Source organism: Myotis daubentonii, chromosome 12 (genome assembly GCF_963259705.1).
Source record: "Myotis daubentonii chromosome 12, mMyoDau2.1, whole genome shotgun sequence".
NCBI classification, from domain to species: Eukaryota; Metazoa; Chordata; class Mammalia; order Chiroptera; family Vespertilionidae; genus Myotis; species Myotis daubentonii.
This window is the reverse complement of record NC_081851.1, coordinates 76,925,426-76,997,514: the sequence shown is the minus strand read 5'-3', so window position 1 is coordinate 76,997,514 and position 72,089 is coordinate 76,925,426.

The window sequence follows — 72,089 nt, the reverse complement described above, 5'->3', positions numbered from 1 at the left end:
GTGCTCTGGGTTCCTGCGTTTCTATGGAGCCTAGAACTTAAAGGCTGGGCCCTTAAATAAAGAACCTGGCCGGGAATGGCTTCCCCGCTTTCGTCTAAATCTTCCAGAGGAACGGCACAGAGGAAATCCAGAGCCGGCTCCAATGCAGGACAAGGGAAGGATTCAAAGGCACAGGAGACTGGAGCTGGCCCGGTAAAGCCTGCCCTGCCGACCGCCAGCTGGAGAGCGCTCCTGCCTCTGGCGCAAGCTGCCTGCCCCAAGCCTGGGTCCCGGCCCAAGCGCACTGAGTCAGGGAGTGTCCTGCCACCACTTCCCCTTGGAGCCTCGCTCCACAGTCTAGACTGCGCTGGAGGCGATCATTCTTGATCCCGGGCCCACATTTCCCAGCTTGTACTCACAGAACCGCCTTCCCAGTGCTGTGCTCCTGGGCTCCAAGCAGCTCCTCCAGGAGGGACTCTTCAGTAGGAGAGACGCAGGGTGTGCAGGGAGGAGGGGCAGGGGGAGACGGGTCTGCGCTGATTGCAAGCAGACACTGAGAGGGAACAGTCACACTCTGAGTCTCGGAAGCAAAGGCATCCGCCAGAAAGGCGATCATTTCAGAAGAAAGGATCGGAAGGTTCTAGAACTGAGGGCATTCAACATGGGTTTTCTTTTCAAGAAAAAGGGCTTCACCCTGGAAGCTTGTACGGATCTAACAGGCAGCATGGTGACTGTAGTTAACAGTACTGCATTGAAATTTGCCAAGAGAGTAGGTCTTAACAGTCCTCATGACTCACAAAACATGGTAACTATGTGAGCAACAGGTGTGTTCACTAACCTTATTGTGGTAGCCATTTCCCGATGTGCACACATGTCCAATATCATGTCTTAGACTTAAATAAGATAAATGTCAATGACACCTCAATGATGCCGGGGAGGGGAAGAGCGTATTCCAGGTCGGAAGCCTCTGTGTGGACAAACAGATGCATTGCACATCCCAGGCTCTCAGGAATCAAGCACATCACTCATGCCGCACATCATGCCTACTGGTCAGTGTGAGAGACAAAGGGACGGAGGCTCCCAGACCTCGCTGACCTTGCTCAAGTTCACAACTGCTCATGGCAGAGTTGGCAGTTGAACCAAGATCTTGTGACTCCCAGGGCTGTGTTCTGTTTACTCCTTGTGCCCATAGCTACCAGCACCTCAGGACATCAGAACAGAGATGGAGTGTGGTTGGGTGAACATGGGAGAATGTTCGGAAGGTTGAGGGAGAGTGAAAGGAGGGTGACCGAGCCCCGTGGCCTGTGGACACTGACCTGGTGGAATGTTGAGAATGTCTGTGCATAGGACAGAAGAGAGGGCAGCCTCAGGAATGCCATCCTAGCGACGGGGCCAGGTGGAGGGAGGTGGGGGAGTGTCATAATGTAAGACTATAAAGGCTTAGACCAGGGCGGGGGCTCTGGCATAAAAGGCCTTTGAGAGTGAATTAGTGGGTCCTGAAGAGGAGTATTACCTCCTTAGAGCGATAATAATCAAGGCTCCTTCAGAATCTTCATGCAGAGAAGGTGTTTGTGCTTGTTTGATTGTGAATGCTACCAGACTTCCTCCAACGTAGCATGGTGCGATGGAAAAAGGATGCTTCTTAGAACCGGGCACAGTTGGGTGGAGCCAGGCGACCTCACTTGCGGATTTTTGACCTGAGACGAGTTAACCAGGCTGCCTGGTGAGTGACCCCCTCTCTCAGCAGGCTCCTGGGGTCACGCCACACCGTAGGCCGGCCGCCCTCTCCTTGGCTTCCCGAACCTGCGCTTGTCCTGTCAGAACCTCTCACACTGGAGTTTAGTTTTTCACCGCTGTCCCCCTCTTCTTTCTCGGCTCCTTGGCGATGTCCCATCACGGCCTCACGAGCACCAGTGTCCGGATGAACAGACTCTTGGAGAGGAATGAGGGGGCAGGAGCAGAGAAGAGGGGCCGACAGGATTCAGCTGAGCGAACTCTAGAAATCTAGACTGTGTCCCCCCTCGACTCCAAGACTCTCAACTTCTCCCTCCTTCCGACCTCCCAAGCCCTGGTCACAGCCCCCGCTCCACCCCTTGTGGACGGGCAATCCTAAGGGAACGGCGTCAGGATAAACCAGGAAGTGTCTTTTCAGGGGGGAGTAATGCATTTGTGATCGGTAAACGCGGGTGTTTTCCAGTTGACCACTGTCTTTCATTTGTCACCTCTTTTGAGTCCAGTGACCACCATCCATGATGAGATGAATTTTCATTGTACAGATGAGGAAACCGAGTCTCAGAGCAGTACAGGTCAGGCAGGTAAAGGTCAATGTCCAAGGTCACGTAGTTACTAGTGACAACATGGTAACGGGAAGCCGCGCTGCCTGAATCCCTCTGTCTGTTCTCCCTGCGCTTCATCTCCCAAAGGTAATGCACAGCTAATCGGCTAAAAATAATGCCAGCAGAGTCCCCAGCAGCTCGGATGTGAGTGGGCTCCCTGGTCCCGGCAGTGCCGCGCGCCCCTGCTTCCTGCGCGCCCAGGCTGGGCGGAGCCGGCCCTGTGTGCCCACCAGGGCTGACTCACCGCAGGCCCCGCTGTGGATGGGCGATGGCGTGGGTGGTCGCGTCCCAGACAGGAGGCGCTGGGCCAGATGGAGACAGACGCGCCTGGCAACTGGGATGGGGCGCCGGTTGTTGCAGATCCCTGGTGCTGCTCTCTTTTAATTGAATCCACGCTGAGGAGGCAGGCAGCAGCCAGGAGCTGCCACCACCCCTGGAGTCCCCGGACACCCTGGCGGGCACCTATCCCAGGGTGACCCAGGGCCAGGCCAGCCAGGGCGAGAGGCTGGGGTGCGGAGAAGCGCAGGCACAACTGGTTCTTGGTAAGGAAGCTTGGGCAGGAACCACTGCTCACAGGGATGCTATTTATACAACACCCATCTGGTGAGCATTCTGGGTGCTTCCTGCAGACACACACTCGGATCCAGCGAGTGCTCATGCCCGAGCCGAGGGCTCACTCTCACGGGGAGTCACCTGCCAGTGTCCTGTCCACTTAATCCCCTACATGACCCACCCTTTTCCCCACCTAATGATCATAATAATAATCAGGACAGTTACAATTATTCTGTACGCTGTGCTCATCATTTCTATTCTATTAACCTGCTAAGTAGGTGTCATCATACTCATATCTGTGAGGAAACAAAGGTTCGCCAAGGTTAACGTACCCAAGGTCACAGGCAAGGTTAACTAATGTATCCAAGGTCACAGGCAAGGTTAACTAACGTACCCAAGGTCACACAGTTGTGAGCAGTGGACCTGGGTACTGAGGCCAGTGCACTGGCTGCCCATGTTGGGTTACTCAGCCAATGGGTGGCCAAGTGGAGCCGGAGCAGGTCTCGCTGACCTCCAAGCCCAGTCATGCCCTGTTCATACCCTGCACCCCACCCTACCTGTCATCTTCCTGCATTTTCCTCAGAGGAAGGGGACCCCTAAGAGCCCCCTCCGGAGAGAGGGAGGACGTTGCTCTCGTGGGCCCAGCACTGAGATTTTATATGGCTTCAGTCCTCAGGAATCTGTAGGCAAATGTCCAACTTCTGTCTTTGGCGAATCCAACTGCACATTTCATCTTCCCAAAGCCCGGCTGAGACACTGAGAACTGGGGCTCCTCCTGCCACCTCCGCTTCCTCCGCCCTTTCTCTGCCTGCCCCCGCTCTTCCTCCTGGCGCACCAGGCAGTGCTAGTGGCGCCCAGGAGCAGCGGGGCCTGGAGCCCACCTGGCTGCTCTGGGCGCCGGTCAGGGTGAGGAGACCTAGGAGGCCATTTGTTTAGGTTTGCCCCAACCCCGTCTAGGATGAGGGGAAAGGAGAGCCAGAGGCAGCATCCCAGAATCCTTGAGTCCATTTATAGACATGAATGAGATGAGGAAATTACAGGCCTATAAATCTAACTAACTTTGGAAAAAGTCCCAGGAAAATAAGCACTAAGTGCTTATAAATTACTTTAATATGATGAGAAGAAAGGAAAGGAGGGACCAAGGGAAGGAGGAGGGGAAAATGCACCAAGAAAATCAGCATTTACTGAATATCAGTGCTGGGTGCTCTGAGCTCCGAATAGAGGACAGACTGCGTTTTCAGTTCAGCTTTATCATTCAAGGATGTGTGACTTTTGGCAAGTCACTTCCTTTCCTGGGCCTTGGGTTTCCATTCCAAAAAGTGTTGGCGTAGATGATCTCTAAGTCCTCCGCCGCCCACCCCCCCCCCCCCCCCCGGCCTGTGCATTTAGAGATGTAGTCTTTACGGACCAGTGCTTCTTCTGCAATGACTGTGAGTCAACGACAGCAGTACCCACACCTCGTCATTTCACACGAGGGCGGCTGGAGTTCTGGGATGTGTGTTGGTGCTGGGGTTCTGTGCTGCCGCTGACAGGGGATGCCTCTTGTCATTCCATTCTATGGTGGTATTCTAGCTTCTTATCCAGGACAGGATCTGGCCACTGGGCTGGGAAGGCCACCATGTCATTAGTAGATCTGAGCCACCAATACGGATGCAGGGGCACTAAGTACGTGAGAGGAGATCAGGTAGGAGAAAAGGTAGTGAGGAAGCCAAAGGAAAGAGGACACGTGAAGTGACAGCAGTGGATAGTCGCCAAGAGGTGTCTGTATGACAGATCTCAGAGGCCAAATCTCTCACCAATAAAAGGGGGATAGCTAAGGGCAATGGACTAAGATAGTAAATACTGATGCTCCTTGACTTATGATGGCATTATCTCCTGATAAACCCAAGGAAAGTTAAAAATACTGTAAGTCGAAAATGCACGCAACCTACTGACCATCATAGCTTAGCCTGGCCAACCTTACATATGCTCAGATGCGTACATTAGCCTACAGGTGGGCAAAATCATCTCACCACCATGACCCATTGCCATGAATGAGTATCCTATTACATATCATAGCCCAGGGAAGATGCAAAATTTGAAGTATGATTTCTACTGAATCCGTAGCACTTTCATACCATTGTAAAATGGGGAAAAAATTGTCAATCAAACCATTGTAAGTCAGGGATCATCTGTGCTGTCATAGGATTTGAGTTCTAGTCCCAGATCTGGTGACTGATGGACACTTTCCCTTTCCCTCTTCCTCTATAAAATGAGGGACATGCAGGGCCTTTTCCAGGACCCTCCCTCACAATAGTACTGTATCTTGAGCAATTACTGTGGCATCCTACAGAGCACCTAGGCCCACTTAATGTGAACAGCTCACTTTGCCATGATGATTTTCATTCCTCTCAGCTTTCTCCAAGGACCCAAGTAATTTTCAACAAAGGATGCCCCTCTCAGAGCTGTCCGATCTCGGTAGAGTCCCCCCTCTTGCAGTGTGTCGGGGTGCTGCACTAAGCTGCCCTGCCCCCCATGGTGCCCCCATCCCACCAACTCTTTTCTACCACATCCGAGTCCTCTTGACTACGGTCTGGAGAATATCTGTGGAGTGTGTTGACAATGGGATCCCTGGGTCAACTGGGAATTGAACTAGATGTTCTCTGAGAGTCCCTCTAGTTCTGAGACAGAGAGACCTACATCTCCTCCAGAATCAGGGGACAGAGTGGGGCACGGCTTCTAGGAAACGCAGATCTTGAGAATATCGAAGAACATATGCATGGCTAGGCCTTACTTTATGTGATTTTTTTGTAAAACTAGGTAATGTATTGTGAAGAACACTAGCAGGGGCAGGGGGGCTTGGAAAGCAAGAAAGAAAGCAAAAAGGTAGAAGAAGAGAAAGGAAGAAAGAAAGAAAAGGAGGAAGGACGGGAGGAAGGGAAGAAGGAAGGAAGGGAGGGAAGGAGAGAGAAAAGAAATGAAGAAAGAAGTTTAAGGATTAAGGAAATGAGAGAAGGAAAGAAGGACTAAAAGAAAGTAGGGTCAAAGAGTAGCTTGTAAAGAATTTAGGGAGATTGTAAATAAAAGATGCAAAGAGGAGAAAGGAGGAAGAGAAAAGAGAAGAGAGAGGTGAAAGGAAGCCAGACAGACCAGCATGCTACTTGAGGACATGCTTCCAGGCTGAGGTCCTGCTGCCCCCCTCCCGCCCCCGCACAGGCATTCGCCCCCCGCCCCCGCACAGGCATCTGCCCCACGATGACTTCCTCTGAGAAGGAACTTCTGTCATGTGGGGCTGGTCAGGCTGCCTGCTGGTGTCCAGCCTGTGCTCACCGCTGTTGCTGAGGAACAGGCTGTTGGAGAACAAGATGAGGTTGATGGCCTGCTGACCTCTTGTGCTGCCCGAGGGCTTGTCTGTGCATTTGAACTTCTCAGCAAAGGTGGAGAGACCAAGAGTGGGCAGGCCCAGACTTCTGATCACTTTAAGGAGCCTAAGTAAAGTGATGGGATGAGACAGTAGAGAGTTTTGAGAAGGGAGGAAGCAGAGCATTATGCAAGTTCCTTTAGAATCCTCTCTATTGGTTTTGTTAAAAGTCATTTAATCAACCTCTTTTGACATCGATGAACCCTGAGCTTTGGCATCAGACAAGCTTGGATGTAAACCCTGCTTTATTTCTTCTCCTTGAACAAGTAATTCAACCATTCAGAGCCTCCTCAGTCTTCTTACCTGTTCAATGGGCATACATACTTGTAGAACTCTCGAGAATTGGAGACGCCTGCTGACTACTTCTTGCTGTGCTGTCTGGCACTCACCGCATGCGCAGCGGAAGTTGGTTCTCAAGCTCTTGGAGCATCTGATTCCATGTCTTTCTTCATATTTCCACCAAAACATATGGCTTACTAGAAAACAATTATTTATTTTAAAAAAAACAAAAGAAGATGTTATGTGACCAATATATTCAGGAGGAAGTGACGTAATCAGTGACCCAGGAGGCCCCATACAGTTTATTCATTCACTAAGAGGTTGATGGTACCTCAGTATCATGCATTTTCTACCAACCAATCAACTGGTTACTTAGCAACAGTGACAGACTTACCTGCAGTTCTTTCACCTGCAGTTTTGCGTGTCATTCCCTCCTACCGCCTTGGTACCTGGGGCATTTTCCACCACAGCCTTCTCACAATGCTTTCCCCATCAAGTTTCACTCCAATAATTTGTTTTCTTCATGCACAGTTTTTACTCTCTTCGGCACAATTTTGGTTTCCTCTCCTGAAAGTTTGAAAATTATTTTTGTGTTCTTCCATTTCCTGCCTTTTCTTACCAATTTTTTTTTCTAAAGCGATTCAGCTGTTCATGCCATCTGGTCAGATTCTCAGGAATTAGCGAAGTGTTCTTAGTGATAAGAAATCTCTTCTTTCCACGCTCAGGTACGCGGGCGGGGGGTGAGATGCAGAGGACAGACTTTCACGCTTCATCTTGTTGTGTGAAGCTGTTGTTTGGTGGCGGTGTCGCACAACCACACACACACACACACAGAGAGAATATAAAACACACAGGAGAGAGGAGCTCAGACTGCTGATGCTACCTCTGCCGCCGTTTACTGTGTGGCCTTAGGATTGTCACATAGTTCTATAAAGCGGGTCATATTGTTCCGATTTTATAGATGAGACTCCTGAGGCACAGAGTCATCAGTATTTCTATTTCTGTTACATAGGCCAGAAAGTATTCAAATTTAGCCTTTTTTGTCTCCAAACCAAGAGCTCAAAGTTTAGATTTCAAAGGAGGACTAGTTATGTATCTGGGTCTTTAACTTGGTCTGAATCTCTTAGACCAACCATGCTGCCACTCCCTTTGGTATGTACCTAGCTCTTCAAAAAGAGAAATCTCAGAGGGAAGGCAGGGTGGGTGGGAGGAAATTAATCAAATAATTTATATGCACATATGCATAACCGATGGACACAGACAATGGTGTGGAGAAGGCCTGAGGTGTGGGGTGTAGGCTAGAAAGGGTCAATGGGGGAAAGAGGGGGACATCTGTAATACTTTCAACAATAAAAATACATTAAAAAAGGGCGAAACCTGGCAAATCTATTTCATTCATGGACTTCACTCTTAGGTACTCATCCCACTGCTCATGTATTTTATTCAATCAAATTTATCCAGGGGCCACCTTGTGTCAGACATAGTTTAGACACTCGGAATAAAGATAAAGATTATGACCACATAATCTGACCTTTGGTTTTAGAGATGCCACTTTGGCTTCTGTGGGGAGAACAATTTGCAAGGGAAGGTTGCTCCTAGTTGTTGCAATTGAACAGGCAGGAGATGAGGACAGCTCGGTCTGGTGGTAGCACAGCACTCTCACGATTTGGAAGGCTTAGGATGTATTTCCGACAGAACACATTCTGAAGTCTAGATGTGGTGGATGGCTGGTCCTTCTACTAACAATCTCAGTGGGTAATTTAAAAAAGTTAAACAGAATAAATAACCAGAAGATGGCCTACAGGAGGTGAAATGTGAAAGGGATTTGCAAAGGAGAATGAGAGACAACAGACACAGGGGTTGAGGGGGGTCGGGGGGGACCAGGAGAGACCTAGTTGTAAAGAACAGGGAGAGAAGAGAATGGTGAACAGTGCCAGGTGACGCCGGTGATGCAATACAGAAGTCAAAGTTGAAAAGAGGAAGCTCAGTGGAGTAGAGGGATGAAGATTAAATTGTTGTGCCTCTTGATTGAATGTGTGGTCAAGAAAGGGAGTGAGAAAATAAAGTCACACAAGAGCAGGGAGAGAAGCCTGACTGTGAGGAGGAAGGACGTGATGTAGGGTCATGAGAGGGGAATGCAAAGCCAGGGTCTCCACACGGCGCCTGAAGACCCAGTGAGATGTTAGAGCCAAGTTCCCAAGGAGGTGGCAGAAACAGCCACAGCAGGACGGTTACCTTTGACCCCAGAGAAACACTTACCCTCTGAGACAGTTTGGCCCCCTTTCTCTCAGGAGCCTTCTCTTCTCTTTCTGAGTTCCTAAATCCTCTTCCTCTCCCTCCCCACAACCTTTTTCTTCAACAAACTACTGTTGGAACTGATTGCTCAGAGACAGGTGTTACGAAGGAAGACCACAGATGAAGTGCATTTGCTCCCAAGTGTTGGTGAGGAGAAGCCTTCACACGTTTCTTGGGGTGTATCTATTTTTCAGAAAGGAGCGTAAGTAAACCCACATGACATTCCAGTAAGTTATGAGCTCTTCAGACAAAAGGAAAGGCCCTGTGGTAAGTCTGGGATTGGTAGACTGAATTGGTGTGATTTATGAGCAGAGAGCATGTAGGTATCTGGCTTAAAACCACCCCCAGGGACATTCACTTTGCTCAACCAGTTCTGAGCTTGGGCCTGCTCTCCTAGAATGTGCTTCCTGAGTGTCCTCTATTATAAAATGTGAGTATCTCTAGCTCTAGCCCGGGAAGAATCCCACTCAATATGTAATATATATGTATATAAATTTGCATTCTTGGGGGTGGTGGAGGATCCAAAAGCAATGCTGGGAGGCTGAACAAGAACAACAGGAGGATTCAATTAGAAAGAATCCTCCCCTGGGACCACCCTGCCTCATTCCTGCACGAGATTCCATCTTTGAAATGTCTTCTCCATAGAACTCCCTCCTCCCCCGCCCCCCCCCCGCCCCCGTGAAATTTCGCAGCTGTGATACAAAGGGACTTTGAAGGCTGAAAGACAAGAGGGATTTTTCCTTCCTCCGTGGCCATACTTAACAGCCAGTTCCCAAATGGTATTATAAACATTTAAACTTCAAAAACTTGACTTGACATTCCTACATCCTTCCCATTGTGGCTATGTTTTTGTCTTCTTTTCACTACACAAATGATTTCTCGGGGTGCATGTGGGACTGAAATGGGTTCGCAAGCCTCTGGGTTCAGAAATAGCTATGTTTGTATGTGAAGTTTCTCTCAGTGCCCAGGAAGTATTGGAGTAGTCATTGTTATTCCAGGGATAGGCACCCAGGGGCCTGAGCCCGAAGTTTGTACACTCTAAGATCGGTACATGGGGTACAGGAGGTGAAAGTGCAAATATTATTTTTTAGGAAAAGAGCCAAATGGGATGGTTCAGTGATACAGTGGGTGCTATCTTCAGACCTTTCTTTGAATCCCAGATATACCACAGGCTACCTGAGTGATTTGGAGCAAGTCATTTAATCATTCTGACTTAGTGTTCACTTCTGTAAAATGAGTGTTACATTGGAAATCACACACATACACACACACCTGTGTGTATTCATATCATTACATGTTTAAGACAATCACTGGAAAATGGTAATAGAAGGGTCTCTATTTTTTTAGTGCTTGGGGTCATTGTGGTTGATGAGTATAAGTCCATAGCTCATGGACTTGATTATTTTTCTACCTGGTGCTGATGCTCTAAGTCCGTGGTCGGCAAATTGCGGCTCGCGAGCCACATGCGGCTCTTTGGCCCCCTGAGTGTGGCTCTTCCTAAGCCTTAGGAGTACCCTAATTAAGTTAATAACAATGTACCTACCTATATAGTTTAAGTTTAAAAAATTTGGCTCTCAAAAGAAATTTCAATCATTGTACTGTTGATATTTGGCTCTGTTGACTAATGAGTTTGCCGACCACTGCTCTAAGTGAGTAGTCTGTCCTAGTAAGGAACTCAGAGTTGGGGCACAAAGCCAGGTGAAGGAGCTTGAGGAGCCCAAGATACTCCATTTTTCTAAATCTGAGCTTTGATGGTGCCATTATCCTGATGAAGGGCTTTTCCTTGCTCCTGCTCATTTCAGAATCAAATCCCCGAGCCCACAATGACAGTCGGGACGGGTTCTTGCTCAGTTCCAGCCTGGTGTCATGCACATCCCCTCAATATCCTGTTACTTGCATTTCCGGACATTCTCCAGGTTCCCTCGCTAGCCTGACTTTGCACATTCTGTTCCCTCTGCCTATATGGACCCACCTGCTCCCAGAACAGAAATTTACCCTTTGAAATTGGGCTCTGTGGTTTGTGCTGCAGTGAAGTCAACCTTGATGGGTTAAGAGCCTTTTTAAGTGCAAACTTCTTACTGCCCTTGACCCCATATGGATGCCTGTTTTAAGGGTGTTGAGCTCCCTAGACTGTAGACCTTCAGCCTAGGGAGGTCAGTGTCTTGACCCTAGCACTTAGCCTGGAAAATATTTGTTGAATACAAAGATGATTGAATCACTTGGTTTTCAGCCCATAGCATAACATTTCTCACAGTGTGGTCCTCAGACCACCTGCATATCTTTGGGGAGCCTGTGAAAACTGGGAGGTTCTGAGCCTCACCCCAGACCTACAGTGTCTCTTGAGTGAGATCCTGATGTCTGCATTACTAACAAATTTTCCAGGTAATGCTGGTCAACCTGGTGTTGAGAATCACGGCTCCAGCAGATGTGGGGAAAGGCTACTGGAGGCCAAGACTGGCAAGTTTCGAGAGACCGATGGATGAGTGGGGCAGTCAGAACCACTTGAATATAGAGCTCTCTAATTGATAGTTATACTAGAGTAATAGATAGTTGTAATAATGACACCACGTCATCAAGAAGAGTTTATAGCCGATAACCTCTCCTAAGAAGGAATCATAGTGTATAAATCATTTTAGGAAGATTTCTATCCCAAGTAGAAAAGCTGAAGATCAAAGAAATGAATTATTTGAGATTTTGACTTACACAAAAAATTTATGGCTGAACTTTGTAGGGAAAATGTAATATACAGATGTGGGCAAGATTAGGTTAAATGACCAGCCATCATTACTGAAAGATAAATTGTCAGTAGGGTACAAGATAATGACAATAAGAAGAAGAAGGCATATAATACAAATAAATCATACAATAATAAATCCATAAAGTTAAATAACACAAGAATAAACTCTGTCTCATGTACTCACAACTGTAAACCTACTTTTGCCAGCCCTGTACAATATAGATACAAACTTCGTTTTAGGACGTTCATCTTTGCCCTTGCCACTCTCACCAACTGGCCTCGCCAACTGAACCAGACAGAGGAGGCGTTCAGGAGAACCAAACCACCCATGGATAAGTGTGTTTCGCTCCCAGCAGACAGTGCTACGGAATGGAACTGTAAGGTTTTGGAGGCTGGCGGACCTGAGTTCAAATTTCACCCCCAACCCTTACTCACCTTGGGTCTCTGAGTACCTGTTTCTTTCCCTCTAAAATGGTAGGCCACATCTTCATTCCACGCTTGGTATGATGACTATTTTTAAATGCCATGCACGTTACATATGTTGTTAGTTAAAAACACACACAGAACGTTATTATTCCCTAGATAAGCAAATGGAGACTTGAATGATGTAAAGAGTTTCCCATAGTTGCTTAGATAGCAAGTGTTGGAGGTCAGCTTTGATTTCGAGTTTGTGATAACGGATGTCACACTTCCCAGGGCCTGGAGGGATCTCAGGGAATTTAAATTCTTCCTCTCCCATTGCTAACAGGATTCTAAAGAACAAGGCAAAATGCGTGGCGCGTCTCAGATCTCTTTCATACCAGGCTTTTGGCTTCGTCACAGAAGCAGCCAGCATCTCTCCCAGTTCCTCCCCATCTGGAAGTATTAACGGAGTCTGTCTCAGGGCACAGGTGACTGACACTGTAGGAAGGGCCAGCTGCTGAAAGACTGACCCCAAAGGTGGCCAGGATCAAAGTGGACGCGGGCTTTGTAGATCAAAGGCGTTGCCTCCCCCGTGGAGTGACCCCAAGAAGCCAAGTCAGGGCAGCGGCGAGCCCAGACTGCTGGAACATCGCGCTCCCATCGGTTCCCGTTCTAATTAGGCAGCCAAGTGCAGCAGCAAAGGCTTCTGGGTGGTCTGAGTGGGACTCCCCAGTTGCTAACCAGGGCTGAGGGAGGTCCCTAGGCGTGCAGAATGGTGGTCAGGCCCAGCCAGGGAGACAAGCTCCCACCACTCAGATGGGGCAGTCGGTTCCCAGCCCTGGGATCACCAGGTGTGTGGAGGCTTCGATTGTTTAACACAGGGGCCTGTGTTAAAGGAGCTGGTGGTTTCATAGGAAGGGCTTAAAGACGAGGTGCCCAGAGCCCCCAAACTATTTTCACTTCCTAGCGTTGATTTGCTGGCCTTAATAGAGGACGCGCCTTTGCAGGTCTGCCCTGTTAGAACCATGGGGTAAGGACTGCACAGGGATGCAGAGAAAACGCTCAGTGACTGAGTACGGCCCATGTCGCTCAGATCCCCACGTGGGTGGGTATGATCATCCCCATCTTATAGAAAGGAACACTGAGGCTCAGGAGGAGGAAAGGACTTTCACCAGAACACATCACCCAGGCATGGAGGCACGAGGGCTTAGATCGGTCATTTGAATTCCAAACTCACAGCAATCATCTGGTGCCACAAGAGCGTATGCCAACCACCCGCCCCCCCCCCCCCCAGTGACACCATCAGCATTTGTTATTCTAGGGGTGAGGTGTGATGTCCTGCTGATTTGAATCTGCTCTGCTGGTGGGGGCTGAGCTCCTTCCAGGTCTTTGCTCAGCGGCTGGTTGGCTGGGGCAGGCGGGTGTTGAACAGTCTCGGTGAGGAGACCACCCCATGTACCAGGTGGCCCCGGCCTCCAGCATGCCAGCCAGGGCTTGTTCCCTGGGAATGGCCGGGGTCCGTGGGCAAGACCAAAGTGCACAGGCCTGGGTGCCTGTCATGCTGTCCCACCCACCTCACCCTATTGGCCAACACAAGGCAGGACAGTGTTGTATTGCTGTGGAGTCTGTTTGGGGAGGACATTGGAGCATAGAAATGTAGATTCCATCTGTGGTGGGAGGAGCTTAAAGGTCACACCTGCAAAGATGCGGTTTGGCTACAGAGAGGCCATTAACTGGGGCAAGTCTTAATGCAATGATTTTATCAAAAACCCATAATCTCTCCAGTACACTGGAGTGCCACTCCTGGGGATGATGGCAGAGCTTTGCACATTTATGTTGGGTAAGGAAGCTAGAACTCCAGTGTTGCCTCTCTCTGGTTCAAGTGACACATATGCTGAGTTGAACGATGCTTCAGAGATGAACATCACATGCATTCTTGCTGTAACTGACACCTGGCAAGCAATGGAAGGAAATGAGGTGTGCAATGCTCTAAGCCACTGTGTTTTAGTCTTCGCGACGGAGACTTTTAAGCTCAAAGAAACACGGCCCTGGCACCTGAGTGACTTGAAGATAACTGCCAGGTCTGTTGGTTTCGGAATGTTACCCATCTGGCCTTGTCTTCTCCTCAGCCCTGTCTCCTCATAAGTCCACTCTCATCCCCACTTCCTTCCTCAGTCATAAGTGACTTGTTTCCCCCCAATCTCGCCTCGCTCTCACTGCCTCCGCCTTCCAGTGTGCGCTGCTCCTTTGGGCTGGGGCGTCCTTCTTGCTTTCCTTCTCGGCTAACTCCTACTCGGCCTTCCTCTCCAGGGGACCCCTCCCTGCGTGTGCACACCTGAGCTAGCACGCCACAAACCCCTCTCCCCAGGGGTGAGTTCCCCGGGGACAGCTTCCTCTCTATTTCCAGTGCCCAGCGCAGTCAAGGGAGGGGCAAAATACCTACTTTTGAAGTAAATGGATACATGAATGAACCATCCACCTGCTTTGTATGTTGCTTACCCTTTAAAGAAATGACTTTTATAAATAAATAAATTTTATAAATAAATTTCACACGTGTGAAATTTCATTGGGTCTCATGCAATTGTTGCAATTGCAATTATACTTTCTTTAATTGTCATGTGTGAAAGCCCCTCCCCCCATTTTTTCAGCAGTCACACATGTTGGATTGGTAGAAAGCTGAGCAGGTGGGATAGGAACACCTCCTTTGAGGAAACCAAGCCTGGAGCCCTGCCATGCAGTCCAGGTCCTCTGGCTCTGTCCAAGCTCAATAGGAGAACTGTGAGCCGCTTCTAGAGTTCCTTCCAGCCCAGCCCCATCCTGCTGCCCACCTCCTGGTCTCTCTGAACACGGGTTATTGGCCTTCCGCTCCGGACACAGCCAGCGCCCAGACAGGGTGTGCAGTTTAAAGAATGAGGGCGTGTGTGCAGGCATTTCAAAAACAGTTCCATCTTGGAGGGCTTACTGATGAAGTCGGGTGGAGGGAAGCATGTCACAAGGAAGGGAAACCACATGAACAAGTCCTGAACCCTAAAATACTTCATGTAGATTTATATGTGGATTTATGCACACATATGATTGTCTAAGTATGGTGTATGTGCATGCATGCACACATTTTGTCTTTCATATAACTGTATATTTAAATGAACAAAATAGATCCGGAGACATAGAAGCATGGAACAGATTGTCGAATCTCAAGGGAAGGGAGGAGAGGGTGAGGAGGGGGAGAGATCAACCAAAGGACTTGTATGCATATATGCACAACCCATGGACACAGACAATGGGGTGGCGAGGGTCTGGGTTAGGAGGCAGGGGTAGGCTTAAGGGGTCCATGGGAGAAAAAAGAGGACATATGTAATACTTTCAACAATAAAGATAAAAAATAAATGTATCCATTTATCTCTCTGCTTTGTCTAGGTATATATATGCATATATGCACATTTTTGTATAGACACATGTATCTGAACATGTGCATAAATGTATACCTATGTACATATTTGACATACATGTTACATATATATCATCATGAAGCATGCACAGCTTTTATAGCTTTCTACATAGAAGTATAGCAAGGCTCATTCATATGCATGCATATATATGAATATATCATGCATAAATGTATACTTACACGTGTAGTTGCTTGTGGGCATAGATTTGTGTGATGTAGCTAGCTCTGATTATTCAAATGAGTAAGAATGCCTAAGTGTTTTTGTACATTTGCAGATATATAGACACATATCAAGACACAACTGTGTTTGATGGTTTTTTTGTATTTCCAAGAGTGTCTGGCAAAGTACTTTGCCTATAGCAGCACTCATGAATGCCCCGTATTACATCTTTTAAAACTGACTGCATTTGTGAAGGAACACATCCTCCTGCCATCTCAGGGGAACTCTGGAGACCTAGCCCCTTCCTGCGCCTTGGCCTGCTCACTTCCTTCTCTTGGACTCTGTTCCTTCCTCTTTAGCATGAGGATGTTTTATGAACCGGCTCCAGATTCTTTGTGAGTGACTGCAGGCCTTGCCTTTTTAGTTTTGGCAGCCCTTCACTGGACACCCAGGCTCAGTCTGGCAACGGCTTTAGAAAGAGAGGTGTGTGGACAGGGAGGGAAGAGCTCGAAGCGCAATGTCTTTTGCAGATTCCGATGTGAGCTCTGTGATTTCCTGGACAGCCCCTGGGAGAGAGATGTGTGCAGCCCCAGTTCACGAGGTTTATGAGGAAGAGGGGTCTTAACAGGACCAGCCACAGAATGCACTCACCTGCTGTCCTTGCCAAACTCTGCGCTGGGGGAGGGAGGCAGGTCCCAGGCGGAGGCAGGAGACGGGATTCCGGTTCTGCATGGTCCCTTTCCTATTCTTTCCTTCAGGAAGCCACCTGGCTTTTCCTCGGATGTGAGATAAAGATGTTGCTGCTGCTCCACCTGCCCACAGACTGGTTACAAGATTCAAATGAGATCATGCATACATTTTGTAAAATGCAAAGTGATGTGGTTGAGAGGTCATGATAGCTGGCATCTGCTGTTTCGGTTTATAAGATGCAGAAGGCGGGCAAGGCAAACACTTTTGAGCAGGGACCAGAACAATGATCAACGAGTGAAGAGTTGAATGAGTAAGAGTGAGCAGGACCACTTCACCTAACCTTCTGCTGGGTGTTCTACGTATTAAAGAAAGACACTGGAGATCATGACTTTCCTAGACACACACATTCCCATCAGATCTGTGAAGCTGGAGGTATGGACAGTGAGAGAATTGAGGCACAGACAATGACAGAGGGATTGTTTTCTGTCTTGAGGCAAACCAGGTGACTCATCCTGCAGGGTGGGGGAAGACTCTTGGGAAAGGGGTCTGAGAGGATGTTAGGGTCAGAGAGAGGATGCAGCAGCTGAACCATGGTTCACACAAGCACTGGGAACAACTCCAAAGGCACAGGAATTCCAAAAGAAAAGAATTTACTTCTATCTCTTTCGGATTCCATTCCATTGGGTGAGCAATGTTTGGAGAAAGGACAGCAGAGAGATGAAAACAGAAAGACCGTGCTGTCCCAAGTTCATGGCCAGGCAGCTGGAACACAACGGACTGGGCACTCAATACAGAGCCAGAGAGGCTGGGGTGCTGAGTCTGTGCTCTGACATTTATGAGCTGTGGGAAAATCACGGGGCAGAGTCCACACTTCACTTCTCATCTGCAAAAGATGGTCAATGATATCCAACTTAAAAATCTTAACAGGAATTAAATGAGATAATCGTCATGAAAATGTCTAGCACCGTGTCAGCCACATATGAACTATTCCGAATGTGTTTACAGAGATGACTAAGAAAAGCTCTGGTCTTCCTAAATATTTTCCAGGAAGACCATCACGCTGGGAACCGCTGGACAGCAAGAAAGATTTGACCTTTTGTGTCCCCACTGATTGTAGAGTGGAACAGCCTTGGTGGGCCCCTAATTTGAAACAAATGTAGACTGGAAATAGATTTTCTAAGCAAATGCTCTTCTTGAGGGAGAGTAGAGTGATTCTTTAAATCCCTTTCTACCAGCATTCAACACAGAGCTCCTGGGTGGTAGTGATGGGCCAGTCACTGTACTAGACTCAGACAAAGATGAAAAAGACAGTGGCCCTGTTCTCTGGGAAATGGTGGTCTTGTGAGTCAGAAAAATATTAAGTGGGTGTTTTTTATGTCCGGGAGGGGGCTGTCCTGATTCAATCATGTATTTAGATAAAAGTGCCAATTGTTGAGTTCCTTCTCCCTCATTGGTACTTTCACATACACTGTCTTATGTAATTCCCACGGAAACGCAACCTATTGTCATGGCTATCTATGTATTTAGATGACACATGGAAACTCAGAGATTACATAATGCTTTCAAGTTATTAAATTAGAGAGAAAAAAGCCACTTAAAGTTAAAAATACATTTTATATGTAAAGGGCAATGGTGAATAATATTCACACACAATCTACAAAAGTATTATTGGAATTCTTCAATTTATTTAAGGAAGTAAATGTTGCTTAACTGTTTTTATTGGTAATCTTGGGATAAAAAAGAAAGAAAGAAGAAGAACACTATATTAAATTGAAGCTAGCGAATGAATGTGAACCTCAATAATAATCGTTTAATAACTATTATTTTATATTAACTGTTTCTTCCTTTGAAAATATCTATTCTGACTTGATACCATATTTAAATTGATTCCATACTCACAACCTCTCTTCATAAACCATAAATTCCTCACTTATGACATCTTTATTTTGATTCTTATTTCAAGCACATTTTCAAGATCACAGATGTTCTGGTTTTTAAGAGCTTTTATCATGAGAATCATTTCATTATTGTATTTGTGCCCAGTGACTTTGCTGGTAATAGAGAAATTTTGGGTCATACAACTTTCCTTTAAAATTTTTGTAGAATTTCACACACACACACACACACACACACACACACACGCATGCACACAAAGCCATTATCTAATATTACTGAAGCAATGACTGAATGGGAGAAATTTAGTTTTCCTTTTTTAATAGTCTCAACCTAGAAACTGATTTCTGGTGTGCTTCTGTATCCTAGAATTTTATTAACTTCATTGAAATATGCATTGATCTGTTTTCTTTTTCCCCCTACAATAACACACACACACACACACACACACACACACACACACACACACACACAAGAGTCATTTAAAACATGTGATGTCTCTTCAGACCCCACTGGGAAAAGCACCCATGTTCCACTGGCCAAAGCAAGTCCTGTGGCCAACCTCAAAGTCCATGGGATGGAGAAATATCCTCAGACTCCAGGGGTGGGGCTGGAAGTGGTGCACTTTAGGTCTTCCTTTATTTTAAAAAATACATTTTTATATCATTAGACTGTTTTTCTTTGCGTACTTTCTGATTTTGGCTAACAAGGTGTGGATCTGCAGTGACTATCCTTGATTTACTTTATTTATTTAACTTTCCATTATTTTCTCTGCTATTTCCAAGACTGATTCAAGTACAAAATAAATAATAAAACAATGAAGACTTGTAAATATTGGTAAGTGGAAGGCAAATTTATCATTATTTTTAGATTGATTGTCCATTTTAGAAATTCAAGAAAATCAACTAAACTTATTTTATGAAGCTTTAGTGATTGTAAGTTTGCTGTTTCAAAATGTTTACAAATTAGTAACTTTGATGTATAGCAATAATAATTTAATAATTGCATAGTAAATCTGATGAAAAATTACCACACTCACAACATTAAAAATATGACATAACTAGTTATTAGCTTAAAAAAATACTTACAGCCTATATGAACATGATAAAACCCTTTAGACTGATGTAAACAAAATTTTAATATATGGTACTTGAATAGAAAATCTCAACATTGTAAAGGTGCTAGTTATTGCTAAAGTAATCTAGATATTCAACTTAATGGAAATAAGAATGTTAATGAAATGGAATGTTTTTCAATTCCCTTGGAAGAATAAGCCTATGAACATGCTTAACAGAGTTTTAGAAACATAAGAATAATGAGGAAAGACTTGCCCCAGTAAATATTTAAACCTAAAATAATGCCATTGTAACGAACAGACCTTGGTGTTGACACAAAAGTTCATCGCCAACTCAATAAATAAAAAAGAATCCAGAGATCTGTGCATGTGTGTGATGGGGTTGAGTGAGCCATAAACGAGGTTCTATAAATGGCTAATTAGGACAATTAGCCTTGGGGAGGGAGTGGAGCAGGAATAGACTTTTTAGGACAACTAACTGAGGGAGTGGAGGAGGACTAGACCTTTGTCTTTAACTCTCTTATAATATACACTAGTAGCCCTGCGCATGAATCCGTGCACAAGTAGCTTGCTGCCACTTGCCTCAGCTGGCCACCCCGCCCACTGCCGCTGGTAGCTCTCGGCTGCTTGTAGCTTGCTTACCACCCTCCTGTAGCTCTCTGCCACTTGTAGATCGGTGGTGATGGTACAGCGTCCTGGCTACTTTGTATATTTCTCTTCAAATAATTTTATTTTAAAAAGACTACAAACACACTAGAAGAAAGTATTGGTGATTATTTAGAATCAGAGTTTGGAAGACATTTCTCAATTGCACCTCAAACCCTTCAAGTATCAAAGCAAGTTTGATAGATTTGAGTATATTAAAATGTCACAGCTCTGAAAACCAAAACCACCATAATTGAGGTTAAAGTAAAAGACGTTTGAAAAAAATAGTTGCAATGTGTATGACATCATGTGCAAAAGCTTTTATAAAGTGTAGGCTTATTGATCAAATTAAATGAGATGATAGATGTAATGCGTCTGAGATAGAGAATTCTCAATAAATGGTACCGATCTCAATGCTGCTGATGGTGCTGCTGCTGGGGGTGGTGCTGGTGGAGGTGGTGGGAGCTGAACGTTCGCTGAGGGCCTTTGGTGAACAGGGTGCTCTCTGAGCCTCCAAGCAGCACTCCCATGCCCAAATGAGGCCACACTCTCAGAGAGGAAGTTGCTCAGCCCAGAAACAGTCCTTCAGTGGGTCACACTGCAGGAGCACTTCTCTGGCGAGCTGAACAAAGGGGCCATTATTCTCCTCCACAGACAACGCCAAGAAGGTGCTGGGTGGTCTAGAATACAGGAGACAGATAATGTAATGACTCCATTCATCAAAAAGTCAAGCATGCACACCAGCTGCCCGCCAGCTGGAAAATGAAGCTCCTCTCTGCTCCGGGGATAATTCACTTCTGCCGGGAGACTCCGCAATACCCTTCACCTTCAGGGACCAGTGGCATTCCAACAGCGTCTTGTATCATTGTGCTGACCCAGCACGGAGACTCCAAAGGAGAGTGAAATAAATCAAACCAGCCAAGAAAAAAAATGTCTGTTACCTCTCATGTTAGAAAAACACACACACACAAAACTAATAACTGTTTTTCTTTTGTAAATTTTCTCTATTATTATTGTTGTTGTTGTTTACCTTATGGATACTTCATATTCTGTAGCTGATCATGCTTACCTTTTGTCTGTGGCCATTAGGAAGTCTCCTGTCAAGTTTGGTCCTCAGCTAATCATAGTATAAAAACTATGGTATGTGTTTCTGTCTGTAGCACTTCTACAACCTTTACTGGTTTCTCCTCCAAACTTTAATGTGGTCCATGACCCACAATTGTTAACTTCATCTTTGTTTGTGGATTTATTTTTGAGGTCATCTCCTATCCTCTTTCTGATGCTTCATGAGTACCCATCACAAGCTGTCATGAGGTCATGATTTAAACACTCGATATGTGGTGAAACCTACAGGTACTTCTATCAAACACAAAAAAATGAGATAGTTCTTAGTCTATCTTTTCTATAAGTTAAGCTTAGGTTCAGAGCTAGTTACCAAAGGCCACAGAGCTGAGATGCAAATCTATTTGATTTAAAACCTGGTGCACAGGATCTTACTACATGCCATCTGGTATTGATCACCTAGCAAATCTTCCTCTGATGTTAACATCTCCAATTTATTAACTGTTTTCTAAATTCCAATCAATGTTACTAATGCCATAGAAAAATTATCTCATTCAGTCTTCATGACAACCTTCTAAGTGGGTCCCATTCTTAGTTACATCTTCAGATGACAGCCCTGAGACTTAAAGATATTTAGTGATTTACCACATTCCTATAGATAGAAATGGATGGATCCAGGATTTGAACCAGGATCTTTCAGAAATCAGAGTCTATGCCAGCCGTGGGCAAACTACAGCCCGTGGGCCAGATCTGGCCCATTTGAAATGAATAAAACTAAAAAAAAAAATAGGACCGTACCTTTTTATGTAATGATGTTTACTTTGAATTTATATTAGTTCACACAAACACTCCATCCATGCTTTTGTTCCGGCCCTCCGGTCCAGTTTAAGAACCCATTGTGGCCCTCGAGTCAAAAAGTTTGCCCACCCCTGGTCTATGCCCTGAACCATTACATCAAATGCTCTCTATTTTTGCCTAGATGCATTGGATTTTACCAATGGGCCACTCCCACTACCTCTGTGCATGGTCAGATACCAGGTAAAATGCAGCTGGTGTTCCCGAGGGCTTATGAGCCAGCCAAGGTTAGTCTGTTGATTTGAAAAGCAAAGCTTTAACTTCTTCTAAAAGAGCATGTGCCAACTCACACTGAAAAACACAAAAACAGTTCAGGAATTGGGTGTTGTAGTCCCCAGGGTAAAATAAATTTAAATAAAACAACAACAAAAAAACTACAATAGCACAGGAAGAAGCAATGTCATGGAGATAATGAAGGCTTTTTGGCATGGTTTCCCCGAAGGCAGAAATTATCATGAGAGAGAAAGGAAGAGTGAAAGAGGCTGTCCACTCTTGGAAAGGACCAGAGGAAGAAAGTGACCTACAGGGGCCGGCAGCTGAAAATGATCCTCGGTTGGAATTGCAGAAGGAAACGCTGGACAGTAACTGTTAGGTTATGTTAATGATGTTTACGTTCAATTCTTTCTCCAGGAGTATATTCCTTCCTGCTCATCTTATCTTGCCTTCGTTGTTAATCTAGCAAGAAACACTGCCTACACCCATACATGAAAATAGCCATTTTAATTGGGAGAAACTCAATCTCCAAGAAAGAAATCATCTGTTGTCATTACATTTTCCATACATACACAAAGAAGATTTATCTGACTGCTATTTTTGCCACAGTGCAGCCAGTTTTATACATAAACTCATGCTAAGTCATTAAAGTCTTATTATTTCCCATCCCTTCCTGTAGGACATCTTCTCCAACCACCAGCCCGCAGGAACGATGGCATCCCGGGCGCCATCTGGTCCTTCTTTGCATGTCTGTTGCTTCTATCTTGCAAGGCTTGTCACTGCCTTGTGAGCATGCCCTGCCTTTGCATCATTTCCATTCTTTATTGGGTCCATTACACCTCCCAAGCCCTGGTGCTGACCACAGGAAACACCTCACCGAATCCCATTGTGTTCATTCCAACAGCAGGCATTCAATGAAACCAACACAACGGAGGAGCTTGCCACCTTGCTGAGGAGAAGAGGCTCACTGAGACCCAAAGGGGTTCTCACCAAACTGGGAAGATCTCTGAAGGAAATAGATGGCTCTTTGCTTGGGAAACATGCCAAATCACGGGGTCTATTTTATTTGTATGTATTCAACCCCAATGAAACAATCTCTTGCCATTTACATTAACCCTTTCCTAAAAGCTGTGGAGCGTCTATGAAGCCAGTGCAATACATTTTGCATGTGCATTTGAAAGAATGTTAGATATATCATCTGCTTTCATTCACGGGCATGTGCATTACTTCATCATGATGTATTCTTTGTGGGATCAGTTTAGAGATTTATTACCTGCAGATCACCGGAAGATCTTGTGTCCTGTCAGCTTTGGGCCAGTGAACACTCCCCAGGTGTGTAGATCTGTCTGGCTGGGCCTTCCAGGAGTGACAGGCACCCCTTTACAAATTAAAGGACTCATTCTTCCCTCTTTTTATCAGTGACCGTTTCATGGCAGAAATGCAGGATGGGTCATCAGCTTAAACGATAACACATCTCGTCAAAGAGTCTATCCGCAGAGATCAAGCTAATCTTTCTTGCTTTTTTTTTTTAAAGGGATTTTTAAGATTAAGAAAATCCAAAATATACAGGGTTTCCCCCCCCCCAAATGTATACACACTTTGAATAACTATGAATGCCAAGGATTTAAAGCTAAAAAGAAAGACTTATTGGAATTAATAATTATTCAAGTGTGTATAATTTTGGAAGGGCATTCTATATTTGATTTTTGGAAAAACAATGGGTAAAAGGGTCCTGCACCAAATTCACATTGAAATTTACGTTGTAAATAAAGGCACCAAAATTAATCAAGCAATAAATTACTGGTGGCATGCTTCGGCACACATCTATAACTGATAGCCAGAACTTAGGAATAGTCTGGTCTAGTCAGGAATTTTCTTCAGAAACATATTGAAATAGACTCTGTTTTAGTCATTGGATGGCTTCTCAAGAAACAAACCACAGATATAAGACAGCCCCCTGAAAAGGACTCCCTGATAAGTGCTCAGTTCTGCGGGACCATTTTCACCAGCTTTTCACTCTTTTAATTGAGCATTTATGAAGTACATATTTTGTGACAGGCACTAGGAAACGTTTTAAATGAAGTTATTCTCATGCCTACCCCACCGGACCTCTGGTAATGAAGAAATGTCCAGAGACCAGTCATCTCCCATCGAGAATATCTGAGATTTAAGCTCCCGTGTTTGAGACACTCGGGGCCAATACTCACTCTTAAAATCAATAGGTTAGGGACAGGCAGAGCATAGCTCACTGCTCCCCGAGAATTCAGAAAGAAGGAGAGATCAGCTAAAGCCCATAGCCACGCAAGACATTGGACATGTGGGTTTGAAGTTTAATATAAAAAGAATACAATTGTCGGTGTTCAGGGAACATTATTTCTGAATGGTCAGTTTATTGAGTATTCCTCCTTGGAAATTAAATGTACAATAAAAAGAAAATAACCGCCGAAACCGGTTTGGCTCAGTGGATAGAGCGTCGGCCTGCGGATTGAAGGGTCCCAGGTTCGATTCCGGTCAAGGGCATGTACCTGGGTTGCGGGCATATCCCCAGTGGGAGATGTGCAGGAGGCAGCTGATCGATGTTTCTCTCTCATCGATGTTTCTAACTCTCTATCTCTCTCCCTTCCTCTCTGTAAAAAATCAATAAAATATATTAAAAAAAAAAAAATTAAAAAAAAAAAGTTAAAAAAAAAAAAAAAGAAAATAACCAATAAAATAGGTTGTTTTTCTTTAATAAGATAGCAACCTTTCAGTTTTGAGGTAATTTTATCCAGGCATATTTGTGTTATGAAAATTTTTATTAGCACCAAATTTGAATAATTTATAGTCTATTACGTACTGCTAGAGGCTGGGTGCACAAAATCCATGTACAGGTAGGGTCCCTAGGCCTGTCCGGCAATCAGGGCCCATCAGGTTCCCTGCCTCCTCCCCGCTTCCTTCCCTCTCTCCATCAGCGCCCTGTTGCTGCTGCTGGTCACCCGTCCTGTTTCGCACTGCCCCCTGATGGTCAGCGCATGTCATAGTGAGTGAGTGAATTTCGTCTCTTGGTCAAACTCCAGAGGGGACAATTTGCATATTAGCCTTTTATTATATAGGACTAGGGGCCTGGTGCACGAAATTCGTGCACTGTGTGTGTGTGTGTGTGTGTGTGTGTGTGTGTGTGTGTGGAGTGTCCCTCAGCCCAGCCTGCCCCCTCTCACATACTGGGAGCCCTCAGGCGTTGACCTCCATCACCCTCCGATCGCCTGATCGGCCCCTTGCCCAGGCCTGACGCCTCCGCCAGAGGTGTCAGGCTTGGACAGGGGACCCCCATCTCCCCCCGATCACTGGCTCTGGCCCCCACCCAGGCCTGAGGCCTCTGGCCCAGGAATCATGCCTGGGCAGGGGACCCCCATCTCCCTCTGATCGCTTGCTCCACCCCCTGCCCAAGCCTGACGCCTCTGACCCAGACTTCAGGCCTGGGCAAGGGGACCATCATATCCCCCCAATCCCCGGCTCCGCCCCCCGCCCAGGCCTGATGCCTCGGCCAGAGGAGTTGACCCTCATCACCCTCTGATCACCAATCACCGGATCGGCCCCTTGACCAGGCCTGAGGCCTCCGGCAGAGGTGTCAGGCCTGGGCAGGGGACCCCCAGCTCCCCGCGGTTGCAGGCTCCGCCCCTGCCCAGGCCTAACGCCTCTGGCCTAGGTGTCTGGCCCGGGCAGCGGGGACCCGCAGCTGCAGCGGCCCCGTGATCGTGGGCTTCGCTTTAGGCCCAGGCAAGGGACCCCTAGCTCCTGGGACTGCCCGCTTCGACCGTGCCCAGCTCCCATCGCTGGCTCCACCCCTACTTCCTGCTATCACTGGCCAGGGCGGAAAAGGCACCTGATTCTCCGATCATGGCTGGGGGGCAGGGCAAAGGCGGCCCCAGGGCCGCCTTTGCCCTGCCCCCCAGCTCTTAGCTCCCCCCTGGGTTTCCGATCACTGTCAGTGGCAGGGGGCTTCTTCCTGCTTTCCCTTCCGCCTCCCTGCATTGTGCCTACATATGCAAATTAACCACCATCTTGTTGGCAGTTAATTTGCATATAGCCCTGATTAGCCAATGAAAAGGGTAGCGTCGTACGCCAATTACCATTTTTCTCTTTTATTAGTGTAGATTACATGTACACTTAAAACTGGGGGGGGGGGATCATAGTTTCTGTGTAATATAGAAAAAATTTTTTAAAAATCTGCTTCTTTGTCTTTTGTCTTTAGTATTTTTTTCTAGGATTAAGTGTTTTCTGTTTTTTTAGGAGAAAATGGAATCATGTGCTGTTAGATCCAATTTTGGCACGGGAGGAAATTCTGCTTCCTTGTCCTCATTAAGCTACACCTAGGAAGACATGCCTAGCCATTGCTGAGACCTCTACAGGATGAGAAGGTGCTTTTGATGCTGATTGCAAGATATCTTTATTAGGGTGCTAATATCCAAAACTCTCTTCTTTTTTTTTTTTTTTTTTGAAGAGGTAACATTGTTCTATAACATTATGTAAGTCTCAGGTGTGAACATTATAATTCGACATCTGTATGCACTGTAACATGCTCACCACGAAGGTTCTAGTTTCCATCTGTCCCCATGTATTTGACCCCCTTTACCCATTTTTCCCTCCCCTCCTCCTTTCCCCTCTGGAAACCATCAATCTGTTGTCGGTGTCTATGAATTTGTTGTTTAATTTTGCTTGTTTGTTTGTTTTATATCACATATGAGTGAAATCATTTGTTGTACTTTCCATCTGACTTGCCCTTCGCATTCAGGTGATATATATATTTTTAGATCCAGTGTCTGCTATAATAATATGACCATGAATGCCGGCGTGCTGTGAAAAACACCGACTGAGCCAAAAAAAAAAAAAAAAAAAGCATGTTCAATGAATAACAGTAAATCCTGACATCATATTATTTTTTGTTGTTGTTAATCCTCACCTGAGGATATTTTTCCATTTACTTATAGAGAGAGTGGAAGGGGAGGAGAGACAGAAAGAGAGAGAAACATTGATCTGAGAGAGACACATTAATCGGTTGCCTCCTGCACATGCGTGCCCTTGACTAAACCTGGGACCCTTCAGTCTGAGGGCTAACACTCTATCCACTGAGCAAAGCTGGCTATGGCCTGATGTCATACTTTTTAACAGCTCTATTTTATTCTATCCTATTCTATCTTACCTATTCTATTCTATTCTAATTTTTTTGAACCAGATAATGACTTGCTATGAGCCCTCACAGCATCTACATGGCCACATCACTGTGGTGCAGGCTGATGTTCCCAGCCCTCGCCCCACTCCCACCCACTGCAGCCCGGAAAGTAAGTCAGCCTGCAGAGAGGACCGTGCTGGGTCCTGTGCTGGAACCACATCTGGATGGCCTGGAAGGAGGAAAGGCAAAGCCCACAGTCTCAGCCCCACCTGCATGGTGCTGCCGCGTGGGGAAAAGGCCCTCACCTGTCTGTCTGAGACATGTCTTTGACTCTAACAGGGGGCTGGGAACACTCACTCAGGACTGTTGTGGGGATTGGAATCCAGGCACACCCAGCACAGAAGCTCACCTCGGCCGCATTCACAGAACACAAGAGGCAGGACTTGGGAATGTCGTGCACATGCGTTTGACATTCAATGTGTATCTGATGGGTTTCAAAACATGACAAAGCCATTGAGGTGAAGAGATAAAAAAGAGTGATGTCCCACGGGGAACTTCTTACCCGGCTCTAGGGCAGCCTGTATAAGCACATAAACGTTCTAGCCCAGGCTGTGCGAGGCTGGGGGCATCGCTGCACCTTCTGAGTCTGGTGGGCTCTCAAGAGTATGTAAGACTGGGCGGCGCACAAAAGACAACGTTACTGACAGCTTGAGGCAAAGCAGGGTTTCGTCTCAGTGTGGGGCTGGGAGGGCAGAGGGGATCCCGCGTGGTGCGTGTCACAGAGCAGGGCACACAGAGCTCTCTCTGGAAGGATCAGTGAGGACTTCAGGAGCAGCAGATTAATCCTGGTCAGCACGGAAGCTTGGGAAAGGTCCCTTGTTTAGGATACCAGGCAGAGAAAAGGAATCCATCAGTGCATCCCACCGGCCATCTGCCCGGGGCATGGTACCCACTCGTCAGCAAACTCATGGAGCCTGAGCAGAGGTGGGATCAGAATCATCAGCAAACTTAAGACTAACTTGTTGTTGTTGTTGTTGTTGTTGTTGTTGCTTTTTGCTATTGTCATTGTTCTTTGGGGGCAAATAAGTCTTACATTTCAAACCTCTCCTCTTCCCACCCCCCAAGATAAAGGGAAATATGTATTCACACTCTATTTTTCTATTACAGGAAAAAAACTAAAACAACAGAAGGCGAGTAAAATAAAATTGTGTAGTTTGTACATGGATGAGCAAAAGTAAGTTTATGGTTGTTCTGTGGGAAATAATACAATAATTAACAAGTAATACTATAAGAATAAACTCTGTGTTTTGTGTACTCACAACCATAAAGCTACCTTTGCCCACCCCCTATATTAAGAAAGCCTGGACATCAGATCTTACCAAACGCCTCTCCATTCCACAGCCACTGAGAAGGTGGGGCTCGGCTGCTCACCTGCTCTGTGGACATGGGGCCTCCGAGTTCTCTCCTCTTCTATAGAAAATGAAACACACACGATACCGTGCGGCATTCTTGTCGTTAGCGTGCTGGGCTTCCCTGTGCTCCGTCAGGAACCCTGACTGTCTCTCCTGGGGGGATGTGTGCCCTTGAAGATGGAAGCAGAGACTCATGCTCCCTGCGGATCGGCCACCTGAAAGGTTAGGGAGGCTCTTCAAGTGGAAAGCATGACCATATGCATGACGTATTATGGAGCCGAGTTCCAACACCACCCTCCCATCCATCTCCCCACCGGGAAGTTTCAATAGTTCAGGACGCGGGGACGCGACCTGGGCCGGAGGGAAGACAAGGCAGTGCTGTGCTCTCCTTCCGAAAACGTCCCCGAGATGGGTCAGCCTGTCTATGTAAGGGCGCTGCCCATCTGAAGACATTAAAGAATGGAAAAAAAAAATACACGGCGTGCTCTGGGCTGTCACTCCAAGCCCACATGCCTGTGAGAAGTCCTCTGGCTCTCAATACTAGGCTGGTGGACTTAGCAGCCTCGGTGACTGTCCCAGGGAGTGATGTGGGACTTTGAGGAAGGCTCCTTTTTAAATATATGTTATTGATTTCAGAGAGGAAGGTGGGGGAGAGAGAGACAGGAACATCAATGATGAGAGAGAATCATCAATCGACTGCCTCCTGCACACCCCCTGCTGGGGATCAAGCCTGCAACCTGGGCATGTGCCCTGCCTGGGAATCGAACCACAAACCCCTGGTTCATAGGTCGATGCTCAACTACTGGGCCACACCAGCCTGGCAAGGCAGAAACTCTTTGGGTGATACTGATTGGTGGAGGCGGGGTGAGGGTAACATGGGCAGGACTTATGCATCGTACTTTTATGCACAGGGGGCAGAGCCGACCTGCCTGGGGAACACCCTAAACTTGTGTTCCAGGTCTAAACAATGGTTTCCACGTGAAACCTGGAAAACCAAACAAATGTCCACACGTTTATTTCTGTGCCTCAGATTTCCCCCTTGGTCCCCTCCACAGTCCCCTGGTCTCCACGGGGTTAGGGACAGAAATACCTCAGGTCCACCCAGGAGACAGAACAGCAGCTCTGGAGCCAGACAAACTTGGTGATGAGCTCCAGTCTGGCTACTGTGTCAGCTATGCTGCATCTCACTTCTCCTCACTCGATTTCTCCGTCTGTGCAAAGTAGAAATAATCGGTAACTCATACATTTGCCATGAAGATGGGGGACGGTGAACTGAATTACCTAGAACAGTCCTTGCTGCAATGTAGGTCCTATTCAAAGCCGGCCTGTGAATAGCAATACTATTGTTACTACTATTATGATTTATCTTACTGAGTTCAATACTCTTTCATGAGACATGCCATATCTGGGGCCCACAGGTGAATTTTGTCTGATCTCACACCTGGATTGCTGAGTACCACTTGCTCCTAACTCAGCATCCCCACCCCTGAGGGTCAATCCCTGTCCTAGATGTTTATGTCTTACCTGTGACAGAGTTCACCGGAAAGTATCTTACTCGGGGTCCAGCCCAAAGGCCTCCCTCTGGGCTAACACCCTTCAGCGGTGCAATAGAAGCATTTACATGTGTATCTTCTCCACACAGTGACTCTGAGACAGGAAGCAGGTGTGACTCAGGTCTTGTGCTTCAGCCCTGTGCAGGTCTGAGCCACACGTGACGTTCTCAGTTCTGTGGGTTGAACTCTTGGGGACACCATGCTTGTCCTGGCTGCTGTCACTTCCTCCATAGCTTTGGAGCTGGATTCAGCTTTCCTGCTCCCCCTCCTTCCTGCAGCTCATCCCAGGGCCGGGAGGAGTTCAGGAAGCAGCACCGCCCCTCTGTCCCAGCTTCCCTGCTGGCCTGGGTCCCACCATGTGGTTTTCTTGCCAGTGGTCAGTTCACAATTCAGGCACGTATTGCTTATGGGAACACAATGCAACTTGACCTGAAATAGCCTGCAGTGATGACTACAGTCATAATAAGTTATAGATTAAAGAACTGGGGAAGGAAGGAAGGAAGGAAGAAATTGAGGAAAGAGGGTGGACAGGAAGGCCAGGAGGCACTGGGAAAGGAAGAAAGCATGACAGGAGGTGCTTTTAAGTGGGTGAGAAGAGATTAACCATACAATGTAGATGCATTTATTTTTGCATAGCCCATGGACACAGGCATAGCAAGGTGAAGGCCTGGGGTGGGGTGGGTGTCAGGTAGAGAGGGGGAATCTACTTTGTGATGAGCCCTGGGCCAGACCCTTGCACAAAAACCCCTGAGGGATATTGTTTTATTTCTGTCTTAATATTGAGAAAACTATGACTCAGATAAGATAAATGACTCCCCAAATCATATTGGATGTAGAAAGAGGTGGTTTAAACATTGGAAGATGTTAAAATATCTTCCAGACTTCCAGAAAGTATCAGAGAAAGCTAATAAAAAACAGCCACACCATCAACCAGACCAAGAAACATCCAAACCCTGTACTATTACTAAGCCCACCACCATTTCAGCAGGTCAACGTTCCCTCTAGGGAGGGCCTCTGGGACACTGTACAGGGGATGCTATGCAAGGTTACTTACAGAGCTGGTTGTAAGCCCAGCTAAGAGTGACCAGCAAAGGTGCTTTCCCAAGTAAGGCTGCTTTTACACAATTCCTCCAAGGTTCTGTTATCTTTCATCCTTTTGATGTCTAAAGAATTCCCTGCCTCCAGGAGGGGCAAGCCAGCCTGCTCCCTGGGGAAGTCGCTGCGGGCCTCCCCTGCGCTCTGCATGTATGGGCACAGTACTTACATTTTTAAATGACAGTGGAAACCCATAGCAACACACATTTTTCACATTTGGAAGTTAAAAAAAAATGACTTTGCTGCTTCAGCAGTGAACAAAATGTTATGAAGTGAGTATAAATCAGGAATCCCCGCTATCCTTAATTATGGAACTCGCCAAGGGGCCCATGTTTTATGTATGTTGGTCATTATTTCTGAAACAACGATGAATCTCTTCTTTGTAAACAGAATGTGAAATCTAGCAGTTTCTTTGCTTGTAGACGTGCTTGGGGCAGAGCGATAATTCATGGTCAGTAATTACTTTGTGGAAGAATGAGTCCCACAATTCAGGGGTTCTGGCTTCTTATATGGAATTACCCTTGTCTGGCCAGTTTCACTAGTTCTTCTCAGACAAAAATTCAGTGTAACTGTATTTAATCAAAAAATATTAGCCATTAAAACACAGTCACTTCAATTTATGTTGTCTTGCAATCTGTTCTTTGAATTTACGGATCCTCAGGTCATCATAGAATATGGAAAAGACAAGGTCTGTGTGCACAGATTGGCCAGTAAAAATTGGAATTTGGGACACTGGTATATTCAACATCTGGCTCTCTGAAAAAATATCTAATTTTGCTGATATAAAGTATATGTAGTATATAACTTACAAATAATAAAATATTGAATACATTTTACTGTAGATTCCATACAGGCAATTGCTTCTCACAGAATGCTTCAGTTGAGTTTTGCCCAACTCTTGTATCCAGAGACAAAATATGGTTTCAATTGACAGGCCTGTATAGTTCCAACATGAATGTTAGTTGATATTTTAATTTATCTTAACAAGTAGGATCAAAGTGAAACAACAAAGAAGTATGTCTGAACTTGACTCATTTGTCAATGATGAAGCAACTTTGCTAAATTGGATAATTGTTTTCAAATGCTGGAAGGATATTTACTCATAATACAATGTTTATTCCCTGTGTTTCAGCAATAGGTATGAAACTCATTTAAGTTTAACCTGCATTATGATTTTCTCCATAATTTTCTTAAGCCTAGATAATCAACAATAAGTCAAGGCTTATAGTAGAATATTTGCCAGATTGGTGTAAATATGCACTGTTGGCTGACTTTAATCTACAAATGCCACACCACTCGATGCTGAGAAGGGAACAGGTTCTCAATAGCACAACATTATATAGCGTTTTCACTAGATGTAAATATCCCCAAGAGCATAGCTAATGATAACAGGCAGCAAAATAATTAGGAAGTGATGAGTTTTGAGTATTCATTAACCTTTGTTTTTAATATAATTTAATTGTGAATTTATAAATATTTGATGATAACTATGTTTAACAATCGACTTACAAAATTCCTGAATACTTAACAATTGGCCTTTCAAAGACCTCATTTCCTAATGCCTCTGCATTGAAGATTAGGATTTCAACAAATTATTTTTTTTGGGGGGGGGGGTGTGAGCACAAACATTCAGTTCATAGCACTCCCCTTATTAACAGACTAAAAAAGTATAGTCCCTATCTTAATAGATACAGAAGAAGCATTTGACAAAATCCAACATTGGTTCCTGATAAAAACTTTCAGCAAACTAGGAATAGAAGAGGACTTTTTCAACCTAATAAAGGGCAACAAAAAAACTATAGCTGGTTTTATAGTTAATGGGGAAAGACTAAATGCCTTTCCCTAAGATTGAGAACAAAGAAAAGATGTTTGCTCCCACCAGTTCTATGCAAGCATGTCAAACTCTGCCCACTGGCCATGAGTTTAATACGCTTGTAGTAGGAATAAGAAAAAAAAGGAAACAAATATAAAACACAGCATCCAAATTGGAAAGAAGAAAGTAAAATTGTTTTTATGTGTTGATATGATCTATGGAGAAAATCCAATGAATTCTACATAAAAAACTACTAGAACTAATAAGTGAGTTTTAAAAAGTTACAAGATATAAGATAAATACACAAAATCTATGGTATCTATATATATAAAAGGCTAATATGCAAAGTGTCCCGGCGGAGTTTGACCTGGAGACCAGGAGTTCAATCGCTCGCTATGTGTGCTGACCACCAGGGGGCAGCGTGGAATGAAGGAAGGCTCCCGCTGGCAGCCAGAAGGTCCCAATAGGCCCTGATCTCCGGCCAGGCCTAAGGACCCTACCCGTGCATGAATTTCATGCACTGGGCCTCTAATTTGTATATATAAGTTATAAACCAAGCAAGTCTTCCTCTCCCACAGAAACGGCCCTTATCTCTTGTCTCTGATTTTCTCTAGCATCAGTTGCTGCCACTTCTCATTACTCACCTTGTGGGTTCCATAAATAACTTGTTATTATCCTTGGCAAGGGTACTGCCTGGGGATTTAGGAAACCAGGCTCTGCCCTGTACCCTGAGTGCACTTGAGGGGTTACTTCACTCCTCTGAACCTGTTTTTTCACTTGAAAAATGGAAGTTTGAATGTGGGACATTTCAACAAATAAAAGTTGTATTTTTTGTCTTGTAAAGCACTGTGTGTTTGCTGGTTACCAGTGCATCACCTGCTTCTATAAGGCATCTGGCTTCCTCTTCTATGCAGTCCAAGTGCAGATTTAGCCCATAAGAATGGGACTCAAGACTCCTGGGTGCCTGCAGTGGAGCCAATGGCTCTGTGATGGCATGGTCCACGGTCCACAGTCCACCACTGGGCACCAGGCTAGAGGGAGCTCAGAGCTTGCTGAGATCACCACCATCAACAGAGACCATCCCAGACCTGAGCGGTTTAAGCCCTCTGGGCCTTGGCACAATTTGTAGCCCAGATTAATTAATTAATGTTCACAAAGCACTTTGAAGATGGCAAAAGCTGTGGGATTGCAAAGCTCCTGTGTTAACGATGATAATTATATAAATTTCAGCTCCAGATTCAGCAATCAGAATTGGACAGGGAAGGGCAGGGTCCTGGGTTGAAAAGGAAAAGCCCTGTGGAAGGTGTTAAGAGCCATTCTGTGCAGGATGTGCTGGGGCATGAAGGCTGTCCAGGAAGCAGATAGGCCTGTGTCCCTCCTACGTCACCTGCTAGAAATGGCCCAGAAGTGCAGAGTGCTACCTCCCGGCCAGTTGGGTCATTCGATTTTCAGGGAATATAGGCTGAACACTTGCTGTGTGAAGCCCTGTTCAAATCTATGTCTAGCGGATTTAACATCAAATCGATTGCTTCTTGCATCGTGCCACTAGGCCTAGGGTGGCAGAGAGGTGGGTTCACACCCCAGTTCTGACAATAGTGCTGAGGGTGACTTTGGAAAAGTAACATCACCAGTATGGGCCCTAGGATCCTCTTGCTTGAAGGAAGTAAAAACTTAATAATATCAGCCTTTCAGAGCTATGGCTATAAAATATGTATTAAGAAACTGATCCATCCTGGGTGCTCTGAGGGCATTTTCCCAAGACACTATGCCCATCGTACTAGTTCCTATCGTTGGTGTGGATTTCAGTTGCCATTGCTGGTGATGCTTTGCTTTAGGACAACCTCCCCTTTTGCCCCCACCTCAGGGGTCCCCATTAGAGGAGGGAAAGAGGTGTCTGTTTCATGTTTTCTTCTGCTAGCTGCAGTTCTCAAGGCCCTCAACAGCTCTTGTCAATGCTGGTTAGTCCGTGGAATAGCTCATGTTTGGAAGAAAGCTGCTGTCTCTGAGTGCTGGGACCCAGGGTGGGACCTGCATTGTCTCAGCCTCTGGGTCTCAGGTAAGGGGGCTACAGGCACACAGTTTAAAGACCTCCAACTGGGTCTGTTCTTTGTGCTGGAGAACATGGCAAGGATGCTCTTTATCAGGTTCATATACACAGCAAGCCGAAGCTGTGGCCTGCGTGTTCCTCAAGCCCCTCTCCCTTGGGGCTCCCACTGGAGCCTCACTGCCCAGCTCCACTGGAGACGGCTGGGCATCCAGTGCTCTGCTGACACGGGAAGGGAAAGCCCTTTGAAGACGCAAAGGGCGTGAGTCATTTATAATCATCCTGAGTCATCAGCCAACTTCAGAGACCTGGTTCTCTTTAATACTCATTACCCCTTTAATAGACTGAGTGGGGCCAATAGTTAATTTGCAAATGGCAGGACTCAGGAAGGTGAGACTCTTCAGGCAGGGTAATTAATAAATTATTTTTTGAAGAGCGGTTGAGTCTATTCAGTTTTCCAAATTTATTATACATATGAGACAACTTTTTAATTCTTTCCACCCTCAGGGCTCAAGAGAGTTCATTCATCATCAGCTCTCCTCCCACCCTTCTCCCTCACCCTCTTCTGGGGGCTCGCAGTAACACGCCTCATTCTGCCAGGTTGCAGGGTCGGAATGTGTCACTCAAAGAGGCACTTGCTTATTATTAGATGCTTCACATGTACCCTCACTCTGTGCCTTGAATCCTATAACGACTCACAGTAATTTCTCAGTCTCACTATTTCACTCGCCATAGTTCCATTCTCCTTGATCTGATGTTTACCTACCTCCTGGCTTCTTTGCTGTACACACAGTGTGTTATGGGTTGAACTGCATGACCCAAAATCCATTTGTTGAATTCCTGACCCCCAGCATCTCAGAACATGACTTTATTTGGAAAAAGGGTTCCTGCAGATGTAAGTTCTTAACATAAAGTCATCTGGAGTGGGATGTTCTCCTAATGCGACTGGTGTTCCCGTGAAGACATAGGGACACACGGGAGAACACCTCATGAAGATGGAAGACTGAGGTGATGTATCTACAGGCCAAGGAATGTGAAAGATTTCCAGAAAACCAGGAATCTAGGAAGAGGCAAGGAAGGCTTTCCCTGAGTTTTCAGAGAGTGTGCCCCATCAACATGATGACTTCTGACTTCTATTTTCCAGACCGTAAGAAAATAGATGATGTTGTTTTAAGCCACTAGTTTGTGGTACTTTATTAGGGCATCCCTGGCACACAAACACATGGGGCTATGGCAGAAATGCTATTTCCTAAGGCTTGTCCTGAGGCAAGGACAACACAGGCAATCAAGTCTAAAAGTCAAATAGCATGACAAGTTTTCCACCTTCATCAAGATACATCCTGCAGCCCTGCTTCCGGGTGCAGGTGCTAACTGTTTATGACACTGACAGAAAAGTCTGTCTGCCGTGGGTGACCATCTGGAGCTCCTGACGCGGACCAGAAGTCTATGAACTACTGGTTCACGAGGACCCCTGTTCGCAGGATGAAGAGTCCAGGTCACGCCAGGAGCATTTACTAGGAATTCTGTGGACTCAGACAATGCCCTGAGCAGGGGGATTGGCCATGAACTAGGCAGACAAGTACAATTGCTGACATTAGTCGTCATGTGGCCTAGAGTCGTCAAGATGGGCTCCCCAACAGAAGCAATAGTGATAAATACTGAAAGATAAAGAGATTTGATAGCTAGTGGTGAGAGTGGAGGGTATTCCAGGCATGGGGACCATCAGGATAAAGTATGGAGGCAGAAGCAGAGTGACAGCTGTGGCTTCCTGATGAAACAGCTGGTTATAGTAGTGGATTAGGGAGTAGGAGAAAGGTTGAATGTTGGAGGTTAAAAAAACATACTCTACTCTTAGCTTGGCTGTGAAATCATGTCTTCCTTCCTTCCTATCCTTCTTTCCCTTCTTCCTTCCTTCCCTTTTCCTTCTTCTTTCCATTCTCCTTCCTTCCTCCGTCTCACCCAGTTTCATTCTCTTTCACTACCTTTTTCCTTCCTTCCTTCAACATTCAATACAAACACACTGATTGTCTGGGTACCAAACCCTCTGCTAGGCTGTGGAATGAAGGAATACAACACCACTGCTGTCTTAGAGGAGCTTACACAATTACACACAATACCTGTAACCATGGCAAGTGCTTTGATAGGTGTTCTGAGAACACAGGTATGGAAATGCATTCACAGAGGAAATGCTTCACAAAGATGTGGGGCAGGCAAATATGGTCCCTATGTTTTACACACATGAGCTCGTTTTATCATTACAATAACCTAATGCATGGTTATTACTTCACCTAATTTATACATGGAAAGAACCAGGCTTAGAGAAGTGAGGAAGCATCTCCAAGCACGGAGGTGGTAGGTGGCAGACCCAGGGCTAGACCCCCGTTTTCCCAAACCTCCACTTGTGTTCTTTGTACCCCACGATAGAGTCTGTATGTCCTTACGCTGGAAACTATTTGTTCACATGGGTTTTTCTTATTGTCCTCAGTTGCTTTGTGGTCATGGAGTCCACCACACAACACCTTTTAGTAATAGGTGAACAGGGGCTGGAGACCTGTCCCTTCTCTGTAGGTAGACTTTGCTGCCCTGGTACCGGGGTCCAACCCCAGCGGGTCCAGGGATCCCCAAAGGTGTGGACGGAGTTGGCGAAGAAGGAATGATACAGAGGCAGCGTTCAGTTGATCAGCATGGTTGGGTTATCTTGCCTGGTTCTATTGCCAGGTTCTATAGGTTCTCCAGCCAGGTTCTGTCCAGGCTCTCCAGTCAGGTTCAGTGTCCAGGTTCCAGTCAGGTTCTCCTGCCAATCTCTGTAGTCAGGTTCAGTCCAGGATCCCTTGCCATGTTCTCCCGCTAGGCTCTGTCTCTAGGCTCCGAGGCCAGTCCCGGTCCAGGATCCTCTGGCATGCTCTCGCCAGCGAAGTTCTTCTGTCTCTAGGCTCCGTGTAGGTTCTGTCTTCTGAATTCTGTCTCCTGAGTTCTGTGTTCTGAGTTCTGAGTGTTTCTGTCTTGTTACAACTGTATTTATACCAGTTGATTCAATCCTATCAATCTCTATTACAAAGGTTAGGGCGTTTCTTATCTCCATTCCAGGGAGTAAAGATTATGTAGTTTAAGCATGATTGTTCGTAGTTAAAGGGATTAATTACCCGCCTGGCACTTAGTTGAGGGGTTTTATTCCCTCCCTAACTTCAGGGGAAAATCCCTACCTGGGGATTCAACCTTTCTCGGAGAGGTGACCTTGGTTAAAACACAGCGCCAAGAAGGTGAGCAAACATATTAAGAACCGTATGCCATATATGCCAGGTCCCTTGAAACAGCAAGGATGGACCAGCTCCCGGCACCCTGGGTGATGAAACAGGGGTGCCTCAGTCCAGGGCAGGCTCCCAGTCCCCAACTCAGCTGACAGGAGACATGCCAGCTAAGCGGGATGCGGCTAGCCGAAAATACACACGGATCTAATCTTCTGGCTGTTCTGGGTGCGCCTCAGGGATGTGGGAGGCTAGCATGTCACAGAGGCAGTTACTGGCCGGACGCAGGATTGCATAATGCAGGGATGACGAGGGCTTCCTGCTCGGCTCGCACGCCGTGCGCTTGCCAAGGAGGGTTATCTTCCCAGGAGGAGCATGCCAGCTCGGGGAGGATATGAAGTAACTGTGAGGATGGGAAGGAAGACAGGCTTCATGTGAAAATAGTCAAGGGCTCTTGCAGCTCATACTTGGATCGCTCTCTCTTGGTTTTGGCTCTGTCCCCTTCTATCTTTCTGTCATTTGATCTTTTCCTCTGCATGCCTGTGTCCCTCTTGTCTTTCTTTGGTTTTGCTTTTATTTTAACTTGCCTCCTTGCTTTTCGTTCAGCTCTTCACACTGAGTCCATGTTGGAGGACCTGCCTCATTCATTTCCCATAGACGGAGATGCTGATAGAGTCCGCGGTGGTTTCGCATGGAGCGGTCTCATAGGCTGAAGACTAAACAGGAAGCACTCAACTACTGAACATGCAACAAGCTGGTAGAGCTTTATGGTAACCAAACGGCACACCTCGCACCTCTTTCTTCTCAACAAAGACCTACATCACATCCCCTGACTACACCTGCCACAGCTGCTCACAGGGGAAACACGCCTCTTGCTTGGTCTCCTTTGAAACACTGACTCCCAGCTCCTCAGAGTGGCCAGGAAAATGCTGGAGAAAAGACAGGGCTCCTCCAGATCCTCTGGGGTCTTATGTTGTTTCTGTTCTTTGTCAGGTGAGAAGAGGGAAATCCCGAGGGGCAAAGTCACCAGCTCTGCGTGCCGGTGCCATGGCTGCCTGGGGGAACCCCTGGCACATCTTCCACTAAAACGCAGTGCTTCCTCCCTCCCTGTGCAGGGAGGCATGTGTAGCTGTAATGATGATGTAATGTGGCAGCTAAAGAATTAGGAAGTCACAAAACATCAACATACACAGCACCTGAGAACGTTTCTGTCTGTAGAAAACCCTCAGTAAGAATCACTTTCTAAGATGACCTTAGAGTCTAAGGCTTAGACCATGAAGAACATGTTACTTTATTTTAAAGGACAGGAAAATAGGCGACTGCACTGCGACACTAGTTACAATCGAATTAAAATCCTCACAAGAACTTCTTCGGGAGCTTACAGGTGTCAGCAGTAACTACCTAGTCCACTCAAACCAATTCGCATCGAGTGATTCATCACTCAAGAACTAGTTATGATTTGCCAAGAACAATGGCAGGCATTTGAAGGAAATTAACTCATATATTATAGAGTTTTATGGCATTTTATTGTCTTATGTTCAATATGAAAATCAAGTTCAGAGAGGCTCAGAAACTGGCTCAAGCTGATGTCCTTAGTGGCTTGGTAGGTCAGCATTATCTAAATGGGTTGAGGTCCTGAATAGTAAAATGATGGCTGATCACACCAGTGAAATCTCTAGACCATAAACATTGTCAGCCCCTTACCTGGCCCGAGATTTTTCCAGCAAGAATCATCCTTAGCTGCACAGAGTGCCAGACCCAATGCTAAGCTGCAATGGAAAGGGCTTTAGAGGTCTGGCCCTGAGGGTGGAATGTGAGGGTGGGACCTGCTGCAATGAGACTTCCTGGCTTTCTCTGTGCCATTTCTGTACTCAGCTTGAGCCTTAGTGCCATGTGGCTTTAAAGACCCTCACTACCACTGCCATGACCCTCCTCCTCCTCCTCCTCCTCCACCACCGCCTGCTTCTCTTTCTCCTCCTCCATGTCCTTCTCTTCCTCCTCCTCTATCTCCTCTTCCTCCTCCCTCTTCTATCACTTTATTACTAATATCTTCATCCTCAACATCACTATGACCAACCTTTAAACCAACCCTAAGAGATAGAAATGATCATCTCTATTTTCCAGATGAGAAATGGTGACTCGCAGAGTTTCGATAAGTTACTCAAGATTACCAGCCTGGTCAATAATAGGGACAGCACTCAAATCCAGGCCTCCTGCCTGCAGTGTGGAAAGGTTTTCTCACTAACAAAACACTACCCTCCGCACCCACCAGCCCCTCACCCTGTTCTGCCTTCCAGATTGGCAACCCTCACCCTCTTGCACTCTACCCACCCAGTGCTGCCATCTGTCTAAACCAGATCTTGGGTTGGCTGGGGTTGGACTTCCCAATGGCTCACCCTTGTGACCACCGCAGCTCCCCGCCTCCCGCCCTACTCCACGCAGGCTTTCTAACCTTCATTCCCTCTCCTCGGAGCGCAGTTGTAGCTGATGTCCCCAAATGCCTGTGCCCTTTGCCCTCCGTCCCTGGGCTGGTCCTCTTACAACTGGCCACGTCTCTCCACCTCTTGCTCCCTGCCTCCCATTGTGCTGTGCTGGGAAATATTTCTGTGCCCCTGAAATTGGCCATTTTGCTGCTGAGATGGCTGCCTCACCCCAGCCCAGTCCCCTCCCGGAGGGGGTATTTCCACAGTTTATTTCTTGATGACAAGAGAAGTAGCAGCTTGCTTGTTTCTGCCACCAATCGGCAAACACCTCTGAGATCCAAACCACAGGTATCTGACTTCCCAAAGCACCACAAACAATAAAACAACTGTACAAAGAAGATAGAAATTTAAAGAAATAGATCGGGCCAGATGAAGTTATGTGTATTTCCCAATCTCCTTTCATTTCCTTGGTTTTCAAAGAATTCTTTCCACTTGTTTACTCCACACAGAGATGCTAAGAAAGATGTAAAAACCTTCCGTGGTGCCGGGGAGAAAGGCTAGCTGTCCAAGTCCCCATCCTGAGTCCGATGACTGCGATGGGAAAGCCTGTTCTCCAATGGCAGCTGGTCCCCAGGAGAGTCCTGGCTGCTCTGGGGCTCTCGGCCCTGCCACGACCTTGCTGAGTTGGCCTGGGTGAACGTTCGGCCTCCCTGGGTCCTCTCAGCCTTCTCACTCGCAGAATAAAATAATTTTTGCAGGTTCTTTCCAGGATGCCGACGTGAAGGACATGTTGAATGTGGGGCTGCCTTTATAGCTCTCTGCACTGCAGACACAGCGGGCATCCATGGGTGGTTACATGCAGAGGGGGCTGGGAATGGTCGGCCAGGTGGAGGGAGGGGTGAAGTGGGCACCTGTGCCACAGCTAGGGGACTCTTACAGGGCTGCAGAGAGGGGGGCTGGGGGAGGAGGGCTGGAAACTCACTCTTCTCTGGCTCCCCACAGCCGGTCCCTGTAGGAGAGCGAGTCTGAGTCACGTGCCTCCCTTCCTGCCGCACCGCATGCACTGCCTCCAGATGTTTACGGAGACTTCAAGGAGGAACCGAGTTATTAGGAGAGTAGCAATTAGGGTGGCGCATCCCAGCAATTTAAAGTTTCCTGCCGAAGGAAGCCTGTGGGGAAGGGGCGGTCCGGGAGGGGGAGGGGGGGAGGGAGCCTGCTTGTCTCCTGATTGGACCGATTTCCATTCCCATGCAGGAACAGGAGGGAGGGAGAATGCCCGCCCAGAGCTTGCTCCCTGATGCCCCAAAGGCAGTTCCAGAGGTTCCAGCTGTTGGCCGGACCCCCCTCCTCAAAGCGGTGCTCCCGCTTCCTTCTCCTGGGCCATCCTGGCTGAGTTTGGAAGCCCTTCGCATCTGTGCCCAACTCTAAAGATGAAGCCGGGCTGGAAGCTGCCGGACAAATCCGCTTCTCACCTTGGGGCCCGGGCTGTGCAGAGGCGGCGGGGAGTGACAGCTGCGGGCTCCCAGGGTCTTCCTAGCCTCGGCTGGGAGTCATTTCTGGCAAAACGATCCATTGGTCAAGTTCAAACTGATGCTAAAGAGAGGAAGCGGGAAGGCTTTGTTCAAAACTTGCTGGCCATCCCTCCCTCCCTCGGGCCAGCTGGGGTCTCCGCGCTCATTGCTTCCATGCAACTCCAACTCAAGCAAGGAGGCCGGAGAAGCTGGGGCCCTCCTGCACTGAGGTCACGTGAGGTCCTGCAGGGCCTCTGATCTGTGGGCGTGGTTTCCCAGAACCCCAAGGGGCCCGTCGGGAAAACACCCATGCCCCCACTGCATCATCCGCTCCCTCCCGGGGCCCTGCATTTCCTTGATCGATTTCCCCGGGGCTGTGGGAGTCAGGTGCTCAGGACCGGCTGGAGAGAGGACCGTCATGGTCAGTGAGGAACCGGGAGTCCCGGGCCCTGGAATGGACAGCTCCTCCCCGAGGGCAGGTTCACTGAGCATCCACCCTCACCTCCAAGGCGAGAAGATCCCTCCGAGAACTAGCTGTTTGGATGGACCATAACGCGGCTGGCACAAAGCCGGCAAAGGAGGGAATCTAAGTAAAAACTGCATCTTTAACTCTTGTTATTTGTTTTCTACTTTTGCTTAGTTTTGGTTTTCTAGTTTTCCTACTAACAGTTTCCAGCCTACCATTTGTATGGGAACCCAAAAGAGTAGGAGATGTGCTGTGGTCCCCCTATCGCCACCACTGAGGTGTGTGACCTGGCACAGTCAATTCCGTGTCCTGGGCCTTTGCTTGGCTGGCTTTAGAAGAGACCTCATGACACAGACCTGAGCACCCACCAGGCTGCGTGAAGGCAGCAGAGACCGTGCTGGCCTCCTCCTCTGTGCGAGCCTCCTCGGTTCTGATCCACGCTGTGTCCATGCTGCGCCTACGAACGCAATGGTTATGTCACATTCAGGTGAATGTGAATCTACGCGCAGCGACACCGTCTGCTTGCTCACATCCCGGTGGCGTAGTGTCTTACCTCTGAACTGTCAACACCCCGGGCAGGCTGGTTCAGGGCAGGGCCCGAAACTGCTTCCTGAGCTCACGATGTGCAGCCCAGCTTCCGGCTGGGGTCAAGGGTCATCCATTTCTCTGGGGTTCAGGTAACCTGAGCTCAAACACCCAGGCTCATGGCTTGGCTGGGTAATTCAGAGAATTCTGGCCTTTCTTACTACCATGACCTCTAGTTCCTCTGGCATTTACCTCCTCTCTGGGTTCTGCGCGCCCCAAACAGCCCAAAATTCTACCCCTTTCCGAATTCTCATTTTTTTAAAAATCACGTGAGCTAAGACTAATATGGATCCAGGACATGTTTCTGAAGATTTGGGGAGTCTCATCGTCCTGTGGCTTTTGAAATCATTAGAAGCACCATCCCTCTCACCAGACAGCCTTCCACCAGCAGAGCTTCCAGCATCTGACTTCCTGGCTGTGCTGAGCTCCCCAGGAAGTGCCCACTTCTCTGCCCCGCCCTGAGGCCGCCCCCAGCATTCCAGAAGTTCCAGCAAGTAACATGTCTCCAGCCCCCAGGCAAGTCTACCAAGTTGTCATGATGCTCTTTTCCACTGTCACATGTCAACGTAAGCAGAGCTCCACGCTTCCCAGGTCTAGCAGGTATGTTACCACACTCACCCCTATGGATGGAGACAGACATATGCACAAGTAACAGACCTGACACGTCACATTAAGCCCAAGGAGAGATATTGGCACAAATAAAGAGCTCCATAGCCAATGTAAGCAGACATTAACCTCTGAGAGCCACACAGATTAGCCAACTCACTGATATCGTCCACATTCACTCACTAGGCCTCTGCTAGGAGGGTTCATTTTGGTGCTGCAGGCTGGCCATCCGGAGGTGAGTTCACCTTCTGTTCAGAGAGAGGACCTGCCGCAAACACCTGTCATATAGGTCAGAACCTGTGAATATCATAGAAGGGGCGGAGCACGCTGTGGGACTCAGAATCAGAGGAGTGATTCCACCCCATGGGCCTGTCTATGCTGAGGTGGCAGGAGACAGTGTAGGGTCAGCTCCAGCCGCCAGAACCAAACACCACAGACAGGGCGGCGTAACCAACAGAAATTACCTCCCATTTGCTGGAATCTGGAAGCCTAAGATCACGGTGCTGGGCAATTTGGTTCCCAGCGAGCACCCTCTTCCGGGCTTGCAGGTGGCTAACTTCTTGCTGCGTTTTCACTTGGTAGTAAGAGTGCAAGTGAGCTCTCTGGTGTCTTTCTTATAAACACACGAATCCTATCAAATCAGGGCTCCATCCTTTTGGCCTCATTAACCTAATCACTCCCATAAAGACCACATCTGCAAATACAGTCACATTGTGTGTTGGGACTTCAGCTTATGAATTTATGTATGTGTGTGTGTGTGTGTGTGTGTGTGTGTGTGGCGGGGGGTGGGAGGAGAGTAAACATTCAATCCATAATTGATGTTATCTTGAAAAGCTTTCTAAAAAGGCATCTAGTGGTAGAGGCATTGCAGGCAATAAGAACAAAATTAAATTAACAATAATTAATAATAATAATAATAACTGCATGCTATGTTCCTGTGAGGAGCCTAATGGATACCACTCTCCAGGTCTAACAGCAACACAGGGGAGTCTTACAGCTCACATGGAACAGATAAGAAAAGAGAGGCTTCCAGAAGTGAGTCAGACACCAGATCATTCCATTGGCTAATTGATGGAGAGGAAGTTGGTTTCGGGTCTGACTCCTATGAACTAGCACGAGACTCCTACCAAAAGTTCTTGTTCATGACCTCCGCCCCTTGCTTCCCAGCTGGACTTGGGGCCTCAGCTTTTAGGAGCCAGGGACAAAACCAGAGCATTCCTGGAGTCTGTCAACTGTCTTTCACTTACTCAGAGTTGTTGAAGCGTCAGTACGTATATATCAACCCTCAGTACCTCTTCCTCCTTTCACTTTCACACCAACGCAATAAGCAGCAGAGCTTTCCACTGGAGTCTAAATAGCTTTTCCTTCCAGCCCACAAGCCTTTATGCCAAACTTGCACCTCTAGAAGCAATTTCCTCAGACTTGCTTGGGGTAGAGGGAGACAGCTAAATAATGCTTCTCTACCTTTTCTTACCGGACAAATTGGTTTAAAAAGAAAAACACAAGAAAAAAGAAAGAAAATAAATACTCATAGTGATTCATCCTTAGTTTGGTTCTAAGCTTTTCTCAACGTCCTGAGGGGTTGTTAGTTTCTTTTCTCCCACCCACCCCTCTCCTTTTTATTCTTACTGTGCATTGAAATTCAACTTGAAGTCTTTATGGGTTTAATAGTGTCTGAGTGTGCCTGCGTCAAAGCCTTACTATCGAGAATCAGTGTCAGTGGGTGTATATTTCACAAATGGAACAGAGGAAATTGTGACTCCTAGATTTACGTAATCTTATGAGCCTCAATTTCTCCTTTTGTAGCAGCGAGATAAACACACTTTCCTTAAAAGTTTGTGTTGTGGGAAGAAATAATGCAAATATCGTACTTTACCTGGCACAATAGGTAAAAGTAGAAATTTAAAAACTGGGAGTTATCTTTTAATTCCTCTCATTGCTGTTAAAACATCAGTGGCACTAGTGGTGTATTCGATGGTGTAGTTTTGATCCTCAGAGAGAAATACATTGTTGGAGCCAAAATTGTCAGATCTGAAATGGGTGTGTTCAGAAGGGTCTGAACCTGGCGAGCTCTGTGGTTTATCGCCTGTTCATAATGGTTGTAGCGGGATGGGTTGGGCCGTTACTTACTGAGCATCAATGCATAATGTGGAATCTCACTCCTGAAGTATTTGTTGTCATCTCACTGAGCTGTTAACTCCCTCTGTTCAAGGGCTGTGTTTATTGTGTTCCCCACCGAGTTTCCAGGGACTAACCCAGTGCCTGGCACACATCAGACATTCAGTAAATACGTGCAGAGTGAATGTTCACATCAGTGTTCCCCAGTGATCTGTGAGCTCCAAAGCGTATGGGTCACGTCTGCTCTGTCCTCTCATTCTCAAGCACAGAAAGCCTGAGATTGAAAACTGTTAGCTTGAAAGGACAGAGCAAGAGAAAGAGAAAGCAGGCAGATTTCAGTGGTGGAAGTATTCTGGTCTATGAGCATAGATTCCTAACATCTTCCTTTCCACATCTGGGAAGGACAAGCACTGAATAGACCGAAACTCAGAGTGCTCAGAATCTAGTCCTGGTTCTGCCAGGGACTAACTGCCTCTCAGTTCAAGAGGAGCCTTGGATCCTAGAGATGTAGGACTACAAGCTTGCTAATGTTTTTATCGCCTGATGAGAGTGAGTTAATAAGGATTAAATGATGATATTGGTGTGATCTAATGTGGCTCCAGTTACCTTTGGTGCTTTGCTTTTCTTCAAGCACAGCAGGCATGCCTCTGCCTCTAAAGGCCAGCATTGGCTGCATCCTTTTCCTAAATGCTCTTTGCCCAGATATCCACATGGCACATGCCTCATTCCTTTTAAATTGGGCTCAACTCTCCCTTTTAAAATTGCAGCCTCCACCATTCACTGCGCCCCTTCTCTCTCTCTTTTTACCTCCATAACCTTCTTTTCTAACATACTCTTGGTTTACTTTATAATGTTATTATGTTTCCTCTCAATATCAAGGAAGATCCATGAAAGCAGGAATTGTCTCTGTTTTGTTCACTTCTATATTCTCGGTGGCTAAAATAATCCTTGGCACATGACAGGATCTCAACAAGAATTTCTTCAGTATATGACTGAATTTACATGTGTTATTGCTACAAATATAAATTCAAAATAACCCAGGTCACGATTCAGGGAAGAAGTACTCTAATTCTTTTCTGGATTACAGAATCCCATCCAAATGAATGAGGGGAACACATACTTATTGAGCACCTGCTATATGAAAAAAGCTTTGCCTAAATCATGTTTTTAATCCTCAAAATAACTGGGAGAGCATTTCCATCTCTTGGTTACAAATGAAGACATCAAGCTTTCAAATCACACATCTAGCAGAGGCATCTTCAGGGTTCCAATTGTGTTTGGTTCTTGGCATGTCTGTCTAACACCAAAGCGCAGGCTCATTTGTATGACACTGTGTCACGTCAGAAAAGCTTATGTCAGGAAAGACTTTCCTTTTTAGAAGAACCCTTCTGGGCTTCGTGTGGAGTGGTTTGAAGTGGTAAAAACACCCTCTTCTTAAGAGGCTCAGACTAGGTTTACATATCTCGCTCTCTTGAATGCGGTGGTGACCTTGGGAAGACACTGAGCTTCTCTTTCCACCTCTGTAGAGGGAGCAAGCTGAACCAGGTGACTTTTAAGGTCTTCTCTAGCCCCAAGGTCAGGGCCTTATTTAGCTCATCCTGATGAGAGTATCCAATTGGCAGAGCAAACATGCCAAGCTCAAGGTGTCTTTGGTTTCAAAGAGGAAGAACAAAGGGGAAAGCAGAGCACAGTCAGCGTGCGTTGTCCCTGCCCCAGCCCTGATCCACACCCATCACAGCCACCTCTCTGGAGGTGCTACAATCCTCAGCTGTCAGCCAATTTCCTGAAAGTCAAAACTTGAGATCGGCTCACATCAAAGGCAGTTTTTAAAAGGGCTGATCAATCAACACAGGTGTTCTTTGAAGAATTAGGATGACCTTGTTCTGGAAATCACCGCCTTCCTTCAGAAAGAAGTGTGTCAAGATGGCTGATCCAATGCAAGATACTAAGAAGATTAATTGGTAGACCCAAGGTGGGAGGTGTGTCTTGCTTTAGGAAAGTGATCATCACAGAGTTGTGCAAACATGGGATTTATTGTCAAATATGTGTTGTTATCCTGGCTTTCCCCCTTGCCAGCTGTGTAACCTTGGGGCAACCCATGGACTTTTCTGAGACTCAGTTTACATATCTGTATAATATCACGGAAGATATCTATCTTGCATGACTTACAGGTAAAATACATAAAGCTCTTTTCAAAATGTGTCTCAATGAATATTCAGACATTTTGAGAATCACAGTGAGTCTTTAGGAATTTCCTTATGGCAGTATTTGTCCTTGGAGGTTATGTCTCCTTCCATGACTTAACCTTCACCCTTATGACCTTTGATCTCCATCCCGCTTCGGATTTCTGGGGTTGGAAGCTAGGGTAGCCCAGGAACTAGAACATTAATGTATTTAGGAAAACTGAGGACAACCTTTAGAAAGGTAATTTTAAAGAATCTTTCTCTCTTTTTTCTTTTTGCACAGAAGGACGTCTAACTCACAAATGAAAATATTCCTATGTCTCTAAGATGTAAGCAAGGGAGGATGAGTAGATATCAGAGTCACGAACTGGAGTGAGAAAGGGATCATGAACTTGAAGGTGGGAAGTCACTGGTCATTTAGCAATAAAAGGGATATTTCCTCCTCTCTGGGCAGTGGGAGGGGACAGAGCAAGCGAGAAGGGGAAGGAGGAGAAGTCGCCGTTTGGAAGGTGGTACAGCACAGAGATGAGAGGTGTCGTTTTGTATCGAACAAAGTTTGGTTTGGATCTTACCTGACAAAGGCCAAGTTCCTTAAAATCTCTGGGCCTCAGTTGGCTCAGCTGTTAAATTGCTATAGTAAAACATATTGCGTGGTGTATCATGGTGATACATACATGTGGAAGTGCTTTATAAATTACTAAGGGCTGCACAGGCGTGGTTCTCAATATACTGGCACTAGCAAGACCTGCAATTATGAGTGTTTCTGACTGAACATCTCAAGTCACGCTGATGCAGAGACTCTGCTGAGGCTGTAACTCTTAAAACGAGTCAATATCTCCTATAGGTTAGAACTAAATGAGTAGCTAAGATAGAGGTTTAACCATGTTTCCTACCCAACCTTTCAAAAATCCTGAAGAACTTGTATGCATATGCATAACCCATGGACACAGACGACAGTGTGGTAAAGGCCTGGGGTGGTGGGCAGGCTAGAAGGGGTCAATGGGGAAAAAGGGGACACATGTAATACCTTCAACAATGTTTTTTTTTTTTTAAATCCCACTGAGACTCATCTATCTAGGAATTGGTTTTAAAAACCCAGGGTGAATTAAAGAGAACTGAACAGTCAACTAACTCATCTGACTCTATTGTTCGTACAAGTGATAAAGCAGAAACAAAAACAGTTTGTTTGTATGAATGGAGCGGGCTTGTTCTCCAAATGGAGTGGGATTCACCAAATTCTTGAGCCACTCAAACTGGGAGGAGAGAAGAAATGTGAGATCTGTGTTCATTATTTTGTGCTGTTTTTCGTAAAACAAATCTGCGGGTGCATAATTTCATATTACGTCATATTTCTGAACTATGGGGTGGAAGCCTTCGATTTTTATTTATTTTAAATAGCAACCTTTGAAATTGGCTTGGTTTTGTACATAAGAGCAGAGAAGGGATGGCCCACTTTCCTTCCACGCTTCCTCCCACCCGCCTCTGGGAGAGTGTTAGCGGGTCCCTGCTGCCCATGTGGGTGGCAACTCTCCTTGGATCAGAGAGAGAAAGAAGCGCCGGCAAACAGAGAGGCGTTTCAGCAATTTGTGGGACTTGGAATCTTGCATTTGTAATAATCCAAGGAAAAGTAACAGAGTCAATCATTGTTAAGATATCATAGAGCCAAGCCATTTGGCTAGGGTTACGTGGTGCTGGGTACACGAAGGTACCCACTGCAAACTTTGCAGTGATTTTGTGAAAAGCTTAATTTCTTTTCTTTTTGTTTTTGTTAATTCTCACCCAACTATATTTTTCCATTGTCCAGGGAGAGTGGAAGGGAGAGGTAAAGACAGAGACAGTGAAACATTGATGTGAGAGAGACATATATGCGTGCCAACCAGGGCTCGGGATTGAGCCTGCAACCGAGGTACGTGCCCTTGACCGGGATGGAACCTGGGACCCTTCAGTCTGTGGGCCGATGCTCCATCCACTGAGCCAAACCGGCTAGGGCAAAAGCTTCATTTCTAACAGTTGACTCTCTAAATGTCTCTAGAACAACAACAAAAAATGACATGTTTATGTAAATAAAACCAGTCCTCTCACCTGGCAGGAGGGAAACAACTCAATCCCATTTCAAATGAATAAGTAGCTGAATGAGTAAGTGAGGCATTTCCAGCCATTAACCGCCATTGGGACTGAAGTACTCACAAAAGTCACGCATCCCCCCAAAGGCTCTCAGATTCCTTTTCATCCAAGGTTTAAAAGATCCTGAATTCAGTTTCTATCCTTTGTAGAATGTATCCTCTCAGGAAGAATCACAGCTCTCTTCATCTACATTTCAAAGTTCCCTGTAATCATTTGTTTAAAAAAATCACAAAAATTTAGGCAAAAAGGTCTCAATCACTGTGCAGTCAGAAACATAAACACGACTCTAGTTAATTTCCGAAGGACGAAATTTAACACAGGTCACTGGTTGCAAAAGTAACGGGATGACGGGAGGAACAAAATTGGAGAAGGCCTTACAAAGGCTCTTAAAATTAAACAACGAGAAAACAAGCAAAGTGCTGGAAACAGTGCGCAACGGAGGAGACCCCTCCTCGGTCCCGCACACAGAGGCACACCCAGCTCTCGGGGAGCAAAGGCCGCCCAGGGCAGGTCTGATCAGTGTTGCTCAGCAACACCGTGGAGCAGAGAAGCCAGGCTCACCAGCTTAAGAAGAGAAGGAAGGTGGCCCTTGTCCCTGCCTCATTCCACCCCCCGAGCTGCCATTTCTCGGCGACCAGGGCGACCGTCCCAAATGGAAAGAGTTCCCTTCACCAGTGAGGGAAGAACAGGGTGGGTGACCAGCCTCGCCACCTTCAGGGGCACCATGGGAAGGCCCCACTTTGGTTTCACCCCGCCCAGAGCTGCAAAGCTGAGAGGCATGGAGACAGCCGCCTGGGGGACAGGGCAGCCAGCCGTGGGAGTGATGGGAGCCACAGTGGCCTGCTCCCCAGCAGCCCAGCAGGTGTACCCACTGAAGCAGCCGGTAGCTGTGCCAAGCAGAGCCCTGCAGATTCCACCAGCTTCTGCCACAGGTATTCACACTCCCTGATCCCGGCTGCCCGAGTCCCTCCCAGCAATCCTGCCCCTTGGGATTTACCCAAAGGAGTCGAATATATATGTCTGCACCAAAGCCTGAACATGGCGTCTATAGCAGCGGTTTTCATGCCTGGAAGCAATGGAGACGCCCTTCAGGAGGTGAACAGGTAAGTCCACGGTGGTCCAGGAACAGAATGGACGTCAGTGCTCAGAGGAAATGAGCTACCAGCCGCCAGGAGGCACAGAGGAGCCTCCCGTGCAGACCACTGAGTGGAGGAAGCCCGTCTGAAAAGGCGACCTAGGACGATGCCAACGATGTGACATGGTGGACAGGCAAAACCATGGCGCAGAGGAAAGATCAGTGGTTACCAGGGATGGGGGGGCGGGGGTGGGTGGGTTGGGTGGTAGGGAGGGATGCGTAATGGATGGAGCACAGAGGATTTTAGGGCAGTGAGCTATTCTGCAGGATACTTTCATAGCGGGTACGTGCCATTACACACTTGAAACTCATGGAATGGACCACACCAAGCGTGAACCCTAATGTGAACGATGGACTGTAAGCAGATTCATGGATTGTAACCAATGCACCACTCCAGTCTCAGGGGCGGGGCGGGGGGGGGGGGGCGGGGGGCAGAGGGGGAGAAGATGCTGAGAGTGTGATAGTAGAGGAAGCTGTGTGTGTACTGGTATGTGGGGTCTGGAGGAATATGGGATATCATTGTACTTTCTGCTCCATTTTGCTGTGAACCTCAAATTGCTCTAAAAAGTCTTTTTAATAAAAAGGAGGGAAACGTTTATCCAAAATTAGTACCTCTAGGATGTTGTGACCTCCCCTGTGGTTGTAAGAGGGGAAAAGGGAGGAGGTAGAATAGTGTTATCAAGAGCCGGAGTCACTGCTGCTGAGGCCACTGTTGGAACCACCAGGGCCAGACCTTTAGCAGGAACCTGCCCTGGCACCGCAGCAGCCAGGAGCTGCCCTGCTATCAGGCCCGCACTGTGGGAGCAGGAACCGGGGGTTCATTCACCCGCTGCTCCGGTATCAGCCACTGATGGTGGCTTCACCACTGGAGGTGCCCCTGGCCCAGAGAACACATTTATAAACTGCGTCACCTCCCCTCCGCCTTCTGATCTGCCCGCAGCGCCCCCATTGGCAGAGCTAAGGGAAAGCCAGCTGGAATGGGAGCCTGGGGTGGTGGATTGCAGATTTCCTGTCCCCTGCTGTGTGTGGTAACAAGGGGGCTGGCCCACAAACAGTTCTTTAGGGAAAGAGCATGGGAAAGGTGCCTCCTCTTTTATATCCCTTGGTTTCATTCCTTTTTAGATTCAGATAAAAAACAATCAATTTAAAAAAGGTTGAGGTAAGTATCATGGCCTGAGGCTTATGCTAAGTGTCCTCTATTTTGTATTCATTGTCTCAAATCCTTACAACAGCCAAGCAACGCAGGCCTTTTTTTTTTTTTTTTTTTTTTTTTATAGCCCATAAAATAGGAAACTGTGACTCAGAGACAGTCAGTCACTTCTCCAAGGTCAAACAGCTCTTAAGTGCAAAACTCAATAATCCACTCTGCTTTATCTGCCTTCAGGCTCTGTGCTGTTTTTATAACTCCTGTGGCTCTTAACTAATCAGAAATGGAATCTTATTTTATTTCCCAACGCCATCATAAGAGTAGCTGGTCCCAAAAGACACAAACACACACTAGTAAAATCAAGGTCACAGGAGAGCATCCTTGAGTGTAATTACCCTCCCCCTTCCCTGGAGACGTTAACTTAACCTATTTTTTCTCCCATCCATTATCAATAAATAAGTGTTTCAAAACCCGTTTCAAAGAGATGAAGATGAATTCACAGGCATGGCTCATCACTATTGGTAGTATCTCCATCACCCTGGTGGGACCACGACCCAAGGCCAAGTGCGTGAAGCCCCCAAGAAATGCTGGGCTTTTTGCTGGGCTGGGTCCATGTCCCTCTCTGCAAGGGAGATGAGTCACCTCAAGATGGCAAACATGACACTAAGGGGACAGAGGAGGGACCTTGGATGTGTTAGACATTCCCATAGTTCCTTGCCAGCGGCTTCGGCATACAAGTCCAAGACTTGGAGCGGGTGTGTGAAGAAAACCCGCCACTAAAGGTCACCCTGTGAAATCCTGCAGGGCGGCATTCTTTGGTTTCATATATTCGCACAGGACAATGAGTGGGATGTGCAATGGGGCTGTATAGTGGGCTATTGTCACTGCTTTAGAAGGAGGCTAAGAATGAAAGAAATGCATACAATGCATTAGCTAAGGCCCTGAATAGAACGGGTGGAATGTTTGTGCTTCCTGTGGGTGAGAGGAGTGTGGGCCTTTTTCTTTAACCTCACACCCCACTCATCATTGTGGAAGGCTGGCTCACCTGGGCACTTCAGATTTTTGTCCGCTTTTAATCTGAGTGCCTCCACCTGGCAATGACAATATGAATTACGTTTGTCCCATTCAATTTATCCAATGTTATTAATCTATTTCTACTTACCAAGTACTGTTTGGTTATTAAATTAAGGCAGCTTTCCTGTCCTCAAGGAACTCACAATCTAGAAGGGGAGAAAAAGGAGAAAGGCACAAAGAATTATGATGCAAAACAAAATAAGGAGAATGTCAAGAGAAGTGGAGGGTGAATGCTGGGAGCCGGTCCATCCTTGCTGTTTCAAGGGACCTGGCATATATGGCATACGGTTCTTAATATGTTTGCTCACCTTCTTGGCGCTGTGTTTTAACCAAGGTCACCTCTCCGAGAAAGGTTGAATCCCCAGGTAGGGATTTTCCCCTGAAGTTAGGGAGGGAATAAAACCCCTCAACTAAGTGCCAGGCGGGTAATTAATCCCTTTAACTACGAACAATCATGCTTAAACTACATAATCTTTTCTCCCTGGAATGGAGATAAGAAACGCCCTAACCTTTGTAATAAAGATTGATAGGATTGAATCAACTGGTATAAATACAGTTGTAACAAGACAGAAACACACGGAATTCAGAACACAGAATCGAGAACACAGGGCTTGGAAGACAGGACCAAGAGACACAGAGCCTAGGCACAGAACCTACACAGAACGTTCTCTAGGGACAGAAGAACTTCGCTGGAGAGAGCATGCCGGAGGATCCTGGAGAGGGACTGGCCTCGGAGCCTAGAGACAGAGCCTAGCGGGAGAACATGGCAAGGGATCCTGGACTGAACCTGACTACAGAGATTGGCAGGAGAACCTGACTGGAACCTGGACACTGAACCTGACTGGAGAGCCTGGACAGAACCTGGCTGGAGAACCTAGCGAGGGAACATGGCTACAGAACCTCGCTGGAGATCCGAAGCAGAACCTCTCTGGAGATCCGGGCTAGAGATCCTGGCTAGGTTGCTGATCAACTGAACGCTGTCTCTGTGTCATTCCTTCTTCGCCGACTCCGTCCACACCTTTGGGGACCCCTGGACCTGCTGGGGTTGGACCCCGGCAGGTGAAGGAAGTTATTGTTCATTGGGAGTTTTTAAATATCCAATGGGGTCTTCACTTTAGGTTGTTCCATTTAAACCTCACAAAAATCCATTCAGGCACACATTGTCATCCTCCTGTTATAGAGAGGAAACGAGGTACACGAAAGCAAAGTAACTTGTCCAAAGTCACTCAGTCAGGGCCTACTGGAGTTGGGTTTAAGGGTGGGTGTCCTGATCCCCAATATTGGACCATACTGTTTGACAGAGGTGTTAGCAGAATGCGCAAAGATTCAATGGATGGGAAGTAGCCACCTGGACGGAGGAGACAGTTGAGAGTGGAACATGGAAAACTTCAGAACTGAAGCCAGTTGGCCAGGTTTGAGGTAAACTGTGGCTGGGTGTTAGGGAAGGGACATCCCAAGAAGAAAAAACAATATGAGCAAAGAAACAAAACTGAAAGAGGCCTATGAAAACAGAGCACACGGACTCCTTTGGAAAGAAGAGAAATGGGAATGATACCGTTGTAATGAACTAGTTATTAATAATAGGAAAGAAGCAAAGGGAAGGCCAGACGTTATAGGCATGTCCTTTGGGCCGCTTCACCAGGAAGATGCAACTTTGCACTCCCCCGGGAACCATAGCCTATTCCTTGCACTGGGAGAAGGGAACCAACAAAGGGAAGGTAGACACACGCCCAGAAAAATTGGAGGAACTAGGGAAGGTACTTGCCTGTGGATTGAACCTGGGGACAGAGATGTTGGCCAGAACGGATGTGGCCACCACAGGCCTGTGAAAATTTGGGAATACATAATCACCTAAACAAAGGAATTCTCTCTCTTGTTGCTCTTGGCTCATGACTCTGGGGACTCTTGGCTCTCTTGCATGGGTCCCTATGGCCCATGGCTATGCAGGCCCCACACTCAGTGGTCACTGGTTCTGATTTTAGCTCCACTGAAGCCACAACTACATTCTTCTATGACTGGACTGAGCGACTTGAGACTTCAGAAACACAGGGATTTAACTCTATGGAAATAAAGCTTCCTACTATCCCTCACCCTCCCATGGGGGCCTCTGAAAATTCTTATCCCAGAGATACCCCAAGAACTTCATCCCAAGCAGCGACTGAGGCAGATAAGCCCCCCTCCTGTCCTGTAACAGGAAGACCAGCATCCACAGAGTGAGCACCAAGGTCTGGCCAGGAACAGAACAGAGGGCAGAAGTGGGAGTCAGTAAGGGGTGGAATCCGCACGGGGCTGTGAAAGGAAATTCTATAAGCCAGTGGGTTGCAATGAGCTGCAGCTGTTGGCATTAGCTCCTGGATTTTCTGTGTGGCTTCTATTTATACTTCTCTTCTGTTTTTATTCCACTGAGTCCATAGTTTTGGAAATTAAGGGATTAAGAAATGAACAAATGACCCAACTTGTTATTTCCATGGAACACAATTTAAAATCTAGAGGCTGGGGCTGTCATTCTACGGATGGTGCTGGGTATTGCAAAGCAGGGGACTCACCGCCCTATTCCCTCTCACCCCAGAATCCACATGCGAGGACGCTCAGGCCAGGAGGCTGGCCCCTAACACTATGGTCAGTGGTAGCTGGACCTATTTGGGGGTCCCGGGGCTCCTCACACCAGATCCAGTCTACTGTGAGGTTCGTTCCTGCTCTCGCGTGATAAGCACAGGGAACACAGCTATTTCCATTCTCAAGTGGGTGCTGCCTTTCCTTGTCTACGGTCCTCCGGTTTTCGGAATTTGAGGTGCCTTTGCAGAGCAGATGGGGAAAATAAAAGATAGGAGTGTGGTCTACTATTACACACACACCCTCTGCCAGGCAGGCTTTGTCTCAGCTGCTGTGATCCAGCCCAGACGGAGGCTGTGTGCCCATAGCTGGCTGCGTGTGACGGCAGTGTCTGTCTCTGCCGAGAGCGAGGCTTCCGCGAGCCGCCAGTTGGCAGGCCCGACAGCTGCCTATCGCACAAACATCAGGAGGAACAGGCAGGGCGATTACTGCTTCATCTGCCACGAGCAAGTCTCTGCGCAGACAACCAGAAACATGACTGCGCATTGCTCCTTACATTTCTTCACTGTATAGCCAAATGCAGGCATTTTGACATTTCATATAAATGAACACCTTGTGTAACACATTGATTTGGGTGGGAGGGGGCACAGGGGGTGCAGCACCCTCTAGTAGTTGATACATCATGGGATTGACAGCTACAGGATTGCAGTTTAGGCGAAAGGCAATTTGATGATAAAAATCGTGAGCCCAATGCTTATAGCAGGTGCCAGATTGCCACACACACAGATGGAGGCTTTGTCGCTGGGAGGGTGTTCTAGGGAAACCACTGCTAATATATTTACAGGGGCCTCTTCTGTGTACACCGACCTGAGCTCGACTGGGACCACAACAGGACACCCGGTCCCTGTGTTCGGGGGCCCTGACAGGCAGTGCCAAGCCTCTCCTCTGGTCTGGCCAACGACTTTCCTTGATAGTCATGCCTCCTGATGACTCCTAGCTTTTTCAAAAGCCAGTTTCATTCAAGGGATTAGATTATTGTTAATTTTCTTTGTAGGGAGGAGTGAGATGGTTCCAGGGTTCTAGATGTGTTTTCCAACAAGAGTTCCAGCATCTATTTACGCATTCATTTGTCCATTGAGTCCAATGTGTTTATTGTGCATTTCCATGTAGCAGACCCTGTGCCAGGCAGCACTGAGGGGCTGAGGACCAGTGGGCACCCAAACCGGAGGTCTCTGTCTTGATGATGCCACAGGAAGGAGCACAAATAATGACTCAAATGAGCTCTTAAGTGCAAACCATGGCAGGCGACGTGATGGGGAGACAGACTGTGAAGGACACCAAAGTCCTGAGCAGAGAGGGGAGAAGGCTGCTGTGAGGAAGTGGAGACCAAGAGGGCTGAGCAGACCTGGGTGAAGGAAGAGTCTGGGAGCCGTGTGGCATGGGGGGACCAGTGTGGGTGACGCCGGGGCAGGAAGGGGCTTGGGACACTCAAGGCACCAGAGGAGGTGGGAGTCAATGGAATGACAGCCATCAGAGGAAGGGCGTTTCTGGAGGAGGTGGCCAAGTGACCACCCAGGGCCATGTTCATGCTTTTGGATTGAATATTAGGTGGACAGTGTTGAATCAGAGGAGTGTCATAATCACATGAGTATTTCAAGATGCTTTTCCCTGATTTTGGTGTGGGCGGAAGTTGGTCTGGAGGACAGTGAGGTTGGGAGCAGGCCACCATGGTGGTCTAGATAAGAGATGAGGGTGGCTTGGACTAAGGGCCATGTAATGAGGCTGAGGGAGACTGGATGTATTGGAGACATGTTTTGGAGTTGGACTTGGTGATAAACGTGGATAAGGAATGACAGAGAGGACATTTCAAGAGCACTGGTGTACTCATCATCACTTTCCCTTCATCCTAGCCCTGGGGGGTGGGAGAATTGTTAAACCATATTCACAGAGAGCACAGTTGAATAGGCTAGTCTGGAGTCTTCTAATACATATTTCCAAACTATCTTCACACCAATTTTCCCAACAAGTACTGTGACAACTCTTTACCAAAACTAAATCTGTTTTTGCACATTCTCTAGTGTGGCCTTTGTGCAGTCTGTTCTTCCCCATGCTACTGTCCAAAAAAATACTCTGCCTTCAGACCCAGCCGAAATCTCACCTCCTCTGTGGAGTCTCCCCTGACTACCTCTAGATAAGGGCAGTTACTACTCTCTTCATTCTGACCCAGCCCCTTGTCTCTCTTTCCCACATTTATCCATGTGTAATACAGAGGCCTGAGCAGCATGGGCTTGGTCTCAGACAGACCTGGATTCAATGCTGGCTTTACCTCAGTAACATTACGACTTAGGTTAACTCTGGTTTCCTCACTGATGTAATAAGGACATTAATATCTCATGAGATTGTTACAAGGATCAAGTGAGATAACACAGGTCAATTTTTTTAGCTTGGTCCCTGGTACAGTGAACGTAAACACTCAGTGAATGTAAACCATCATAAACATCATTATCACCACCATCATCATCACTGCCATCATTATCATCGTCATCACTACCAGCATCATCTAATCATTACTTTCTATAACTTGTATAATTGCTCATCTTTCCTCACACAGGGCTAGAGTGAGTGTTCCTCTGGCCAGATGTCAGGACAGCCATTTATGTATCTCTGACACCTAACGCAGTGTCTAGAACAGCACACATACCCAGTGTGCATCTTTGATTGAATGAGAACAATGGATAAAGGAACTCTGATAAGACAAAGCTCTCTACACTGCGAGCAGGACCAAATGACATAATGAAGAATGAAAGCAGGGGCCCAGTGATTCAACTTTAACCCAAATCCTTAGTGCTATTCCATAACCTACAATTTATTACCAGGAAGTAGACCTAGGCTCCTGTTCTCAAAGGGCCACTGCCTGTGGGAAACAACCCCAATTCCTACTTGTAAAGTGAAACTCCTCACGCCCATCCATGCACTGAGAAGCAGTTGAGTTTGGTGGGAGGCTGTAGTCAGGGGGAGGAGAGAGATTAACTTAAAAAACAGGATGGCCTGACTGGTTTGCCTCAGTGGATAGAGCGTCAGCCTGCGGACTGAAGGGTCCCGGGTTCAATTCCAGTCAAGGGCATGTACCTTGGTTGCGGGCACATCCCCAGTGGGGAGTGTGCAGGAGGCAGCTGATCGATGTTTCTCTCTCATCAATGTTTCTAACTCTCTATCCCTCTCCTTTCCTCTCTGTAAAAAAATCAATAAAATATATTTTAAAAAAATAGGATGAAATGTCAGCAGCACCTTTTCCCAGAAATGGGCGTAAGGCCAGAAAGGGAAAAGTGCCACGTTTCAAACGCTGCATTGAAAGGCGGGATCATAGGCAATGGTTGTACTTCTCTTTTGACAAAGGATGGTGCTTGAAGGTGAGGTACTACTAGTTGAGCATCTCTGTGTAGCAGGGCGCCACTGTACTGTGTCTGAACTCATACACAGACATTCGTGAATACCCAGCATGACAGAAGGTAGGATGCTCTGTCACGGACAGCCCCTTGTTCCTAAATAGCACAGGTCCTAGGCAGTGGAGGGGCCTTTTGTTTTGGCAGCTAAGGTGGTGGGAAGACAGGGCACATTTCAAGATAAGACTAGAGCAAAGCAGAATTGAGCAGTCATGTGAAAATGTGTTTTTAGCTTGGCTCCTGGTACAGTGAATGTAAGCACTCAATGAATGGAAAGGTAGAATGAAAAGCGCTAGAGAGGCAGAGAGAAGGATGAATGAAGGGAGAGACTCACCATCCCCCGACCTCCACCATGGAACATTTTGGGCACCATGGAGACGGCCAAGGGAGGTTTCAATTTGTTGTTGGCTGGGCCTACATAACCCCCGGCAGCTCTCTGCAGTAAATTATATATTGCTCATGAGAGCTTCTGGGTGAATGGATTATTTTAGGGAAACTGGAAACATAGCTATTTTTTCCTCTTTGAGAACATAGTAAGACACATTTTAAAATAAGGGGAAATAAGAGATTACAGGGTTTAGTGCTTTCTGAGAAAAAAAAAAAAAGAGAGAGAGAGAGAGAGAGAGAGAAAGAGAGAGAAGAAAGAAGGAAGGAAAGAAAGAAGTCTGTAAGTCCGTGCTTTTATTTTAAAGGATGAAGAAATAGGAAAGAGAAAACAGAAGATTAAAAAAGAGAGAGAAATCTTATAAATGATATGTATACATTTAATCATTATCAAGTTTATTCTCCTCAACCTCAGCTTCTTTATCGAGTTATCTGAGTTAGAGGCTTATATGGAGAAGGAAAAATCCGCACACAAAGTCAGTGAGAAATGAGCAAAGCACATTTACTCTCACGCTGGCCTGGAACCCAGAACCCACCAAACTGTAAAGGAGTTGGTTGTTTAAGAAAAAAAATACAAATAGAGATTATTGCTAAACCCAGTTATATGTAAGGATACTATGATGTAACAATTAGGCCTCAGTAAGAATCCCAGATCCCTGGTTAAAGGGCCAATGGCCAGCTGTTTCTTACCCACTGGCATCGATTCTTATTGATGGTTTTCTGTGGTGGTTAATTTTAATATGTCAATGTGACTGTGTAAGAGATACCTAGAAAGCTGGCCAAACATGAATTACGGGTGCCTCTGGGAGAGTGTGTCAGGAAGAGATTAGATACATTTTTTCCAGTAAAGATATTTGCCTTCACCAACGTGGGCGGGTGCCATCCAATCCTTTAAGGGCTCAAGTGGCACAAAAGGGCAAAGGAAGATCAGGTCCCCCGCCCCTCTTCTTGAGCTGGGATCATCTTTTTCAGCCCTGGGACATGGGAGCTCCCAGTTCTTTGGCCGTGGGACTTTGGGACTTAACAACAGCAGGCCCTCGCTCTCAGGACTTAGGACTTGGACTGAAGTGTACCCCGGCTTCCTGAGCTTCCTTCTGGCAGGAAGCCGACTGTGGTCTATTCTATTCACTATCTTATCCTATCCTATCCTATCCTATCCTATTCCATCCCATCCCATCCCATCCCATCCCATCCCATCCCATCCCACCCCATCCTCTCTGGTTCTCTGGAGAACCCTGAGTAGGTAGGCTCATGTTAAAATTTCCATGCCCTTCCTGTATCAATTGCTGAATATTTTAAACATCATCCTGTCTGGGTGTCTAGTGTTTGAAGCTCAGTGTATGTCGAAGTTCAGCTTCTCAAGTTGCCTGACACTTGGCCCTCCCTGCTTTTCTTCTTGTCCACATTTCTCTTAGCCCTAAGGGTTTTGATATTGAAGTGACAGCTGGAAGTCCTAAGATTAGGCTTTTCTAGTTTTACCAACAATGGTGATTACCTCTCATATTCCCATCTCCCCAACACAGAAAACACACACGCACGCACATACACACGCACACACGCATACACACACACACACATGTGCACACACAATCATAACTCAGATACCAAACAATGCAGCAAAGAACACGTCACCATTTAACCCCTGCTTCCTTGAAGTACTTATGACTTTCAGAAAGTGAAACAAATCCAATTCAAACTGCCAAACCTAAAACAAAACAAGACAAAAAGTGGACTTTTGAGCCCCAAGGTGGGCATAGCTGCCTCCTGATCAGGTTCTTGTCTGAGGCAACATCACTTCTTAAGGGCCGTTTGGAAAGATAGGCGGGATTTTGCTGATCACAGTTGGGATGGGAAACTACTGACATTCAGGGGCCTTGGCCAGGGATGTGAATGGCGGCCAATGGGCAGAACATTTCCCCCACGGGACAACGATCTTACCCAGAATGCCAGTAGCTTTCCCTCTGAGAACCCCCCAAGCAGGTGAACAAAGCCTTTCATCACGAATCTCCATGTCTGGGCTCTGCTTTGCTTACGCGATGGTCTCCTGCCCACGTGGGCTCCTGCGGACACTGGGAAGATAGGCTCCTGCAGCCTGGGGCTACCATCCAGCCGTGCCAGCAGCAACGCCTGGCTCCTTCCCATGTGTTCTAGCGGAAACCCCAACGCCTTGAGGGGGAATGACCCAGCTTGAGTTGCTTGCTCATCTCTGATTGATTTGGAAACCTTGGAGGTGGAGAGTGCTCTAGCTAACAGGCTCTGGAAAGCATCTCTCTAGACCCAGGGGTCAGGGTCAGCATTACCCAACCAGGAAGTGCTGAGTGGGATAGAGGGCGTTCCTGAAGAACAATCACAGGAATGTGACCCGAATGGGGACAGACAATGGACAGGCAAAAGCAGCACATCCTCTTACAGCCTAATTTTCTGGTCCAATCCCTTCAGTCTTCCTGCATCCCAGGACTCTCCAGTGCTCAGACTCTTGTATCTCCAAGCTTTTGCACACATCATCCTATTCTCCCCAGATGCCTTTCCCCACCTCTTTTTTTTGGCAAACGTCTGCTCATGCCTCAGGATCCAAATTTCCCCTCTCCTGTGACCACTCCCTTTTCACTGCCCCTACTAAGCGTGTGCCTCCTTCCTCTGTGTGGGCATAGCATTTTGTGCACGAAAAGCAGGAATTGAAATAATTAGCAAGACTAAGAAGCTGAACAACCCACATCCTTTTGAAAATGGAAAGCAGATGATATTGGATTAGATAAGATCAAATATCATATCAACAAATGTTTACTGAGTATATCCAATGCACAAGGGTCCCCAAGCAGAATCTTGCTTATTGTGTGTGTGTATGCATGTGTGCGCATACACACACACACACACACACACACACACACACACACACTTAGAATCACGGGTTTTTAAGATCTTGGTTTCTTAAAGCTTATCTAGTTTAACCACTTCCTTATTCAGATCAGGAAACTGAGGCTGGCGTGGGTTTCTCTCTAGCTCTAACAATACATGATGTAAGCCACCAAAAGGAAGGAAAGGTTGGCCCAATTCTAGGTTGAGAAACCACAGCTATGTAGCTTAAATTTCCTGTTCTGAGTGCCATGCCAGGACAAAGTGTTTCTCTCCAGTGCCAATGGCCACTCCAGAGAGAGAATCCAAAGCAGTCCCCTCCGTCTCTTTGTTCCCACTCCCCTTTCTCTTTAGAAGAATAGAAAACAAAGAGGCGCGAGAGGCAGGACCAGGGGCTGAAATACTGATTCGAACTTTTTTTTCCTGTTTGGCTGATGTGTTTATAGAAGGACACTATTGATGACTCACTACATAATGAAGAGGCGCAATAAACTTTGCTGGGAATTGAAATGTGCAAACAGCATGTATCACACACAGGGGAATCATGGGGACATAAAAAAAAAAGCCCTACATCAAAGGGATAAAGGTGATTTACATGTTCTGGCTGGAGTCCCTTTTATTTTTATGGCAATATCTGCATAGACCTTCTCTTTTGAAAGAAAGTCGGAATTGGCTAGAAATAGAACTGCACGAACCTGTGACGGTCAAAATGGAAAGTGGAGATTTATTTGGGTTCCTGCCAGGGGTCCTAGGGACAAACATGTAAGAATATTCCCATGAAATATATTTTATTAAAAGTCCACAGGCCGATCCTGCCCGGAGCCACTGGCCTGCATGGGTTTCTGGCCCTTCTCTGGTCAGGCTCTCACCAGGCTCTGCCCACTGGTCGGTCACTCTTCCACCTGCTCCTAGATCCCTTTAGATTTCTCTTTTGAACATATCATCGTCCTGTTCAGAAATTGGCTTCTAAGAACATATATTGTCACTGGAGCATGACAGCCGGCCCTTCTAAATCAGCCCAGCTTTTCACATAATATTGACGCACATCTGATGAACGACTAGTCTGGATTTGGTTCTATTTCTGGGACCATGGCTGACCGCATTTCGGTTAAAGTGCCTTACAATAGACAACGAAAGATGCACATGTGATGAAGATAATACAATTAGGGGATGTGGTCTGAAGTGCTTTGGGGGAGGGAAGTAGAGGCAACAACATTGAGATATCAGTGAAGGTCACTTCCAGGAGGCGATATTAAGGTCTGACTCTAGAAAAGAGCTAACTTTGGGGAACACTTTGGGGGCGATCTTCTCAAGCAGCAGCAGAAGAAGCAAGGGCAGATTCCCTGAGTTGTGAAAGGGTTGAATGTGCTGGAGAAATAAAAATAAGAGAGGTGATATGATGGAGAGGAGTTTGTAAGAGAGAGAGGGAAGCGGAAGTCCTGTCCTAAGCCACAGGAGGAAGCTTGGGTTTCCTTGGAAGGCCATGGAAAATCATGGCCCAGTTTCAACTTGAGAGTTACATGGCTGGCATTTTTAAACGCGTATTTTGTCCTCGCTGTGGGGATTGGCGGTGTGGTGGAGAGCCAGGAATATAGCTCCCAGCGGTCGCCGCCTCCCGGGACCCACACGCTTGTGATCCTTTCCCCCGAGTGCCAGCTGAACCTGGTGACTCACTTCCACTGAACTGAATACAGCAAAGAAAGGGGATGCCACTTCTGATACTGGGCTATGAAAAGACTTTGGCTTCTCTCTCTCTCTCTCTCTCTCTCTCTCTCTCTCTCTCTCTCTCCCCCCTTTCTCTCTTGCTCCATCTCTATCTTCATCTCTCTATTTTCCTCTCCCTCTCCTTCTCTTACACATGCGCATATGGACACGCGGAGGGAGGCAGATTCCATGCATTGAGTTTCCCCACGGAAAGGCCCATCTGATGAAGAACGGGTGTCTTGAGCGAACCGCCAGCTAGGATTTGAGAACTGCCCTCAGCCACGTCAGGGAGCTTGGAAAGCATATCAACGGGCTGGGTTGTCATAATAAAAACCACAGACTTGGTACCTTAAACAATAGGGATTTATTTTCTCACAATTCTGGAGGCTGGAAGTCCAAGATCAGCTGGACTTGACAAAGACATGTCCTTCACTCCGACTTAGTACTCCCCCCAATAGTGAGTATAATTTATTAGGAGGGAGGCTCAACTAAATATTCTCGGTGTTCAAAAGCCCCTCCATGCTGGGTGCTGGAAAGTCAAAAGTCTCCCGTTACTTCAGGGGGCAGGTCGCTTTCATCAGAAAGTTGAACTGGAAACATAAATCCTCCCGACCTGGGCTTACAATCACATAAACCAGGCTGAAATGTCTCTCGCCGTTTCCCACTTGTGAAAACTCTCGGTATGAAAGCCTATTTTCTTATCATTAACAGGGGGACGATATTACACAGGAGCTGAGTTTTACTGAACACTTCATATGTGCCAGTTTCTGTTCTAAGTGCTTTATATATAGTCACTCATTTAATATTCACAGTGATGGCGAGTGTATTCGTTTCCTAGGGCTCCCATAACATTAGCAAACGCTGGGTGGCTTACAACAATGGCACTTTATTCTCTCATAGTTCTGGAGCTCCAAGTCTAAGCCAAGTTCTCAGAGAGCCGCACTCCTTCTAGAGGCTTTGGGAGAATCCATTCCTTGACTTGTGACCCTGGGGCTACCTTATGCCAATCTCTGCCTCTGCAGTTGCGTTGTGTCCTCCTCTGTGTTATCCTTTTGTCTGTCTCAGATCTCTCTCTGTCTTCCTCTTATGAGGATACTTGTCATCGGATTAGCTCAGCCCAATAATCTAAGAAAATTTCATCTCAAGATCCTTAACTTAATCACAGTGGCAAAGAAACTTTTCCTAAATAAGGTCACAATGCGGGCTATGCAACAGGCTCACTGTGAGGGTCGGAGTGCAGGTGTGTAACCAACCAAGCATTGTTACCGACACATAGTAGGGCCACAAAACTTCCTGTTATTCCTATTGATACAGCTATTATTGGTTAATCAAGATGCCTATCTATTTGATATGTGGTATTGAAATGCATGGATGGAATTGCTAGCCACATCCAGAGAGTTGACACCCTTGCTTCCCTCAGTGAATCCTCCAAGCAATGCAACTTCTGAATAAAGCTTTTTTTTTCTTCTTCTCACCATAAAATTTAGACTCTGTACCCTGAGAGAACAGGGCTGTACAGCCAGCAACATGTTACAACCTCTGAGTGGCATGACAAGAATTCTAATGCTGGGCTCGCTTGCTTACTGTTTAGAGACACAGATGAGCTGGCACAATAAATATTTAATAGGACATGATGCTAGTTTATACCAATTAGAGGTTGCAGGGTCACCTAGGAGGAGGCAGTGAATAACCCTGCTCTAGGCCAATGTGAGTCCAGGCAGCGATGCTGTCAGCTCTCTCGTGTCATAGGGTTCAGAGCACTGGGGAAGGAACACACGAAATAAACATTGACATTACCACGGCAGCTCTCCCCCAGCTCTGCTAGACACTCACACACCTGGAAGACGGCTTCCCCCTGCCTGGCTGCTGTGGGACAGCATTTCCTGTCTCGTGTCAGCGTCACACGAGGCATTGCTCAGCACAGGTAGGCTTCACCTGCCTACTGGCTGGCCTCTTAGTTGGTTGGGGTAGGGAGGGGCTTGGAAAGTTCTAGGGAAAGGTAGGAGCTTCTCTACCTGGGAGCTCTGTGTCTACTGTCCTGCACAGTGTGGTGTGTATCATGGCAGCACTACAGATGCCTGTGGATGAGGGCTGTCAGCGTCCATCCCCACAGGGATGCCCCTCCGTAATCACTAGGCCAACTCTCCCCTGGCCCCGGGGCTGGCCGAGCTGCCAGTCACTGAACCTTTTACTTTGCTCTGTAACTGTTTGTGTGTCTCTCTCCTCCTCACGACTGACTCACCTCTCTATCTCCCCTGGCACCCATTCTAAGGTATTGTCACAGCAGGAGGCAGAGTGACAGAGGGGAAGTGGCACCAAGCCGAACCTCGGGCTGGGGAATGACACCAACGCAGCTGGGTGCCAGCCACGAGTTTTATCAAGGACTTAGGCCTCCCCTATCTCCATCCACAGCTTAGCTACCCTGTCAATAACACCGGCTCTGTCTGCTGCACAGAACCGTTAGAAGGGTTACATGATAAAATACCTAGTAAACTGCAAAGCCCTGCGCCATAAAGTATTATATTCATTGCTATAGAAAAACATCCTATATAATAAAAGGCCACTATGCAAATTGACTGAACAGTGGAACTACCGGTCACTATGATGCACACTGACCCATCCCCTGCTCGCAGCTGGCAGGCCTTGGCCCAATGAAAGCAGTGCCTTTAAAATCAGACTTCCATTTGGTGAGTGGTATACCTTGAAAGAGCATGCTCTGGCCTCCAACGAGCTTTCTGAGAGATTAGTGTGAAATTTATACCACAGATAAAAACACTCAAAATGGGAACATACAAACAAATGGTGTTTGTTTCTATTACCTGCCTTTACTCTATGAGATTATGTTTTCAGATCTGCCTTCACCTCTTGTATTCAAGTTCCTCTAGGGCAGGAAGTGAGCATAATTAATTTCTGTATTATCTTTGTTCACCACAAAGCCTGGTACCAAAGACATAGTCACCTGTGTATTATTGGAAACAACATCAAGCTCATGTAATCACAAAATGAGGAACCTGGGAAATCAAGTAGTTCATCCAGCGTCCAGTTTACAAACAAGGGAGCAGAAGCCACCTTTTCACAGCGATTCAGTGGAAGAAACGAAGCCAGAGAGTGAGGCCCTCTGCTTGCGGTTCTAAGTCTGGACCTTCAGATACAAGGGACAGTAGGGACCACCTGGCCCAGGTGCGACATTCCCTTTGCTAGGAGTTTCCGCTGAAGATTGGTATAACTTCTAAAGGCTTCAAAAGTAACGTGAAGGGCTGAAAAATATAGAAGCCATGAACGTTTTTGATCTTGAGCTGAACATGTATGGCCCTCTAAAACAGTGGTTCTCAACCTTCCGGCCCTTTAAATACAGTTCCTCATGCTATGACCCAACCATAAAATTATTTTCGTTGCTACTTCATAACTGTAATGTTGCTACTGTTATGAATCGACCCACAGGTTGAGAACCGTTGCTCTAAAAGAAATGCATGTTGAGACAGACAACAAAGAGTCCCAATAGCTGACTCTCTGTGTCCTTACACAAGGGTCATGCCCTGCACTTTATAACTCTGAAGTTGCATGTTTTGTTTGTTTGTTTGTTTGTTTGTTAATCCTCACCCAAGGATATTTCTTCCATTGATTTTTAGAAAGAATGAAAGGGAGAAGGAGAGACAGAGAGAGAGAAACATCAATGTGAGAGAGACACATGGATTGGTTGCCTCGTGCACGTATGTGCACATGCCCTGATCGGGGCCAGGGACTGAGCCTGCAACCCAGGTACGTGCCCTTGATCACAATCAAACCTGCAACCCTTCACCTCACCAGCTGACGCTCTAACCACTGAACAACCAGCCAGGGCTGCAATTGCATGTTTATAAAATTTAGGATAAAGTGGCTCAAGGGGTCAGAAAGTTCTATGATTCATTTTGAAAAACATTCATCCTTAGGAGGGAGCAGTTGAACAACATGTCAAAATCCTTGACATTTTCTCATTCAGAAGCTTCTTCACGTAGAGTTCTCTTCCAATCCTAATAGGAGGGAGACGGGGAGGCTACGGGAGCCTGCTGAGGCTTGTGCAGGCAGCCAGGGGCAGAAGCAACGACATTGAACTCAGAAACAAAGTGAAGATTTTCCTCAGCAAGGACTTCGCCTACATTATGCAACCTGACTCTTCTCTTCCAATCTCTCCATCCTGGCGTAAGTGAGTCAGCATTTTAGCTTCCCCAGTCCTGCCTCTCCTTCTGGGCTGACTGGTGGCCTTCCCTTTGGGAGAGTAAACAGTAAGCTTTGCTTTCACAGAGCTGAGTTCTGAGCTCCGATCTGCCATTCGCTCACTTTGTAAACCCGTGCAAACCATCTCAATTAGTTGAACCTTAGTTTGGTTATTCATAAACGGGAGAGACTCCCTACTTTAGGACAGACGAATAATTTTTTACGAACATGCATGACCCCCTGTGTAAGGTTTAATCCCTTGTGTGAGGTCGCAGTCTATTGGGACTCTACTTGTTTTTCTGTCTAAACATGTGCTTCTGTGTAGAGGCTTTCTGAAGCCACTAACCCATGCTGGATATTTGACAAATATTAACCTACTTTTAAAAGCTTTCTGCCTTGCAATTAAGAGATTTCCATTTAGGATTAGTACTCGGGTTTTTTTTGCTAGAAGGTGGCTTTTTGTCTCTCCCATTCTTATGTACACATAAGTTCATTCCAACTTTTGTCTCCCTTGACATTTAGCCAGTGTAATTTTTTGTTATCTTCAAAGGAGCGACTTTGCTAGACGAATCCCCTGCATCAGAGGTGGGAAGAAGATTTGGTTGAAGCCAACTCCCGCCCCCCACCACCTGTTATTGCTGATAATTAGGGATGAATGAAAGAGGCTTGCTTGGAGGGAAAAACTGTTTGGGTGTGTTTTATCTTGTAAAGACATCAAATATTAGCCTTATTAGACACAGCAAATGGTAGCAACTATGATTACTCTACTTAAAAAGGCAACAGATAAGCTTTGAAATAGGAAGAAGAAACTATAAAAAGTAACATCACCGCTTTGTAAAAGAGCCAATTATAATACTTTAAAATGAAAAATACAATCAGCATAATTTCAAAGTCAAATGAAGATTCAGAATAGCAAGAAAAAATAAAGTGAATGATCAGAAGTTTCATGAAATGAAACATAAAAATGTGTAAAATATGGAGGGAAAAAAAAGAAACATAGAGTAAGAAGGATAAATACATATTTGATCAGAATTCCAGAAAAACAGCGAGCATGGAGAAAAGACACTATTAGAAGAGCAATTGACTGAGCAATTCCCAGGACCAATGGGAAATATCAACTCTCAGATGGAAGCCAAGTATATCTTAAATAAAACAAAAAGGAATTCACAGCTAGACACATCATAATAGAACACAAAAACAAACATAAAACTAAAATAAAATCTGAAATCAGTGAGAAAAAAGGCAGATTGGCCTCAAAGCATACAGAGAAAACAACAACCATGAAAAATGTGTCATTAGAAAGGACGACCCCCAGTGAAAATATATCAGGAACAAAGATAAAAATAATATTTGCAGAAAACAAATATTGAAAAGGTTTGCAACCAGTTCCTCCACAATAGAAATTCTACAGAATTGGTTTCAAGCAACTTGTCCCAGACAGAATAAGGAAGACCTAAGAAAGCCATAAAGGACAAGGTGATTGCATTTAATGCTAACAGTATGCTTGTTTGGTTGAAGCGGGTAGAATTAAAATGCAAAATGTATAATAACTTACAAGTGTTCAGAGAAGTAATTGTGGTTAAAATGCTGTGAAGGCCTTGTATTAGCCAGGAGATCGGTAGGTAGTGATCAGTTTTAGATGAAGAGGCATGAAGTATGCCTGTTGCAAGTTCAAAGGCAAGGCTTAGGAAAAGAAACAAACTCATTCTAGATCATACCTGGAGTCTAGGTGAGAGGAAAGGCCACCTTCCCCAAACCTCAAGAAGCATTCTTTCCAACAAACCCATCCCAGGTTCAAGGCTCCTGTCCTCCCAGAAAGAAGCGTGACCTCTGCCTGAACTGAGAGAACTTGGGCTTAAAATAACTGGGGGTCATGGCCTTCCCTGAGCCTCCTTCCTTCCTCTAAGGCCTGAGGTTGCTCCAGAGCTGCTCCCCAGAGGACATTAGCCACTCCCCAGAGGACATTAGCCATGGGGCATGCGTTTGAGGGTCCCTGGGAAGATGAGGGCCTGCATTCCTAAGGCTGTGAGCCGAGCCCAGTCCCAGGGCCTGTCCCATGTGACTTGAGGAAGTGGCCTGGCTGATATTTCGAGAAGGACTGGGTCAAGGGAGTCGGGTCACTGCTCGGATGTGTCTTCTGCTGGCAAGAAGCAGTGTTTGCATGATTCACCGTCCGCCCAGGGCCTCAGCCCCGCCCCAGTGCTGTCTCCTGCTCTGTGCCCCCTAGTCACCTTCAGTAACGGGCTCCTTCACTCAACAGTTATTCATGGCTCACCTCCTATGGGTTCTGCCCTAGCCTAGGGAGTGCTTCTGATGCATCACGGGCAATATTGATATGATGCTGACTCAAAGCTTTGAAATCACTGATGAAGTCCCACAGATAAATGACATTGGGGATTGTCACTGTGGGATGGGATAAAAGGGAATTGGCAGTGGGGAGGGGGGAGGGCAGAAATAAGAGCTCCCAGAGATTCTAACCAGATCGCACTTCTCTCACTTTACAGATGAGGACACTGAAGCTCAGGGATTGTCTCCTCCATTGTCCCCAAAGAGTGAGCTGAGGCCACAGTCAGCTCAGTTGGAAAATGTGTCATAATGAATCATTGATGTCAGCCATGGATGTATGGAAGAATATGGGGACCTATGGGGGAACATGGGGGTATAGGGAGGGCATGGGATGTAGGGGAGGGTGGAGAAAGGGCGGTCAGCATCATGCCACTTGGTTCCCATCAATGGCCTATTTTGAGCCAGTGCTGGATGGAGCCCTGGAGTCAGGAAGGCACAGAACCGGGCCCTGCATGAGGGATGAGGAAGCCCGCCATGAGAGAGCCTTCTGTGCGCTGCAACAGGCGGTGGTGGGCATTGCGCTGGGCGCTAGACTCCTCTGAAAGGACTCAGTGAGCACATCTTACATAATCTCCACATGTACTCAGGATTGCACTGAGTGATGCGAAGCCATGCTATTCAAACTGGGATGTGTGTGCCCCTGACTCCTTCTAAGGACATCGGGGCAAGGAGAGCTTTTACTCATCAATGTTCAGATCTTAACATCCACATGGACATTTCCCTAAAACTGATCTGCTTAAGGGGGTCCCGGGGCCTATCCTGGTCTTCTCTCCCACCACCCTTCCATCATTTCCTTCCTCCTGAATCTTCTCTGAAAGTGTAAAAATATTCCAGACTTAAAGGGATCATTTGAAAATGTTTTTCTGAAGGGAGCACACTTTTAAGGAAAAGCAAAGAGAGTGTCTGTAAGA